Source organism: Urocitellus parryii, unplaced genomic scaffold (genome assembly GCF_045843805.1).
Source record: "Urocitellus parryii isolate mUroPar1 unplaced genomic scaffold, mUroPar1.hap1 Scaffold_37, whole genome shotgun sequence".
Classification (NCBI taxonomy): domain Eukaryota; kingdom Metazoa; phylum Chordata; class Mammalia; order Rodentia; family Sciuridae; genus Urocitellus; species Urocitellus parryii.
In genome coordinates this window covers 11,901,753-11,973,841 of record NW_027553327.1, presented here as the reverse complement: position 1 = coordinate 11,973,841, position 72,089 = coordinate 11,901,753, and the positions used below count along the sequence as shown (strand labels likewise).

At 37.3% G+C, this 72,089-nt stretch overlaps 3 non-coding genes and 2 pseudogenes across 3 annotated transcripts; 1 reads left to right on the top strand and 4 right to left on the bottom strand.

Annotated features, from left to right (window-relative positions):
• Positions 1-12,864: 12,864 nt before the first annotated feature.
• Positions 12,865-40,409, bottom strand: LOC144252085 (vitrin-like; annotated as a pseudogene).
• On the bottom strand, positions 23,269-23,340 carry Trnaa-agc (transfer RNA alanine (anticodon AGC)). The gene has a single exon. It is a non-coding gene; the product is annotated as a tRNA-Ala (tRNA).
• Positions 40,410-45,549: 5,140 nt separating the features above from the next.
• On the bottom strand, positions 45,550-46,994 carry LOC144252132 (zinc finger protein 385B pseudogene; annotated as a pseudogene).
• Positions 46,995-50,815: 3,821 nt separating this feature from the next.
• On the top strand, positions 50,816-50,922 carry LOC144252210 (U6 spliceosomal RNA). The gene has a single exon (XR_013342926.1). It is a non-coding gene; the product is annotated as a U6 spliceosomal RNA (small nuclear RNA).
• Positions 50,923-57,359: 6,437 nt separating this feature from the next.
• Positions 57,360-57,484, bottom strand: LOC144252214 (U6atac minor spliceosomal RNA). The gene has a single exon (XR_013342929.1). It is a non-coding gene; the product is annotated as a U6atac minor spliceosomal RNA (small nuclear RNA).
• Between the last annotated feature and the right edge of the window lie 14,605 nt (positions 57,485-72,089).

Below are 72,089 nucleotides of genomic sequence, written 5' to 3'. Positions count from 1 at the left end.
TTCCTTGAACTTGCAGCATGACTTTAATCTATACAGATGTAATATTGTTTAATAAAAACTTTACTTCTTAAGAAAAAATCGTCACTAAGCATTTTTTAATCTAGAGAGTCAACTAAATTAGTCAACTAATTTCTATGATATATTGTACTTCTTAGCAAAATGATATTTAATGTTTATTGAGTGTGTATGTACTCTGTGATAAAAGCTCAATTGTCTTTCAAATGTGTATATCATACCTGTGTAGTTTAAATATAATTATCTCCATTTGTCATCGAAGCACATGAGTTTCATATAGGTTAAATGACACAATTGGTGTTCTATAGCTAGTTCATAGTGAAATCAGTATGTAGAACCAATGTTGAGATTGCATGCTATATTAATTTTTTGTGTTGCATAAATCACTTGCCATAAAATTAACAGTGAAAATAAGACCTATATGTTGTCTCATGGTTGTGTAGTTGAGAAGCTCAGATGGATCAACTGGGTGGGTTCTATGCTTGGAAATCAAGACTGTGGCATGGAACTGCAAGTAAATTTTTAATCTAGTGGCTGTGGGAAGAAATCCATTACTAAGCTTACATGATTTTAGGAGAGTTTATTTCATTCTAGTTGTGGAGTGGAGATCCCTGTTTTCTTTCTGACTGTCATCTTCTGGGGGGCTTTTCTGCTCTTTCTGGCCACCAACATTCTTTCCCATTTAGTACTCTCAATCTTCAAAGGCTCTTACCCTTAAAATCTCTGACTTCCTCTCCTGGTAATATAAAAAAAAAACTTCGCTATTTTTAAGATATCATGCCATATTGCATTAGGCATGGTTGGAAAACTTTGCTATCTTAAGGGGAATTGTAACACAATCAAGATGGATATTGTTCAATCATTCTCTGCCTTGGCACTAAGTTCCCTGCCAGCTTTAGTTATATTGCTTGATGATGGTTTCATCTTTTTCTGTCTTGGTTGGTATTTAGGAAGATACTGGGGAAACATGGGAGACAACTTGCCAGATAACTTCTTTAAACTGGAAATCTGAATCATGTCATGAGATCATATGAATAAAGAACATTTATCACCAGTTTGGAATTATGTAATGGTACCTAAGTGCCCACCATAATAAATATAGTATAAACCACATAAAGAAACATCATTGTGAAATTTCACAGCATTAGAAATATAAATAAGAAAGTTAACACACACACACACACACACACACACACACACACACAAATAACCAAGTCAATAAATGGACAAAGGGTAAAAGAACTGAACAGATATTTCACAGCAGAAGTACAAATACATATAAAAAAGTCCAAATTTCTAGTAATTAGCGAAATGCAAATTAAACCACATTTAGATAACATCACATACCAGTTAGAATGGCAATTATCAAGGATATAAGCAAAAATGAATGTTGGTGAGGATGTGGGGGAAAAGGTTCTCTCATACATTGCTAGTGGGTCTGCAAATTGGTATAACCACTCTGGAAAGCAGTATGCAGATTCCTTAGAAAACTTGAAATGGAACCCCAATTTGACTCCATTATCCCACTCCTCAGTATATATCTAAAGACTTAAAATCAGCGTACTACAGTGACATAGGGATATAAATGTTTATAGCAACTCAATTCACAATAGCTAATCTATGGAACCAACCTAGGAGCCAGCCAGTCAACAGATATATGGATAAATAAATGTGATATATATATTTATATCATATATATATATTAATGCTAAATATAGCATTACTCTGTATATATATACAGAGTAATGCTATATTTAGCATTACTCTGCCATAAAGAAGACTGACTTTATGACCTTTGCCAGCAAATGGATAGATCTGGAATCTATCATACTAAGTAAGCCAGTTCCCAAACAATCAAAGGTCAAATGTTTTCACTGATTGTGGAAGCTAACCCACAATATGTGTGGTGGAGGGTATGGAGAAGAATAGAAGTTTAATAGATTAGACAATGGGGAATGGAGGGTAGGGAGAGGGGATAATCAAAGGAAAGACAATGAATTGAATCTGATGTAATATGAAAACATATGAAACAATGTGAAAACAACACACTGAATTCCACCATCATGTTCATCCATAAGAATGTGACTCTAACTAGAATAAGATATATTCCATGATTGTATAATTATATTAAAGTATATAATTATATTAAATTAAAATTATATTAAAATTGTATAATTATATAATTATATTAAAATTATATATATGTGTGTGTATAAATATATATATATATATATATACATATATATGTATGTATATATATATTTATAAAAACATAAAGACATTTTGAAGGCAAATCCAGAGAAGGATGAAAAGAAGTAATGAAGGAAGGATAAATGAAGAAAGAGAGTTAGGGAGTGAAGCCAAGAAGAAACAATAAGCTGTTCTTTAAGTGAACAATATTTTGAAGCATCCCTGACTTCTCAAAGGTATTTGATACTATTTGACAATTTATTGTTCATGTTTTAAGAAAAATATATTAATGTAATATTCAATATCAAGCTGAATAATCAAACAACAAATATACTTTCAAACATGCTCCAATTCTAATAATTTATCTTCCTAATATGTGTTCCTTAAAAGTAATTTGAAAAGGTTTTTCAACAATACCACTAAATAAATTGAAAAGATAAAGAATCGTGATTTATAAAATCCTGAACTGATCTACGATGGCAGTGAAACATTTCTATAATCCAAAATAGAAATGAGCTTAAGACCTAAGAAGTAAGTACCTTTATCACAGAATTAGCATGAAACTGTCCAGAATATAGGCTTCAATAAAAAAAATGTGTATTTACTGTATTACCTAGCACAATTTAGTCTTTGACAAAAAAAAAAAGGATTTAAAAATGTAAAGCAAGAAGAAAAAAACAGACATGTTTGGAAATATTCTAATTGTAGTACTATTGTTTATATAGAGAACTGCATAAATAATCATAATACTATAAATATTCTATATTAATTTAAGTAGAATTAGTACTATAAACCTAATGTAAATATGAATAAAAGAGGGATTTAGAAGTGTGGAATTGAAATTACATTCACCTCTGTAGTAGCAAGTAGCCAGCTGATACTTTTTAAAATTGACACATTAAAATGTATGATAACAACATCAACATTCCAGCAAAGATAACTGAAAATGATTGCTTCTGGTGAGGGGGAACTGGTGGTGGGAAATGAACTCTTGTTATTTCTAATGAGTCTTTATTCACTACCCGATAAAGAACAAAAACAAAAAAATAAACTACCATTTACATAATTTGCCTTGATAAAACAGTAAGAGTCCTATAAATACAAGAGCCCACATAGCACTGTGAGAGTATAAACTTTGGAATTAGAGTCCTAACTTTATGTTGGTCCAGAACTGGTGCCAGCATGGTGTATAAACTTACATAGGTCAGCACAACTCAGCCGTCTTATCTGAAGATGGGGGAAATGAAACTGCTTATCTCAAAAGAGTTCTGTTCAGGAAAAAAAAGTGATAATGTAATGTATTTTTCTTGGTAAAGAAGAGTTTATAAAACTAAAATGTAGTAGAAAAATACTTTTGAGTATTGGACAAAGACATTGCTATCTTTCTTGTAATATAACATTGACATTTTTCTTAGATAATCCTTTAAAATATGTATTTAAAGATATGCAGCTATTTAATGAAATGTAATTTCTTTGATAATATTTAATTTGCCTTCACAATTTTTATTCATTCAACTTTTAAGTTTAAAATAACCATGATAAGTTCCTATTTATTCCTTCTATATTTTGCCATAATTTCCTTTACCTGGTCACATGTTTAACCTCTTTTTGACCAACTGATTTTTCATACTTTTTCTATTAACTCATAAACAACAATAGCAAAAAAGATGTTATTTTCCATAAAATTAGAAAATTTTTATCCAGAGTATATTATGAGAAATTCTTTTTTATTATTCATCATAAGGGAAAGATTCATTTTCCCATAATTTTTAATATATTTGATTTAATCACTACTCAAATATTGCTATGGTTTTAAATGTTATTCTGAATAATTAATAGGAACTAAATTCTCTGATCCAAGAATTAAACTATCATGCAAAATAGCAATCTATCCAAAATAATTTATTTTAAATAGCTGGGATTACATACACATACACATTGTTGTGAAAGCAAAGTACTAAAATTCTTGACTACTTCTTAAGATAATAGAAATTTGATAACTACATCATACCTAAATAGTTAAAAATTATGTAAATTGACCAGTTTATTATCTGTTGTCAGTTTAAGAATGAATAAAGACTGCAAAGGAAAGGAGTTTGAAATGTTTTATACATTAATATAAGCTTTTTCTTTTTGATAAAAATATTTATATATATAATATATATATATATATATATATATATATATATATATACACACACACATATATACAGTGCAAAATCATACATTACAGCTAGAGATACCATCATAAATTACTATTCCAAATTGAGTGTTTTTCACAAATTCTTATTCTTATATGATTGTAAAATAAAATCACTTTATATTTGCTTATAGACAATGGATTTTATAATTAAATTTGACCAAAAACTGTATTTCTGTAGACCCAAAAAGGTTCATTTACTTTTTATTAGAATGTTCTCTTGATGCAGAAATTAAAGTTGAAGTCCTTGATCCCTAGGTACCATGACCTTTATATTGAATAATACAGGAGAAATAATTTATAAAATAAAAATATGCTACTGAGATAATATATTTTTCTTGTCTGTAATATGCATTTATAAATTTAAAATGTACAAACAACATAACTACAGAAAATAAAACAATAATTATAAGTGACATTTTCTATTTAGAACATGATGATAAATTGAGAATATATGCACTGTGATTAAGGAAATTTGTTAACACAGATTGATACTCAAGCTTTTTCTATCTATAGAAAAAGACTAATAATAAAAGTCTAGTTCTGCTATATGTGCACACAGGGTCCATTGTCTTCACCAAAATGCTGCAAAAGAATGTAATTCTTTTGTATCAGAGGAATATTTGTTGTGGAATGAATATCTTTTGTCAGGAGGAAACTCAAAACAATTATTTTGGATACACCATGAACATGAGTCAAATATCTCTGTTGGCCAAAAAAGTGAAAAACTAAGAAGAAAAGGAAAACAGCAACAACTGTGTCCTTGAATTAAAAGTGAGGGATTCTGTAGTTTGGAACCACTATCCCCAAAGTATAGCTTCTATTACTTTTTACATTGATAGACTCTAGTATCTATTTTCCCCTCAAGACTGTTTGTTTACATCATCTACAGTAACTGTCAAGATAAATTGAAAATTCCAGAACATATGATATCTAAATACAATGGGCTCCATACTTATGCTATCTTCTTTAGCATGTCATATGATAAACTTATTCACTCATGAATGGAATTCTTTACTGGTAATGGCAGAAAAGTATAAAACTCAATATATATATATATATATATATATATATATATATATATATATATATATATTTAACTTTGGCATTCTCTTAATTACATATTCATCAAACTACGTCAGATGGAATGTTTTCAGTTTTGTGTGATAACAGATAAATGCATGTATCCTTGGAAAAAAATCCATGGATGTGGCATAGCTTTTAAATAATAAAGATTTAATTTTAACTAAAATATGTCTTTACTTAAATATTTAAACATTTTAAATACATAAATTGATTTGAAAGTATCAGCATTTCTATGCATAGCAGTTAATATGATGGTCAAAGGTGACCTTTTAAAGAGCTATGAAATTTAATACTCTATTCATAGAAATTTGACATAATTGAACTTGGTATGGGACAAATCCTTAGAAATGGTTAGTTGAAATGTCTCTGCTATTAATAACTGTTACAAAATTAGATTATTAATGATCCAGTATCTTAATCCTTAAAGAGGAAGAAAATTGACAACCACATTAGGCCTCCATGTCTATAATAGCATGCATTTAACGGTTGAGATTATATAGTAGAATTTGGGGTCTTGGGTTTACATCTATATTAAATAATTGGTATCCTGTGTAAAAACAGTATAGTCATTTTTATATTTTCAAATCCATTTTATATTAGTCCTCTGTTCTGGTCTATTAATCATTCTATCTTTACCTGAATCCATTCTCCAAATTTTCTTAGAGATGTAAAAAAAAATTTGTTTTCCTTAGAGATGTAAAAAGTTAGTTCCTTGATGAAAAAGATGAGATATGTCAGTATCTAGCTTTCTGGCTAGTGCATAGTACATGCTTAAGGATTTTATTGCATGTAAAGAAAGAAGTGTTTTATGCCACAATGGAATAAAAGAGAAAGAATAAGCACTAGTTTTGAGAATGAACAAGTTCCCCTCAGTGGCAAGCTTATATGAAACTGAGCTTTTTTTTTTGTAATATCACAATACAGATTTTTATGTATGCTGAATGTATATAGTACTCTTCAATTTCAATTTCTTTTACTCTTACAGTATAAATGAAGATTTATGCCCATAGAGGATTCATAATCTGGTTGGGGATGAGATAAACCATAAACACTTGAAAAATTAAATGAAAGCAAGAAAATAATTACATAATAATCCTGGCTTAATGAGATTAATTATATAAAGTGTTTAACAGAGTGCCTAATACATGGTAAATACTTTGAAGTGCTTATTTACTTCCGTTTTGACTAAACACTAAAAGTTCCATAAAATAATATTTACATGTAGAGATTTGTTTTGTTTTTAAATGATAATAAATGTGCTTGAGTTTCAGAGAGATTTCTATGAGGTGAGTGGGCTCAAATTTGAATATTGGTAGAATATGAAAAGAAAAGGTGTTTGGGGAGGTTAGCAGGAAAAGGGAAAGGCAAACAGCAAGGCATGGACCTGGAAAAGTTCAGTTCTATCTGAAGATTCATTGCTTCATTTGAAGCACAGAGTGTGTGAGCAGGGATTATGAAAGGTGAAGCTAGGAAGAGTAGTCTGGGACAGATTGTGGATATCCTTATTCTGCTTGGAAGAGGCTGCCGAAGTCTGGCTGGGCACAAATAACTGAGCCGTCACAAAGCCTTGTAGATTCAAACAGCCACTCTTTATTTCCTAACTCTTACCGGCACTGCACACACCACACGGGAACACACTCCCTCCACCGGGCTCTGTCCAATCTCCCCAACACCCCCCCCAAGAACTCACAGGAACTCCAAAGTAGCAGGAGCCTGAGGCAGCAAGGGCTGCCCCATTGCCCAACAGTAAAGGTCAAATATGCAATTCAATCAATCCAGCATCACAGCAATTATATACAGCTTAACTCAAATCATCATCTCAATGGTTCACTGGCATCGTCTTTCATCCATTCCCTCTGGCAAATGCCAGGCATCATTCTGACTGGGCTGTGGCTCTCAACAGGCTGGACTTTATATGCCACCTGAAATTTGTAGGTTTATACTTTATACATAGAGAATGAATGCTTTAAATATAGAACAGTAGGCCCCTTGAAGAATGCTACTTTAAGGATGAATGTACATATCAAATGAATTTTATTGGTTTAAAATGTGTTTAGAACCCCTTTGGAGCCATAAACATCATACAGTACAGAAGATTTGCCATTTGCATGGCATGCTTTCTGAGACCATTTCAAATCCTCAGATTTTAACATTGTAAGATTTTTGTACAAATCTTTACTTGCTCTGAATGTATTTCTATTGAGTCTTATGTTTCTTGTATATACTACAATTCTACATGTTAATATTCATTTCAACTTTAGTGAATGTTTTATTTTACTTTATGAATTATTTTTGATCAGGTTGGAGTATTTGGAGAATCAGTTAAATGATTTTTTTTAATCTCAAACATTTGGTGGACTTGTTCACATTCATAGCTACAAGTTATTACCAAATTTGACAATCTGTTCCTTTTTCAGGTTAAGAGCTATCATTTTCTTAGTCTTTACATTTTCCCTTCTTCCAATATTGTTATTAACAGTTTGGCTTTCTTTGGTGGAGATGAGGAAGACATTCTTTACGAAGAAACTTTGTGGGCTGGGGTTGTGGCCCACTGGTAGAGTGCTTGCCTAGCATGGGCAAGCACTGGGTTTGGTCTTCAGCACCACATAAAGATAAATAAATAAAATAAAGATAATGTGTCTAACTACAACTAAAAAAAATATTTAACAAAAGAAACTCAGGGTTTTAAAAAATAACATTTTTTTATTAGTTGCTCAAGACAATACAATGATCTTGACATATCATACATTTGATTCAAGTAGGGTATGAATTCTCATTTTTCCATGTGTACAAATTGCAGGAGCACATTGTTTATACATCCATGTGTATACATACAGCAATCCTAGTGTCAGTTGTATTCTGCTGCCCTCCCTATCCACCCTCTCCTCGCTCCTCCCCTCCCATCACCTCTCTCTACCCATTCTACTGTGACACTTATTTCTCTCTCTTTTTTCTTCCCTTCCCCCTCACACCTTCATATATGTATTTTGTGTAACCATGAGGGTCTCCTTCCATCTTCCGTGCAATTCCTCTTCTTCCTCCCATTCCCTCCCACCTCTTTTCCTTGTTTTGTGGTAATCTTCTTCTCATGCTCTTCCTCCCTACACTGTTTTGAGTCACCTCCCTTATATCAGAAAAGACATTCAGCATTTGTTTTTTAGGGATTGTCTAACTTCGCTTAGCATAATCTGCTCTAATGCCATCCATTTTCCTGAAAATGCCATGATTTTGTTATTTTTTAGTGCTGAGTAATATTACATTGTGTATAAATGCCACATTTTTTATCCATTCATCTGTTGAAGGGCATCAAGGTTGGTTCCACAATCTAGCTATGGTGAATTGTGCCGCTATGAATATTGATGTAGCTGTGTCCCTGTAGTGTGCTCTTAGGTACACTTGTACATTGCTGGTGGGACTGCAAATTGGTGCAGTCAATTTGGAGGGCAGTATGGAGATTCCTTGGAAAGCTGAGAATGGAACCACCGTTTGACCCAGCTATTCCCCTTCTCGAACTATAACAAAAAAATAACACTTTTTAGTAATTGCCTTTGAACTTTGAGATATAAATTAAAAACATTAGGCTAAACTCAAGCATTTTTAGTCTTTGAATTAGGCCTTAGCCTCTCCATTGCCTTCACAAAGTATCTTCTGCATGGGTAACCATGAGTGTCATAGTCTGATATACTGAATATGTTTGTAGAATACTTCCCTTGATCAATATCTTCTTTTCTCACACTTTTTTGTGTGCCTGTATCTCTGTGTGTGTAGATATGTATACCATATGCATCTGGTTTTGTGTTTTTTTCAGTGAACTTTCTAGCCCCTTGAGCAAACATCAGGAACATTTGTAAAGATTTAATATTTAAGAGAGTAAAATGTGCTGTGGTAACTGATTGGTTGGGAACCCAAGTGAACCTTTATGAGATTGTAGAAACCTACTGCTGGGTGGTTACTTATACACTGAAATAAGGCAATGATGTGGATATAATTAATTTAGTGGTTTGGGTAGTTGAGGGTTTTCTGTATGGAAAAACCAGTATTTGTTATCAGACATTTGGAGATGGCTTTGTGAAAGAATGCACCACTCTTTCCTATAGCATTTCAGAGGTAATATGTCATCTAAAAACTTCCTAATCTTTTTTGAAAAGGAATGATAGACAAATAAATGTAAATAGTACAGGAATTTTTTTATGCTAGTTACAGAATAAATACCAGGTCAAAAGTTTTTGAAAAGAGCAACAATTCTATATTTGTCTCCAAAATTAAATAGATGTCCCATTGCATTTTGTGTTTGTTTTTATATTCACTGCTTTTGCCTGTAACTGTTTCTATTGTAAGTACATATATCATATGTTATTTGTACTCATGGTGTATATGACATGTTACATCTACTGGACTGTGAATACTGTTTTATTTCTATTGTTAGTCTTTTAATCCAGTAATTGTGCCTAGTACAGAGTAGGTCCTTGATTAATATTGTGAGTTGAATGAATATGAATATTTGACTGTATCATTTGAATTATCACTTATTAGAAGACTGAAGACTGAACTATCTTATCTTAGCTTTTCTTGTGGACTGGTCATGTACCCTAACTAGATTGGAATGTGTTATGAGTAGGAACTTGATTTTGTCTTTCTTAAATTCTTCTTTATAACACTTTGGGCTGTAGTAGGTAATAGGTATTCTCAAACATGTGATTGAACTGAAATATGTTGGTAGTTTTTATTTATTTATCAGGAGATTCCTGAAAACACAGCCATTAATAAGAAATTTGGAAGAGATTCAAAATGCCAGTGTATATACTTGTCTGTCAGCTTGTGGGCTTATGTAAGAATCCATACTTTCATGGAGTAAAGAGTTGTGGTTCTGGGTCCTTGCTTTTGAGTGGCCTACTTGCTATATTTTGGCCTTCTACCTGTATCACAGATGATGTAAGTCAGTGGCTCTTCAAATGTGGTCTTAGATTAGAACATCACATAGGTACTTGCTAAAAATGCAGATTCTTCTGCCCCCTCCAGATCTACTAAATCAGAAACTCTGAGGGTGGAGCCCAATCTGTGTTTGAATTAGTCCTCTAGGTAATTTTGAAGGTGAATTTTGATGTCACCATGTGATGTAACTATCTTTAAGACAGAGGGCTAAAGGAAATGCTTATGTGCTAGAGAAAACCCAACTAGCAGCCTAGATTAATGTGAATAAGAAGAGTTTCTCAGCAAATCATAGGGGTGAGTTAGCATGTGTGAATCCTTAGAACAGTGCCCAACCTGTGGCAAATACTTACTTCAAAACTACAATTATATTTCTTATGAGGTCGATTGCAGTTGCCCGGCATGCATTTGGTGTATAAGCCCATGACAATGATATGACTTTAATTCTTTATGTGGTTTTCTGCCAGGCTATGAATTCCTCAAAGGCATTGGTTGAATAAATACCTTTTCCCAAAGCAATTGATATCATGCTTTCAGTTGTATTTCCTGTTTACTATATTTATAGACTGTAATCTAAGGTGAGCTCTTCTTTTAGTATTTTGACTAGAAAACAACATTGTTCTTTGGAATTCTTCCTTGAGGCTGAAACATCCTTGGACACAAGAAGATTTCTTTAAACCTACACAGGCCCTTGAGGCGGCTGCTGGGAAAGTTATCTCATGAAGGTGCTGTTCAAAAGAATTAAAAAGCCCAAGAAAACAAGAAATATCTGGACCTTGTCATTTTGGCCAGAAATTTTTAGCAGAGCCTTATTGCAAAACTTTGACACTTGCAGGCATGGTGGCACACACCTACCTGTAATCCCAGTGACTCGGGAGGCTGAGGAAGGAGGATCACCAAGTTCCAGGACAGCTTTGGCAACTAAGTGATTTAAGCTAAGTGATTTAAACTTTGGAAACTAAGTGATTTAAAAATAAAAAGGGCTAGGGATGTGACTTATTGGTAAAAGATCCCTGGGTTCAGTCTCCAATACCCCAAGCAAACATTGAACCTTAGCAAAAAACAAACAAACAACAAAAAAGGTTTTTTTTCCAAAGACCCTAATTCCTGAGAAAAATCAAGTCTAGTGGAGTTTTAGACATCACATATACCCAGACACTGAGTGAGCCCTTTTTAGGATTCTTTTGAATGTCTCCCCATTATACATGTATCTCACATTTTGACAGATATGTTCTTGGCAGAACATGGAAGTAAAAAGGAAAGTTGAACCAGATTTCTCCCAGCTTATTGTAATGCAAAAACATCAATAATAACATCTAGCTCTCAGCCTTCTGTGGTGGCCCATGCCTATAATAACCAGCAGCTCCAGAGGCTGAGGCAGGAGGATCTTTAGTTGAAAGCCAGCCTCAGCAAAATTGAGGCACTAAGCAATTCAGTGACTCTGTCTGTAAATAAAATACAAAATAGGGCTGGGGATATTGCTCAATGGTTGAGTGCCCCTGGGTTTAATCCCTGGTACAAATAAATAATTAATTAAATAAATAAGAAACCTAGCTATCATTGAAAAATCCAGGACAAATGCTAAACTAGATGGATCCCTTAGGACAAGAGGCATGGAAACTTGTAGGAAATGACTGTAACACTGATCCCTCTGAGGTAGTGCAGTGGTTCTCAATCCTACCAACCTCTAAGCATCACTGGGGAGCTCTTAAAACATGCCAATACTTGTTTTGGATTCCAGTTATTCCCAGAGACTCAGAATTCACTGGTATTAAGATGGAACCTGAGAATCAGGATTTGGGTAGCACCACTTTCAAGCAAGATCTACCTGTTCCTTAAGGGCCAGTGTTCCAAAAGCAGTGTGATGCAGGCATTCAGTGATTCAGACAATAGGAACAACAGGGACCTTACCACGTTCTCCGTACCAGTGGGTATGTTGATAACTTGGGCTGGAAGAGTGGAGGGTGGCCCACATCACAGAACTCCCACCTCATGACACGTGACACAGTGAGAAAGAGTGCACGTGATCCTTTTAAACATTTAATTAAGCAACTCCTACACTGTCATGACAAAATGAAACTTGTTGAGGGTTACAGAGTTTAATGAGAAATAAAAATAAAAAATTCTCACAAAAGCTCCATTTAAGCCTATTATAAGTGCTGCACTCTCTTTCTGAACATGGATTTTGAAAACAACTGTCAAAATGTAAATCCTCAGCACCCTAAAAATGACTTATCATTTTGATTCAATCTATAAGTCGATGATCATATTTCCAGTGCCAAATTTTGACATATGAGAACTGCAATAGCAAAGAATAGAAATGCATCTTGTTTGCCCAAATCCTCCCCAAGACTCGCCCACCCTGTGGGTTCCCCAGAAAGCACAGGGATGGTCCAAAGAGCCAGTCAGTAAGGCAGCATTTGCTATGCTTTGCTGCTCTGAATTCAGTTCTGCTGCTTTGCATTGAACTCTGTACAAATGTTCTGGATGACCCTGGGGTTGGATTTGTACAGGTTGTCAAACTCATCCACAAAGAAGGAGTGGTCTCTGGCAGGGTGAGTGGCAATGACCTCCAGCTTGTCCTGTGCAGCCCATGCAACCCCTATTGCACAGGTGATCACTCCTATGGGGACAAAGATCAGATGAAACAAATGCCCCTAAGAAAAAGTGTTGTTGATGAATCTTTGCCTTTTTGCTGCCCTGTCAGCACAACCCAATCCCAAATCAGAAATATGTCAAGCAAAAGAAAAAAACTCCCATGGAACTCTAGGCTCTAGAATTAAGACCAGGTATGGCCATTCATTCAAGAAATACTTTTGAGCATCCACTTCAGACAGGAGGTAACAATCTTCAGTGGGGAAAATGGAGAGACTGCCTGCTGTGATAGTTCTTGATTTGGTTGGGGGCAGTTGGATATCAGGTACTTGACCTTACTCTACAAACTCCTATTCCTATACCACCTTCAGGTTAACCAGGGTGGATGCACAGGATGGCCAGGAAACAGAGGGCAGAACCTGAGGTGGTCTTCCTGCCCAGGCACCTGCCCTGCAGCCCACTTTATGCCAGTGGCCCATCTCATCTTCTAGGTGTACAGTCCTGCTTATTAGTAGCTATCAATGCTTCACATAGCTCTGGTCTAATATGCTTTCAGTTATCCATCATTCTGCATATTATCTGCCAGTCCCTTTTCTCACCTCCCAGCTTCTTTTCTCTGAATATTGTCTCAATTAGGAGAAGTTAGCCTTGGGTTTTAAAATGCTGGTTAAGTGGCCATGGGAACTGAGCTTAGACTGGGCAAGCCCATGTTTCTGCTCAAAGAAAGAAAGAAAGAATATCCCCCTATAAAGACTAGAGAACAGTATGCAACTTTTCAGATCCTTGAGACCACCCTTGCACAGAACCTTCTACTGTCAATTCTGACAGATGGTTGTTAACTCTGGACTTGGATTATCCTAGGAACACAATGCTCATTGCATTTTTAGATGAATCACAGTGTTTGGCTGAGCAGGAACCCGCCTCCATGTAATTTGTATCTATTGGTCCCAGTTCTTTAAAGCTTCTCAGAATATGAGAATATGATCCCCTGAGAACTCCCATTTCCAACAGTCTTCTCATTCCCTCACTTCCTGGGTGAGGCCCAAAGAAGGTTTCTAGAGAAATAAGTGAGGGTGGGACTAAACGTGAGCTTGGACAGATGTGCTGGAAAAAGCCCTGAGCTGATGAGCCAAGAGCTGGCCCATGTGCCACTCACTCTGGGATTTGGAGCAGGTAGCTTATGACCCTTGAACCAACTCTGCTGATGTGAGACCAAGGGAATTTGTGACAACTGGCACAAAGAACATCACCATCTCACCATTGTGAAGGTGCCCCACAGACTCTGCAAAAGGCAAGTCCCTGAGAAGACTTTGCTGGAATGCATTGTCTAGATACTTTGGTTTCTAGAAGTCAGCACCACCCGTTCATTAAGAATTGTCTTAGAAAGGATTTAAAGCAGCTCTCAAGAATACAAAAAATCCTGAAAAAATAACCCATATTAAAAGTATGCACAGAAAAGGGAAAAATAATTGACCACTGCATTGTGTGAGTTTTGTACCCTAGCACTTAGAGGTCTCCAGTTCCTCTGACTACTTTATTCAGTTTTATCATTGTTATTGTTACTATTTTTCTTTTTCTTAGTTGTAGATGGCTAGAATACCTTTTATTTATTTATTTTTATGTGGTGCTAAGGATCAAACCCAATGCCTCACACTTGTTAGGCAAGCGCTCTACCACTGAGTTACAACCCCAGCCCATTTAATATTACTATTATTATTATCATTTTGGGTTTCTTCAGGCTATTATATTTTCATGCTATTTTATGGCACTTTTGAGAATATATATATTTATATATATATATATATATATTAATTAATTAATTAATAAATGTGATTTATTTTCTAAACACTTAAGTACTTTGTTCATTTTTGGGGTTCTTTTAAATAATTATTTCTTAATTTTAGGTGGACACAATATCTTTATTTCATTTTTTTTATGTAGTGCTGAGGATCGAACCCAGTGCCCCATGCGAGTACACTATCACTTGAGCTACATCCTCAGCCCTCATATTTTTGTGTGTTTTTGAGCCTTCTCTCGACAACTTAGACATTTTTATATGGAAATATCACTTTTAAATATTCTGAATCAAAATTTCTTAGGGTTTCCCCCCAAACCCTCAATATCTAATTTACAAACATAGTACGACTTCCTTAAAGAACACTATTAGTCTTTAAAAGGTATTAAGGACAAATTGGTGTCTTCAACACAGCTAGGGATTTGTTTTTCTTTCATAGAAAGTGAAAAATAGAATTTCCTTTTAGTGCCTCAAGCCCTGGTGGGAAAAGCCTCAGGATGTAGGAGGTCAAGGAAAGGCTCCCTGTTTTCAAAGACACTGGGGGAGTCTCTGGCTGCCCTTCATCCTTCCCTCTTTGCTACTCAGACACCTGCAATATTTGCTCCTCTAATGGCTTTGAACATTTTTGAGAGTCACAGACAAAACCAACGCACAGAAAAGCAGAGCCTTCCTTGCCCTCCAAGGACAGCCTCTCCCTGCCCTAGAGAGGAGCCTCAGCAGCTGGCTGAGCCAGATTCCCCCTACCCTTCTGATGGGCGGCCATGGCTGGTATGTGCACGTCATCCTAGGTCCTGCTGTCTTCGGTGATGAGGATCATCAGCTTCCTCTTGTTGGGCTTGGACTTCTTGAAGAGCTTCTCCAGGGCATACTGGATGGAGGCGCCAGTGCTGGTGCCACCACTCCAGTACCCCACCCTCTTGATGGCATTGAGGATGTCAGGCTTGGTACTGTACTTGTCAAACCCAAACTCCAGCTGCTGCTCGTAGGGTACTGCACGGCCTGATACGTGTGTCTGTGTCTGAAATCTCAAACTCCTTGCTGATGTTGGCCACAAACTGCAGGACTGTGCAGAAGTTGCCTGTCCCCACACTGCTGGAGCCGTCAATGACAAAGCCAATGTCGGCTGAATTTAAGCAGGTCTTGCTGCAGGCCAGGCGGTCGGTGTCACAGACCCGCTTCACCAGGGGCTGCATGGTCTTGGGGAAGCCCAACCAACTCTGCACGTTGAAACATTGGTTCTGCACACAGCCTGGAGGACAGAGGGGAGGGACACTCACCAGGTCAGCAGTCAAGTCCCCCAACCTGGCACCCTTACCTTGGGCCTTCAGGTGGGTGAAGAAGCAAACAGACTCCTGTTTACTGGGCTAGTCCTTGTTGATGGCTCTTTCCCTTTCTGTTCCCCTATGTAGGCACTTGCTGAGACAAAGACCTCTCCAGTAATCTCTGAAATCACTCCTGTCTCCACAGATAACAATGCCTCAGTGGGAAGTCCTTGTACTAGGCAAACTCACAGGGAGATGTAAGTCACTGATTTCTGCTTCAGATTTATGCCTCTTCAGCTCAATTCATTTGTACTGGCAGCCACCCATGACTCGCATTGGTGGGCACCAATGCATGAGAAAATTAAAGAAAGCTTTTGTTATCCTGGGGAAAACAGAGCACACCTAAGAAGTGACTGAGGAATGTTTCCAGAGCAGGCTGCACCCACTGAGAAGGGGCCCCAGAGTTGCTGAGTAGTCACATGGGTCAGGGTCGTACTAGGTGCTCTTGGAGAGATTCTCTCATTCAATCCTCACCTCACCCTAAAAGGGGAACAATGACCCCCCCATTGTTAGAGAACAAACTGAGGGCCACTACAAGGGCACATGCCTGAGTTCCCCAAACTAGATTGCCTAGCTGTCTGCCTTCAAAACCCAAGCTCTGCCTTCCAGACAACCTTGCCAATAGGCAAACAAATATTTATTTACTTGTGCCTAAGCTTGTTCCAGAAAAAATTCAAGTCAGCTACAAATAAACATTGAGCAAACTTGCTGGTGTGTTCCTGGAAGTGACAGGGCTAGTGTTCCTAAGGTGGAACATTTGAACATTTTTTTTTGAGAGAGAGAGAGAGAGAGAATTTTTAATATTTATTTTCTAGTTCTCGGCTGACCCTACATCTTTGTTGGTATGTGGTGCTGAGGATTGAACCCGGGCCACACGCATGCCAGGCAAGCACACTACCGCTTGAGCTACATCCCCAGCCCTAGGTGGAACATTTCTTCCCGTCCCTTCCTTTGCGGGTCACAGAGCATGTCTGACCTCATGACTACGGATGAATCTGTATAATTAAAAAATTATTTTGAAACTAGTAATGGCTTAAACATTCCAGGAAAAATACATGTTTTCTTTGATTTGTAAAAACCTAAAGCAGGTTACAAAACTTTCTATGGATGAGGCGGCACAAGAGGCTGAGTGCTGGTAGGAAGCTTATCTTCTGGATGGAGAGGCAGTATCCCTATCGAACAGCCTGTGTGAGATTCCAGCAGCAGAGAGTGGTGGTGCTAGCCAGGGACAGGTGGCCATTAGCTTGAGCACAGGGCCTTTGTGGTGTCACAGCAGCAGGGCCAGAAGCAGGGTTGGGACTATGCTTTAGAAGGCCTCAAGAACAAAGAGAAACAGTGAAGGGTTTGGAGCAAGAGCCCCAAAGTTGGAAGAACTCTTTATAAGCATGAGTTGGGCTTCACTGTTAAATCTCTACACAGGAGACCCAGGAGAAAGGCAGGTAAGATGTTAAATACTGACTTGAAGTGGGGAGATGTCACTGGGCAAGAGAAAGAACAGAGAGAAAAGGGATGCAATTTGGGATCTGATGAGGAATTCTGGGATGGATGGGGCTGTTCATGCAAAGTCCTGAGAAGGAGATATTTTGGGTGGGAAAGATGATGATGAACTTGGCTTGCTGCATGTAGGACTTCAGGTTCTGACAGGGCTTCCGAAAAGGGAAAGGTCACCCAGGTATGATGGCACATGCCTACAATCACAATGACTTTGGAGTCTGAGGCAGGAACAACAGCAGGAGACTGTCTAAAAATAAAAAGGGCTGGGATATACCTCAGTGGCAGAGCACCCTAGGGCTCAATCCATAGTATGGAGGTACTGGGAGAGAGTCTTTCATCTGAACAGAGAAGACTGTACAGCTCAAGAGATGAGAACTGAAGCTGTGGCCTTGGGAAGAGTGGAGGAAGAGACGATTGTGAAGGAAGATGGATGAACAGGATCTAAGTCCTGAAAAGGTCCATGTTCAGGGTACATAATGGAAGAAAAGAGCAAGTGAAATAACAGCTGCACAGGGCCAGGAAGCCAATGAAGAGGATTTCATGGAGCAAGAAGAAGTCAGCAGCCTGCTATGCTGCAGGAGGTCCGGCCTTATTAGCTCCAAAAACATAATAATAAAGTTGGAGGAGCATCATGGACAAGATTTTGCCAGGCGTGATGGCACAGTCCTGAGATCCCAGCAACTCAGGAGACAGAGGCAGGGATCCCAAGTTCAAGGCCAGCTTCTGCAACTTAGCAAGATTCTGTCTCAAATATATATAAATAAATAGATAGATAGATAGATAGATAGACCTGAGGATGTAGCTCACTGGTAGAGCACCCCTAGAATCAAACCCCAGTATGAAAAAAATAAAAAATAAAAAATAAAAGACATGTCCAAGCTTGCTGGCTCTGTTCCTCCATCCCTCCATCCTTTCTTCTCTCTTTTTCTGTCCTTCAGTGGAAGCTTTGCCTTTGAAGGAAGGTTTACGTGGACAACCAGTGGAAAACACCAAAGGTGGTTTAGTAGACTGGAAAAGGAAGCCAACTATCCCATCTGTCCTGCCTCACGTCCAGCCAGACATCTCAGCAGAACCCAGAAGTAGCATTGGAAACATGACCTGCCTGAAATGTCGCAACACCTCCCTTCTCTTGTTTATCAGATTAATTTGTAGCATGTTTGTGTGAAAGTACATGTGTATGTGTGTGTGTGTGTGTGTGTGTGTGTGTGTACATACATGTGCATGCTCATGTGTTTGTATGAAGCCTTCCTGGACTGCCTGGTCGAGGTCCCTGATGCTGTGGGAGGAACAAGGAAGAGCCTCCACATGAGACCTTTGGAACACTGCTCCTGCCTTCTGTTCCCAAGCTGCTGGCCTTGGGTGGGTGTGAGACTTTTCTTTGAGAGAGTAATTTGAGGTTCCTTCATTGGAGATACCACTACCTAGATGTGAGATTCATACACTTTTGAAAGCCCAAGAAAACAATCTTCCTGGAATTTCAGCTTTTCAGAGTACGGGGAGCTTGATTGTGGGTGAGTCTCTGGCAATTACAAACCTTGTTGGCAAAGTTAGGCTCCATCACATACTGCTTCTCATTTTCCACAGCAGCTTCTACAGTGATGAAGAAAATGTTGATTCCTGATTCTCTTGCAAGCCTTGAAGCCTCCTCCACTTTGTCTGTGGGCCAACCATCCACCATCACTATGGCCACATTGGGAGCACCACCTCTGTTTCCATTGGCTTTGGAAAAGAAGGTCTTGGTCACAAAGGACATGGCCCAGCCTAGAAGAAAAAGACTCATGCTTGAAGGGATTATGCAAGTGGTAAATTCAGAAACAGATCACAGCAGCACAAAAAGATCCAGAAAAACACACTCATTCCCTCCCAGTTTGACTGTTCTATTTTTTGAACCACTTTAGTTTTAGGTGTACAATTCAGCAGCATTTGTGAGTGTACAGTTTAGTGGCACTGGGGCACATTCACAATGCAGCTGTCACATCACTCCCTTAGTTTCATTTTAAGCCTTTAATTTCTAATTGCCTTGAAAAAAGTTATAGGGACCAGCAAGTAGCAGGGAAAGACTTTCATAGAAATAAAGGGACTCTTATTTGCTTGGGTACCAGACTCACTCTAAGTCTCTAAGCTGCCTCACCTTGTGTCCTAGAGCACAGGATCAGGGGAGTTGAACTGGAGTGACAGTAGCCTTCTCTGGGCTTCCTAAATCCTGGGAGCTGCTGGGCCTGCAGGGATGTATTCTGTGGTCAATGGTCTTTCTGCCAGTTCCAAGCCAGGGGCCCAAGTTTGGCTGTCCAGGGAAGAGCTATACCAGGAACTGAGAGACTGTGTTCTAGCCCTGGCTGTGCCAACCACTGGCTGTGTGGCGCTGGGTGGTCCCTAATGGTCTCTGGGTCTAGACTTCCAGGCCAATGATCTGCTTCAGCTAAGTGCAACAGTCATGAGGCTTTGTGAAACCTTGAGATGCCTTTCTCCCATGTGCAGGGTCTCAGGACATTTTCAGAGTCAACTAGATGACAAACTATCCTACTTTCCCAGCAATTTCCCAGTCTCAGTGCTAAAAGCCCAAGTTCCCCTGGGAAAATTGGGATGACAAGGCTCCCTTGCTGGGTTGTGTGGAACCAGTGTGTGTGTGTATGTGTGTGTGAGAGAGATGTGTATGTATAGCCATGCATCCTCTGAAATTATACACAGGATCTTTTGTATGAGTACTATCTGGGTAGCAAGGCCATACATATTCTTTTTGGAGATTCTCAAATGAGTCCCTAATAACAGCTAAGTAAATATTATCACACTAAATGCTTCTCTGGTTTGGGCAGTATAATATTACCTGTCAAATGAAAGTATCAAATGGTTACATCTAAAGTCCTGGAGAAGTGTCTTAGTGAACCCCTGTGAACTGTCTGCACTGAACCTGGTTGCTAAGGGAAAACATTGGCTGCTAAAAACTGCTTCCATGGCCAAGGCATAATTTCCATCAAGACCCAAAGCTTCCAGTAGTCCTTTCTGGCTCAATATTAGGCACCATAAGGGAGCCAAAAGATCACTTTGACCCCACCTAATCTTGAGACTAGTTGAGCCCACAGTGAACCAGTGCTTGAAGCACATTCCACCCACCTTGCAGTGGATTTTTATTGTTGTTGTTGATTCCTTCCTTCCTTCCTTCCTTCCTTCCTTCCTTCCTTCCTTCCTTCCTTCCTTCCTTCCTTCCTCCTTCCTCCTCCTCCTCCTCCTCATCCTCCTCTTCTTCTGGTACTAGGGATTGAACTCAGGGGCACTTAACCAATGAGTCATATCATGAGCCATTTTTTTAAAATATTTTATTTAGAGACAGGTTGTCACTGAATTGCTTAGGGCTTTGCTAAATTGCTGAGGCTGGCTTTAAACTTGCAATCCTCCTGCCTCAGCCTCCAGAGCTGATGGATTACAGGCATACACCACTGTGAGGGGCTTGTAGTGGGTCTTGAAACCAGATGCTGGATGTCTGAAAAATACAATGTCCATACTCTCTTGCATCTAGGTTTTCAGCTTTCTTTTACTTTCACAAATTGATATATTTACATGAGATTTAGAAGATGACAGCAGGCAGGGGCTGTACTTTTCTTTCAGCAGTTTATGCTGATGAGAATCTGTAGAGTATTTGACTTCTCTTGGAGCACCTTTGACAGACATGTTTGTGTTGGTTGCTAGCTTTGATGGTGTTAGGAGAGAGGGTGCAGAATAGCCCTTTTGTGGATAAGAATGGGTCAGGGAGGACTTGGTTCTGGAGTGGCAGCTGTAGAAGAAGCTTCCTAATTGTAGGCTTCCTGCTGAAGCAGGTTCCTGAAGAGGTTATGGTGGCAGAATTCAGAAAGTTGTTTCTAGATCTTGGAAGAGGTAGCAGCTCCTTTGGAAGCCCTGTTGCAAAAAAAACCTCCCAAATTCTGCTTCTTCAGTCCTTTCTATAATTCTCATAATGTTTAATGCTCTGAAATAAATCACTTTATACCTGAACCAGCTGGTTGGATTCTGTCCTCTGAACCCAAATCCTGAACCAGAGGCAGAATTAAAACCTGTGCTACACTGAAAAAGGTATACTGATTAGGTTGAAACACCTTTCTGATCTCCTCAGGGAAGTTAATTGTCTTCTGAAGTTTTTCTCCAGTAAAGTTTTGCTCATGGAAGGATTAAGTGGAGAACAAGTCAGAAATCAACTTTATCATGTTTGTAATGAAGATGCTTTTGAATTTGGGGCATGGAGAACAGCAGCTTGGTCAGTGGTTATTTAACATTGTTCAAAAGTGACAGGCTCTGCATTTACTTGATTCTTATGTTTGATGGCTACAAAATGTTCTCTCAGGGTTGGGGGAGGAAAATAATTAATCAGATTTATTGTAACTCCCTCAAGGATAAGATAGTTCTACACCCTGCACGTAGATTCTCCATGCCAAGCAAATGTGGCCCACATCTCCAGTCCTTTGGATTTTGATGGTATGAACAGGTTCCCTGAGAAGCATATAATCATCCCCCCTTGTGTCCCCCCAAATCAGGCTAACATTTAGACATTAATTACACATTGGCATGGGTTCTTTGACAGTCTGAACACGGTTAGTGTGAAAATGTGAAACTGTTGTTTCCTAATGCCCCGTCACCTCTGGGTGAAATGATAAAATGGAATTTCTGAACCTGCTCCAGTGAGGATTACATCTTGAACCTCTGTTTCCCCCTCCAAAGGCTCAAACATCACAAAAGATTCATCTTGAAATAGAGGACAAGACTCTGTTTGCAAAGTCATTGCTGCAACAGTAGCCGATTGGAACAAGACTCCCAAGGAGCACTGAACTGCTTTCTGATGGAATTGGTGGTGGGATTTAATGTTCAATCTTGGCAACTTGGAGTTCAACCAGGAAATAGTCACAACAGCAGTCCTGCTTGTCCCGAAGAATGTTGGCATCCCGAGGAACCAAGCAAGCTGGAACTAGATGACACACATGTTTTGACAATTCTTGCCACCTGAACTCATTATAATACTTTAGAAAAGACACAGATGTTACATGAGTCATTTCTTCATGGATTCTTTTTTTCCTCCTTTAATATAGAATGTTAGAAGACAACCACATAGAAAGAGAACCATGGCAACAAGATAGAATTATCTGAAGTGGGGTCACATACCTACATTAGAAAGCCCTCCTCTCTGGGTAATTTTCTCAAAAGCTGTCTTCAGGTCTCGAGAATTCATGTGAGTTTTGAGGTTAAACTGGTTAGCAGGGTTGTCATTGAAGAGGTAGAACAAAAAAAAAATAAAAATTAGCTCAAAAGTTATTACTGTCAAGAAAGGTAAAAATAATACTTAATTCTTTTATATACAAAGAGAAGCTGCTTCAAAGCCTTAAACTGTGGTTCATAAAATGTTCCACTGTAGGCAGAGTGATAGGAAGACAGAGACCGGGATCCTTCACAGGGGATGGAGAGAGGTTATTTCAGAACTGTGACACACTGTATGGGTGTGCAATCCATGTAGTCAGATGGGGGTTGGTTTACTGCTTTGCTACCACCATTTGGGATTCTTAACAATTTTTGAAAGAGGACCTGCATATTATGAGGCTATTTTGGGCTTTAGGTTACTAAGTCCTCAAGTGTGGGCATGGAGACCTTTTTTTTTTTTAATTTGATGGTACTGGGGATTGAACTCAGGGCCTCCTGCATGCTAGGCAAGAGCTTTACCACTGAGCTACACTCCCAACCCGGGAGGAGACTTTCAAAGCATCTTTTCCAAGATCCCCAGAAGTAGATCAATGAGAAGTTGCTTTGGGCGGCAAAGGTGCCTGACAGTAGATCCCTACTGAGTTCTTGGGGATAGACAATGCAGTCACCAGGGAACCAGTCACCAGGATCTAAGAGACAGGAGACATTCTCTGCTTCTTTTCCCACCCTTCCTTCTTCCCTCTTTTCTAATCTTCTTAGGTATCTCAAGGTGATCTGAGTTATTTCCATAAGCTGTGCTAATCAAAATGGCAGGTGATGTAAAGCTGGGGTCAGGAGATAGAAAGCCACTTTCAGGGAAGACAGGAAATTTAAAATAAGTTCAACCAAGGTAAGGCCTTGGGGCAACTCCCCACCAGATGAAAACTAAGTCCCATGGTGAGGATTAAATGAAAACAAGTAAAAACAGCAAAGCAATCAGGAAATGGGGAATTTTGGACCTCTTAGCTGAGCATCAAGTGTCCTTATCTGAGGAGGTAGTCACACACTTACACTCTTACAAAGCAATCCAGTGATGGATGGAGGCTCAAACCTTTCTTTTTTTAATATTTATTTTTTAGTTGTAGTTGGATTCAATACCTTTATTCTGCTTAATTATTTTTATGTGGTGCTGAGGATCGAACCCAAGGTCTTGCACATGCTAGGCAAATGCTCTACGGCTGAGCCACAACCCCAGTCCTCGAATAATTTCTTTATAGTAACAAAACCCAGACTCATGTACTCCCATTGTTTGGCTTCATATTTTGGCTTTCAAAGCCTCCATGATTTGGTTCTAACTTATGGTGATACTCCTCTCTCTTTTTCTCTCCTCTCTTCTTCTTTTCCAAGATATCCTATATTCTAGTCAAAATGCCAAAATGAACTGATCACTCTTTCCTGTGTTCTATACCATCTTGTTACTTTGTTTTTGTTTGGTTTCGTGGTACTGGGGATGGCATCCATGGGCGCTTTTTGCCACTGAGGCTGGCTTTGAACTTGCGATCCTCCTGCTTCAGCCTTCTGAGTGGCTGAGATTACAGGCATGCATCATTACACCCAGCAAGTCTTGTTATTCCTTGTGGTCATGTTTTTCAGCCACCACAATCACTGGCTTGTAGGGGACAGTGACGTGTTACCTAAAAGAAACACAGGGATCCATTCCTGTGTACCTCTGGTCATAGTAGTATCATCAACAGATCAACACATTACCTATTTTACATGCGTTTGTCTTTGAAGATACTGAAAGTTAATATTTCTTAAAAATTAATGATATGTATGTTTTTTTAATAATACAACATTAGGTGAGAAGGGTTTAATACTTTTCTTGACCTTGGATAATGTGTAAATGTCTTTGGCTTTCAGTCTCATAACAGTGCTGTTCATTAGGCTTTGTTTGGTGATTTGCTTTTTAGTCAGTTGTCACCTCATGAATTCCTGAGTTTGGTCTCTTTTCCATCTTTTCCACAGCTTCACCACACATGGTAGATGTTACTTAAGCACTTTCTGAAACACACTCACATACCAATCAGCAAATCTCCTCTCCTATTGCTGAAAGTACCAAATTATCAATTAACATTGAGCTCACAACCAATGGCACTATATCTCATGCCTGAGGGAAGCTCATCTAACTTTTGTGACTTTCTCTGGAAGCCATAGCACAGCCTTCTTGTTACATCACTATTAACTATCAGAAGCAAAGAGGTTATTACAGGAAAAACATAGCTTTCCAAAAATTGAAGGAGCCAAATGGGGACCATAGACAACTTATAAATAGGTGGAGGATAGGTGTCCCAAAAAAGCTCTCAAAACCACAAGGAAGATGTTGTTAAGAATACATCAGAGGCACCAGGCACAGTGGTACATGCCTGTAATCCCACTGACTGAGGCGGCTCAGGCAAAAAGATGGCAAGTTTGGGGCCAGCCTCAGCAACTTAGTGAGACCGTGTCTCAGAATGAAAAATAAAAAGGGCTGGGGATGAACCTCAGTGATAAAGCATCCTGAGTTTAATCTCTAGCATGCCAAAAAAAAGAAAAAGAGGTACAATTTTGATTAAATAATAAATAGGAGCCACTCATATTAGGAGCTAAAGGTAAACTCAGCAGAGGAAACGAGATGGTGGATTTCTTCCTTATGTTATTTTTTAAAAGTTGAAAAGGTCACTACTCCCAAGTGCTTCCCTGCAACCAATGAGCCAGAAAACACTGTATCAAGTATTGGACAGCACCCACAACATTCTAGGCCAATCTGACAAAAAATAAATGCAGATAAGTCACTGTGATTTAAATAGCATAAAAGGGATTAAGACCTAAAGGAGGATATGGAGAACTGGAGGCCATCCTGCAGATTGTAGTATTCCTGAGGGCTGCTGAGCTGGCAAGGTATGAAAATACAAAAGCACCTTGTACAAAACCAGGGTTCAAAATGGTAGGCAGGAGATTATAGGCCTTATATCTCCCTATTATGCCAAGTAAGCACATGGAGACTAAAATAAAAGATTGATTCACAGAACACTGATCAGCTGGGCTCTGCTGATCTAAGCTGGGCTGGGCCAGACAGCTCTGCTTCTTGCTGCAGGCCTGCGGGTTGGCGGGAGGAGAGGGGTGGATCTCTCTCTTCTACAAGGATGTATACTGGGACAGCAACTTTATAAGAGAAGTGCTCATGGCAAAGGCAAAGCAGCAAGAGGACAATGGAAAACACGTGGGGATGCTCAGAACTGGCACATTGTCATTTCTAGCCAAAGGAAGTCCCATGACCAAGTCCAAAGCCAAGAAGCAAGAATCTACACTACTCAGGAAGAGGCTATGGCAAGAGTGTGAATCGGAGGGGAATGAAAAATTGGGACCAGTAGAAATCCAGTCTAACACACAGGTCCTTAATAGTCACCTTTCCTTTGTCCTTATGTTTATTGTGAATCTTGAAATAACATTCAACTGAATTTTTTTAAAAAATTCTAACTCATGAATCTCTTCATTTTATTGCTTAATTTATTTATATTTATTAGAATTACAAACATTGCTGGTCTTATTTAAGTTCATTACTTGTTTTTATGTACTATTCTTAACTTTATTTATTGATTGATTTTTAAAAAAAAATTTATTAGTTGCTCAAAACATTACAATGATCTTGACCTATCATACATTTTATTTAAATGGGGTATGAATTCTTATTTTTCCACATGTACAGATTGCAGTATCACGTTGGTTATGCAGCCACGTTATTTATTTTTCTATCTTCTGATAGAATAACCACCTGTTCTATGTTCCCTCCTCCCTCTCTGTTATTTTCAGAATTTATATATTATGCTTCTGAACTTTTAGTGTTGTCCTTTCATGCGCAGCTATAAAAAAATTAAGTTATTTTTTACTTGTACGCTCCTCTTAACCTGATGAGAATCCTAGGCCTCTTTAACTCTGACCTCATGTCCCATAGTTTTTGTTAATAATTTTAATATTACCCTTTTGCAATACAAACTAAAGTGTTATAATTCTTATTCAAAAAGATTCTTAGATTTAATACACAAGCATATTTTATTAGGTCCAGGTGTGTCATTGTGTCCTTTTTCCCTGTACCTTCTTTCTGAATTTACATTTCTTCTTGTTGATAAAAAAACATTCAAAAAATAAGAATTGATAGATACTTAACATAATAACCTCTATGTCTTTAGATCTGAAACCTATTATCCTTGCTAGCTACTCTTCTGACAAAGGATTAATAGCCAGAATATATAATGAACACAAAAAATTAACACCAAAAAAAAAACCCAATCAATAAATGGACAAATGACCTAAGTAAATATTTCTCAAAAGAAGAAAGGCAAATGGCCAACAAATATATATAAAAAAAGGTTAAATCTCCTTAGCAATCAGGGAAATGTACATCAAAACTACACTGAGAGTTCATCTCACTCCAAATAGAATGCCAGTCATCAAGAATACAAATAATGGGATGGGGATATAGCTCAGTGGGTAGAGTGCATGCCTGGAATGTACAAGGCCCTGAATTCAATCCCCAGCACATTTGTGGGATGTATTAATGTATAAAATTTTTTTTTTTTTTTTGTATGTGGTGCTGAGGATCGAACCCGGGCCGCACGCATGCCAGACGAGCGCGCTACCACTTGAGCCACATCTCCAGCCCGAAAATGTTTAATTAACATAAGAGATTAATTACAAAGCACGAACTAAATGAATCCTAATTCTGATGAAAGTTGAACATAAACACTTCATTAGCAAAATGAAATGGCACTTGGAAGAAAATGAAGTTCCCAGCCATGGGGCAGGTGAGCCAGAGTCCTCTGCATTGCTTGAAAGCCCCCAAACCAGGGCTTGGTGTCCAGCTAGAGGGTCCTGTCACTGTGCACAGTCCAGGATTGGCCCACTTGAACACCAAATTCCCTGGTTTAGCAAAATTGTATTCTCAGTGACTTCAAATCAGTTCCATGACCTGTATAGACTGGGTGGGTTTATGCTCTCTATTGATCTCTGCTTCCTGCCAGCTTCCTTCACCCTCCTCAGGTGGCTCTTCTGTCTGCTCCTGAGGCTCTGGCCTTCCTAGTGGTCTAGCCCCAACTGTTGCTTCTCCTCCCTCTTCCTCCTCAGTTTGTTTTATTCACATTTGTAGTTTTAATACTAAGTATATGATGAACTCTTTCAAATTCTTATCTCTAGACTTTCTTATAAGTTCCCTTAGCTATTATTCATCATCATTGTGATACTGTTGTTAAGTACTGAATATTTTTGTTACCCCACAACCAATATGTTGAAATTCTAGTCCCCAGTGGAGACTAGGCATGCAAAGATGGGCCTTTGAGAGGCAAATAGGTTAAGATGAGGTTACAAGGGTGGGGTCTTCATAATGGGATTAGTGTCCTTATATAGAGAAAGAAAGACCAGAAATCTCTCTGTCTACCATGTGAGAACAGAGAGAAGGCAACCATCTATAAGCCATGAAGAGGACCCTCCCCAGGAACCAAATCTGCAGGTACCTTGACATTAAACTTTAGAGTCTCCAGAATCATAAGAAAAAAAAATTGTAGTTTAAGTCACCTAATTGATGACCTTTTGTTATGGCAGTCTGAGGTGACTAATACAACTTTGTAGATGTCTCAAACCAAATATGCAGAAAGAAGCTTGTAATCCTTCTGACTCCCTGTCCTGATTTGTGGTAGGCCCATCCACACAGATGGCCAGGTTGTAATCAGAGCATTGGTGCATCTCTTGATCTGGCTTTATCATTCTCCTTTTTCTTAAAAAATACTCCTTGTTGAGGTATAATTCACATATTATAAAATCTACCTATTTTAAGTGTGCATGCAACTCAATGGCTTTTACTATGTTCACAGAGTTGTATATCTACCCCCCCAGAATCAAAATGTTTATAACTCCAGAAAGAAACCCCACAACTTTTGCCATTCCACTTTTTCTGTTTCTTCTGGTTACAATCAACTCTATAGATTTACTAATTCTGTAAGTTTCATACAAATGGAATCATACAATATGTGACTTTCATTTAGCATAACGCTTTTGAGGTTTATCCCTGTTGTAGCATGGACCAGTTCTTTATTTCTTTTCAATGGATAGATAATCCTACCATCATTTCTTCTGTGGTAAATTGTACAAATTCCTGATTTGTTCCTTGCTTTACTATTATTTCCTTTAGTGCTTTTTCCCCACTCTTCCCAGAGGAATCTGTAAGCATTACGCTGCTTAAATCCCACTTAAGATCTTCCAGTGCTTCCCACTGTTTGCAGGACATCCAAACTTCTGGGTGTGTCATAGCAGTCCTAAGGTGCTTCCCTTCACTACCCAGACTTTTCCCACCCCATCCTACTGTGCCCTTGGCGCAGTCATGGGAACATCTGTTTTGCCTGTGTCCTACAGGTGCATCCCCTCTCACCGAATGTCCTTCTTCTAAAATTCAGCCCGGAACACTCCGGCTCATCCTTCTTTACCTACTCGTCATCTCCTCTTTGGGTTTCCACAAGACCTTGAAGGCAATTCTATTAGGCATGTGCCACTTGCTCTAAGGATTTCTGTGTACCTTTGAATTCCTTGAGTCCCTGTGTATCCTCAGGGCCTGGATTGTAATACAGGCAGAACTTGGTAAATGTTGAATAAATAAATGATTAGAGATAGAAAGAAATATACTATGTTGAATTATCCTGTTAGTGGCTCACAAAATAATAGCAATTGGAAGATTTGTATTTGAGCACATGTGTTGAAAACCTTCAGTTACTAAACATCAGCCTATTCTTGGATAAACCCCAAGAATGGCAAATCAAATCTACCTTTAAAAGGGACACAATTTTTACTGCCTGGAAATAGCTTAATTTACTTATCAAAAATTCGCTAGATATACTGCTGACCACTCTTTTTTACCTTGACACTAATAGCTCAAGGATCTCAGTCAATAGCTGTTTCATAGGAAGTACCTGCTTTTGAATTTCACTGAGCAAAATGCCCTTTGCACACATGCAACAAATTTCGATCATGTGATTCTTGTGACTGAAGGTATGATTAATAGATGTAGGTATCAAAGGACTCTGTTGCCACATACTAAATCTAAGCAGATCAAACAGAATTCATTTTTAGGAAGTGGGTGGCTGATCCTCACTGAATGGTCAGTGTCCTTACCTTATTATGAAACTGAAATTAATTCCATGAATTTTGTTTGATACCATTTTTAAAAAATATTTAAGTTTGGTAGAGTTCCTACTCTTTCATTCATAGTGGCAGTATTAGGATACCTTCTGAAAAGTTAATGGTTTTGGGCAACAGGTGATATTCAGAGACAGAGTGTGGCCTCTATATTCAGAAGTACATAAGAAGCCTAAGTAAGAACTGAGGTTTGGGCTGAGTGGTAGAGCATTTGCCTATCATGGGTGAGGCACTGGGTTCGATCCTCAGCACCACATAAAATAAAGGCATTGTGTTCATTTACAACTAAAAGAAAAAGAAAAGGAAGAAGAAGCCTAAGTAAAATGATAGACCCAAACATCAAGAGTTAGGGAAAATCAACATATCTACCCAAATACCTCTCCTTTCCATGTACATTCCTCTTCTACCTGGAAAATTACTTCAAGTAGCTAGCTGGACTTAGAATTCAAGTCCTGGACAGTAAAGCACTAGGAGTTTCCCTCCATCCCATACCCTAGGGCACTTCTCAGTTGTTTTCTTGGGTGAACCTGTGGCTGTTGAAGGCTCATAGGCAATAAGAAAAGCAATGAACCTCTATAAAGAACCTCACTTTCCATGTCCAAACCAGGGGATAAAACTTCATGTATGTTATCAAGATGATTATTACCTGACAATATTATTAGGCCATCTCAAAATCCTCCTCTTCTGGCACATGAAAAAGAGCAATGGCACTCAACTTCTGGAAAGACTAGTCTTCCATATGCTCTATCCAAGGCAAAGAATTTTCAAAGAAAGAGTTTGGGTGATAGCATAGAACCTATGTTTGATTAAGAGAGTCATAGAAGGGGAAACCCCAAATCTATAGACTCCCTTCAAATTTTTGGCACATGTTCAAACGTGATTGTATGGAATGAGATTCTGAGAATCCTCAGGGGGAAAAAAAAACATCAACAGGAAGACTTAAAAAGTCAAGGAGAGATTTCTGCAGATATCCACTGTTGGTGAGACAGAATTTGAATCCCATGTCCTGCTGAATTAGATAGTCTTGGCAAATATCTCAGGTTTTTCACTGAGTCTACAGAAAGGGTATGACTTAGAATAAAAAACACTTTCCAGGATTAAGAAAACCACCATAGGGCTGTGGTTGTGGCTCAGTGGTAGAGTGCTTGCCTAGCACATATGAGGCATTGGGTTTGATCCTTAGCACCACATATAAATAAATTAAAAAGGTATTGTGTCCATCTACAACTAAAAATATTTAAAAAAAAGAAGAAAACCACCATAAGATTGATAGCAAAACCTATATAGATGACCCTGACAAAACTTAAAAATAAAACATAACAAAACCTTTTCAAGAGATATTTGATCCATCAATAACTTAATTGCTTGAAAAAATACAAGCGATATTTTCACAGGAAGATAACAGAATCGAGAGTTTCTAAAATGTATTATCCATAATGTTCAAAATACAATTTTTAACAATGCTATACAAATGAATAACATAGGGAAATGTCATTCAGAGACAGGAGTAGGGTAATGGGTGGGGGTTGAGGAGGCAGTCAATAACAACAATATGAAAGGGGTGAGAGACAATCAGATCTTGGAGTTAGCAGACAAGGACTGTAAAAAAATATTCTGATAAATATGTTAAATAAGCATGTAAATATAATGGTAGACAAGGTGAAAATGCGAAATTGAAAGAATGACATGGGAATTCTAGATCTGAAAAGTACATTTGAAATTACAAATTTATTGAATAGGATCAACACAGATTGGACACAAGTGAATATACTTCAAGGTATGTCCGTAAAATTATTGAAAGAGTTTCAGAAGCACAGAAAACGGGGGAGGGGGGAATGAACAAATTTCAGTGACCTGTAGGATAGCATCAAATGGTGTATCATATATATAACTGGAGTCTAAAAAAAGAGAGAGAGAAAAAGAGGTATAAAAAATCACTTAAAGAAGTATTGGTCAAAATATTCCAACTTTTAGTGAATAAATGACAAAACAAAAATTATCAGAATACATATAAAAGAAAAACACATTTATGGACATAATGATATACTGCTCAAAATTCATCCAGAGGGAGGGAAAAAGACACATTATATACAGGAAAACAATGATAAAAAATGATTATTGAGTTGTCATGAGAATTATTGGAATCTAGGAAACAATGGGATGATGACCCATTTTTAAGTGGCAAAAGAAAAGTCTACAAGTCTATTTGGAATTTAAATCCATTGGGAAAAAAAGAACTGTTTGCCATCAGTGAGTGGTATTGTTCCTAAGATAATTACTAGAGTCATTCTTATTTGTTAGACTTGGAAAGTAACATAAAAAAATCAGTTTCCAATAATGGTGCCCTACAGCAACTCTCCTATTGAAAACAGCTATAAATTCTGTACAAAATATTTTTACAATCTTCTTAAAAGAAACACAAAGCTGACAAGATAACAAAGAATGACATGGTCAAAATTTGACAAGACAAGGGAATCCAGTTAAGTACATGGAATAAAAGCCATTTTTTCCCCTTTTGGGTATTGAACAATCAGAAAAAAAACTTGAACTTTAGTTTGGACAGCTATGTAAGACCCAAGGGAAAAAAATCAAAGACCCAGACAATCCAAAATAGAAGAGTCTGAGAGGTAACATATTTCACACTAAGCTAAGACACTAAAGAACAAACTCAAAGCAAAAATGGCATAAGTGTAGTGACACTCAGATGTATTTATAATCATAATTTATATCAGCTGGGTGTTCAAAAAAATCTTAGCAATGAATTCACTTTAAAGTAGCTTTGAATTTTGATAATGCCTCCAGATATCCACAAGAAGCAAAAACAAAACCCTCCTAAAGAAGACACCTCTATCTCAGAGCTCATATTAGTCTTATACTTTCTAAAGGACAGTGAGTAGAACACAAAAATAAACCAGGAATATAAAAGAATAAGTCAAGTCATCATGAGCAAGAACTAGAAAACAAGAGACCATTCAAAGGCTCCTCTAATATCTCAAGTGTAAGAACTACAGAGACAGTAATTATGAAATAACTACTAAGTTTAAAGAATAAAAGATCATTCTGAAAATATCTACTACAAACAGAATGTTATTTGGAGGGGGATAAAAAATACCCAGCAGATTTGATTGAAAAAATAACCAAGGTGAATGTCAACAAAACCAAAACTTCACTGGATAAAAGGATTAGAATTAAGACATGAGAAAATGAACTAGAAGATAAATGAGAATAAATTACCCAGAATAGAACAGAGATGACATGCATGGTGGCACACACAAGTAATCCCAGCTACTTGGGGAATGAGGAGAAGATTGCAAGTTTGAGGCCATCATTAGCAACTCAGTGAGATCCAGGCTCAAAAAAAATAGGAAAGAAAGAAATTCAGAGATAAAAAGATGTAAAATATAGACTAGAGAAAAGGAGAGGACCTACGATATACATATAATTAAAGCCTTTTTTCAAAAAAAGAAAGTGCAATCAGAGACATATTTAAAGAAATTATGAGAATTAGACAAAATTAAAGAAATGCCAACCTAAAGATTTAAGAAACCTAATAAAGTCCCAAACAAAATAAAAAGGAATCCATACTCTGACAAATCAATAAAACTACAAAACACTAAAGACAAAGAAAATATGAAATGTAAAATAAGAAAGTGGCAAAACACAATAAAATATTTGTGTCTGATATATTAAATAAAATAAGTAAAATGCATTCTGTCACAACTAAGGAGAACAAATAAAAATCATAATAATAAAAAGTAGCACTAGTGTGGCTCTGATTACTTCTGAAAGTTTTAGGAATGAAGGAGATATTAGGGCTAGGGTGTGCCTTAGTGGTAAGTGTGTGTTTAGCATGTCTAATGGCCTGAGTTTGAACCCCAGAACCAAAAAATAAATAAAATAAAATCAACAATAAAAAGAAAGATAGTGGGACTGGGGTTGTGTCTCAGTGGTAGAGCGCTCACCTAGCATGCATGAGGCACTGGGTTCAATACTCAGCACCACATTAAAAAATAAACAAAATAAAGGTTGTGTCCATTTACAACTAAAGAAGAAATTCTTAAAAAAAAAAGAAGTAGTATCTGAAAAGACTTTTTAAAAGAGTAGCTGGATCTGGGCATGATGGTACACACCTGTAATTTCAACAGCTCTGGAGGCTGAAGCCGGAGGATCTGGAGTCAAAACCAGCCTCAGCAATTTAGCAAGGTCATAAGCAACTCAGTGAGGCCCTATCTCTAAATAAAACATTAAAAAGGGGGTGGGGGGGCTAGGGATGTGGCTCAGTGGTTAAGCGCCCATAGGTTCAATCCCCAATACCAAAAAGAAAAAAAGACATCTGGAAATTTAAGTGACAGAGCTTATAAAAAACTATTTCATTCTTGATCATTTAATCTTTCTCTCTCTGGCCTTACTTTACCTATACCTAAAGTAAGGGTTATTTTCAAAGTTAGTTCCAGCTCAAAGATTACACTGTCATTATATACTTCAGTCAGTGGGAAGTGATTCAAATTATAATATTCTACTGCCTAAAAATAAAATGCTAGCTATCATCAGAAAGAACAATGGAAATAAAAAAAGAAATCATATCCCAAATTCTATAAAGCTATCCATATATGGAAAACCAACACAAGTGTTGAAACTGCCAAACTTTTTTTAATACATACTGTGTGTTTTGTATATGTAAAAACAAAAAACAATAACTAAAGCACTTGTTCTTAAACCTTGCATATTACAACTATAAGGTAGCTTTAAAAAATGAACAAACAAACAACAACAACAAAACCCAGTAATGCCAGGGACCATATTTCCAAAGATTCTGATAAATATTATTGATTGGTCTGGGGTGGAGCCCAGGGAATATGTAACTTTTAAAGTTCCACACATTATTCTAAGACTTCAGCAAGGTTTGAGAAATGTTAAAACTTAAATAACAAATAACAAGATATGTTTTAAAAGAGTAAAACCTCATAATTAAAGCTTGTGAAATTATCAAGGCTATGAATAGAATGAAAAATGAACCTGCTCACAAAATTATACCATACCATCATGGGGTTTACCTGTTCCCAAAATAAAGAAGTTAAAGGACCAATTGAAATTGAGGATTAGTTGCATAGAGTAGTAAGTGTGTACAATGTTACCCAAGGTATAATGCAAACTTTAGATAATTATATTCAGAAGAGCTCATATGAATTCCAAGATAATAGATGCCTGGGGGTTATCAAAGAGAGCAAGTACTTTCAAAGTATATAACTATTTTGAAGCAGATACTCAAGATCATCATTCCTATTAAAATGTCCTTAGTGCAAGGGTCAGAACCAGAATACTAGACTGCATGGACCCAGGACGGCACATACATACTCTAGCTTTGAAAGAATTCATGACTGAAGATCATACTTTTCTCTGGGGATAAAAGAAATAGAGTAAAACTTAACACAGTGCATTTGCTGCTATTTATTTATTCAGCACTTATTTGTGTTGTGTACCACACCTGTACCAGATACTTTAAAATAACTCATTTAAGTCTCACAAGGCAATTAATTATCCTCACTTTACACACAAGAAATCAAGGCTCTGGAAGGTCATTTTGGCAAATATGTATTAAAGGCATGATATACAACAGTAAATTGTAGAGCATGGAATTAAACAAAGATCTATACCACTGTGCCTTTCACAATATTTTATATATTATCATAATAACAAAAATAAACATCATTTTAAGTGCTTACTTTTTCCACTTAAATGCTTAGAAAGTCTTCTCCACAGTTTTATGAAGCCACTTCATCAAAAGATATTTCAATCATTTTTGACTCCCCCTTTTCTCAAATTTTACATCCAACGCCTAGTACATCTTGCTGGTTCTATCTTCAAAGCTGTTCAGAATCCATTATACTTTGATGACATAACAAAATATACATTCATATATCCCTGCCACCCTCACTCATTTCTAGCCTGAATTAACTCAGCCTCCTAACTAGTCTTCCTGCTTCTTCTACCCTTCCACATCTATTCTCATTTTGGCAAAGGGATCTTTTTAAAGACAGCCATTACCTCTGCTCTCTGATTAAAACATTACAATGGCTGTCCATCTTGCTGAGGTATAATAGGCAAGACTCAGTACTTCTATGACATTATTTCTTCCATCAGCTTTCTCTACTCTTGCCACATCTGCCTCTTTGTTATTCCCCAAACATTCCAAGCATTCCCCCTTCTCCTGGCTGCTTCCCCTGCTTACACAGCTTCACTTCAGGTTATTACGTTTTCAGGTTTTAACTCAAATGGCATCTTATCAGTAAAAGCTTTCTTCCCCTCTCAAGGATTACACATCCCCCTTATCCCAACAGGGCATTTATCACCTTCCAATCTGTTATGTATGTATTTATCACTGTCTGCTCCCAATTTAAACTTGATTAGAGCAAGATCTCTTCATTCTCTCTTCATTGTTGTATCTTTTCTGGTACCTCAAATGGGATACAGCATGAGGTAGGTACTTAAGAAATATATGCTGAATGAAAATATAAATTATTACTGACAAAACCCAGATTCATGAATACTCCAGCATACAACCTCCACACCACATGCCCTGCACAATCTTATAACCAACTACATACAATTCTAGCACTTTCTGGTAAATATCCAAGCCTCTTCCAATTCTACCACACATAATCATCAAAATCTAGGGCCAAGCCAGGAACAGTGAGTGATGCACACTTATAATTCCAGTGACATGGGAGGCTGAGGCAGAAGAATCATAAGTTCGAGGTCAGCCTCAGCAATTTAAAGAAACCCTGTTTCAATTTAAAAATTAACAACAAAAAAGGAGGGATGCTGAGGATTCAGCTCAGTGGTAAATCACCTCTGGATTCAAACCCTAGTAATCCCCAAAAATCTAGGGCATAGGTTATGGGGAAGGACCAGGAATTAAACCCAGGGGCACTTAATCACTGGGCCACATCCCCAGACTCCTTTTTACATTTTATTTTGAGACTGGATCCAAGTTGCTGAGGCTGGGTTTGAACCTGTGATCCTCCTGCCTCAACCTCCCAATATGCTGGGGTGGTGAGCACTGTGCCACTGCTCCCAGCTAGGGCCACTAATTTTTGTGTTTCATATATTTGCTTTCCTAATAGTTAGAAATTTTCAAATACTGACCTTTGGGTTCTCTTTAACTCAAAGCATTTTCCTCCAGCACTCAATTCTTCCCTCTTATGCTATTCTAATAAAATTAACCTTCCTAGCAAATTAGAAACTCTGATTCTTCTACATATTGTTTATTTTCTATTTTACTAACTAGACTACATGTTTCTTTGGGGTCTTTAGCACAATGTCTCATATACAGAAAATATTCTCAAATCTTATTAGTATTCCTTCTCCAATTCCTTTCACACATGTAAAGCTCAGTAATACCTTGATTATTCTTTTTTTCCTCCCATGAATAGCCTATTCTCTTAGAGTGGGAGAACATTGCCAAAAGTTAATAGACAGTCTATTAAAATATGCCTGGGGAAATAAATGACAAAAGTTTTCGGTACAATATAGCTGTTTCCTTACTCTCAAAATCTGAAGGTGGCAGAGGCAGGCCAGGTAGTTGGGATCTTGGATTGCCTTTGAAAACTCTGCCTTGTCAACTTGAAAGAGCAGAACTGACAGGTTCCTGAAGGGACAAATTAGACAGAATATTAAATCTTTGTTGGTGTTAATAACATAAGAAGAAATTTTAAAACGATCCATATTTTTCATCAAAATTCATTTAACTATTTTATTTCCTATTGTTTTACTAGGAATATTTCTAATGGCGAAGAAGAAGAAAATGAAGTGAAATGTTTGAATTTAATGATGATCTGATGCAAAAAAAATGTTTTTTTTTAATTTCCAATTTCACTAATAAGGGAGACAAAGATCACAGAATATTGCAAACCCTCTTCCCCTTTAATACTTAGGTTCAGAAAATATGAAAGAGTTCTTAAGTTTATCTATGGGAACTTAATTTAGCACAAGTCAAGACACTGTAAAAATGTATTGTTCTTAATATGATGAGCATGAATGAGAAACCTTCCTTAAGTTTAAAGTGTGCATGTGTGTGTCTGTGTCAAAAAGTAAAGATTGACAACACAGGAAAATCAAAAAGTTTAAATGTGAGGGAGAGGGTGAACAGGACAGGATGGATTAGAAATTCTCAAACTCCTACTTATAGTATTGAGTTCTTTTTTGTTTTTGACCAAATTAGCATGACTTATTTTACAATTCCTAAATCAGAAATTAAAATATAAGCTGCTATATAAAAAATCATATCCTGCAAATGCACACATTAAAGTTAAGCCCTGCCTTTAACTCTTTCTTGAAGCCTGAAATCCACAAGCTCATTTACACAATGCATTACTAATAAAGGTAAAAATGTATAAGCATTCAAACATGTTGGGTACTATATAGACATGATCAGACTCATTCTAAGAAAACTTACAAATTTCAAATAGACTATATTAGAGCACCATAACAGTAGAAATGAAAGTCACCAAAGAATATAAACATAAAACTGTAGAAATACAGACTTAGAAGAAATCATAGACACCATGGACCACTTTCACATTCATTCAACCTGTTCATCCATTATCTCCATGAGAGATCTTCCCTAATGATCCCATCTAAAACAGCTGCCCCATCACACTTTATTCCTGTACGCTGACTTGTTTTTCCCCACAGCTGTTACCACTGTAAACCATTATTCTACACAGCTGCACTTGCTTATTATTTGCCTTCAGACTAAAACAAACTCCAGGAGGGCAGAAGCTCTGTCATTTTTGTTAATCCCATAACCTAGACACACATGGTGTGTATTCAGTAAACATGTCATGAATATAAATGATGAAAGTGAAGCCCAGAGAGGTTAAAGGATTTCCTCTAGATCACAGAGCCAGCAGCAAGCATGGTCCTTATTGATAACCCTGTCTACTATAATCTTGCCTTGTTGGTCTTTCCAGAACCACTTCTCCACAAAAGCAGTCTGTTTTAGCACATGATTCTACTTAACGGATTTTGCCCTCTCTCTCTGCCAAAGAAAATACATGTTACAAAAAGAGGTGAGGGGGGGTTAACTGGATAGCATTTTAACTTCAAGTACTTTACAAACAAAAACTGTACTCAAATTTCCTAAGCATATAGGACTAGCCCCTAAAACAGGCACAACCAATAACAGTTCTTTAAGTTCCTCCTGAAATTAAGTGTGTGTTTTATAACTTTTTTTTTAATATATAAACTTCTACAAATTTCTCATTATATCAGTTTTATTTTTTTTTAATTTTATTATTTTTAGAGAGGGGGGAGAGAGAGAGAGAGAGAGAGAGAGAGAGAGAGAGAGAGAGAGAGAGAGAGAGAGAGAGAGAAAATTTCAATGTTTATTTTTTAGTCTTCGGCGGACACAACATCTTTGTTTGTAGATGAGCGTGCTACCGCTGGAGCCACATCCCCAGGCCTGTGCTTTATAACTTTTAAGAACCAGCACTGAAAACCAACTTACCAACTCAGAATGGCCTGTAAAGTATCAACTCACTTTCATTCTTCTCAGGGCCCACAATAGCTCACCTCTGGATATATTTTATCTGGCAGATTATGTAAGGCAAGTAATTAATACTGAAGCCTCTTTAGCTCCTTTAAAAATACATGCCAGTCTCACAAAACATGGAACATAAAATTAACTCTTGGCAAGTTTTAGATTCTGAGAACCGGAACCATCTGCAAACCAAGACTGGACCACAATTACCTAGGTCCTTCATTCAAAATCCATGAAACTAAACGAAACACAGGAGCGGTGAAAAAGAAGAAAAGGCCAGAAAAAAAGACATTCACATACAAAAAAAGGGAGTTGATATTTCTAACACTATTGCCCAACATCAGTCTCTCACTGAAAGCCAAGGCCCCAGGGACACAACTTGGGCTGTCTTCTTGGATCACTTTCCTTGCAGAAAGAGAAATCAACTACCAATACCTTTGGCAGATAACGTGTCCAGACCTAGGATGGGACACGGTAGGACAGCATGTTTTGCACAGTGTCTCTCAAAACTACTGTCAGCCCAATTAGTAAAGTAAAAGGGACGCCCTAAGATGTAGCATGGCAGGAGCGTGGAAATGAGACTGGGAGTTAAGAGTGGGAAGCAGCAGAGGAAAAGGCGCGGGGAGGGTCAACAACGCATCCAGAGCTGGAGTGAGAACCCGGGTGGAAGAAGTGGGGTTAGCGAAAGCCAAAGGTGAAGGGAAGAAGGGGATGAGGTTCTGGGTGGGATGGTGGTGAGCCAAGGGGGAAGGGACCCGTCGCCGGCTGCAGCAGCCTCCGCCAGAGGCCGGAACCCCTTAGCACCGCCGGCGCCCGCCGGGGTGGTTGTTGCTGAAGAAGACGCACGGACCTGCCTTGCTTGGCCATGGCGGCCGCAGAAACCCAGGGAGCTGCCCAGGCGCCCAGCAGCTGAGGCAACGGAGGCAGCCAGAAGCACCTCCCACTACCTCCGCAGCTCCCCGCCCACATCCCAGTCAGCAGGGAGCAGTCGCTTGGGCGCTGGGCCAGCCTAGCCCATGACGGGCCGAAAGTGGGTCAACTGCGGCTGCGCCCCAGTCCAGCGCCTGCTGGGAAATGTAGTCGCGGGGCGGGGCGCGGGAGGCCAGCAGGCTGCGCCTGGGCTGGGCGTGGCCGAGGTCCTGCTCCGCCCCATCTCCACCGAGGGGACTTGGAAGCGCCCCACCCGGGTTTCTTCTAGGTCTGGGCTAGGCGGCGCTGTGCCCCGCGCCCGCGGATGTCCATCCAGGGGCCTTGGAAGCGCCCAGCGCGGGTTTCCTCCACGTATGGGCTACGCGGAGCCTTGCCCCGCGCCCGCCCCGGGGCAGAAGCTGCAGAAGTTCATGGTGGGCGCTCCCTGTTGTACGCACACTCACACACGGAAGTATCACGCTAACATATCAGCCAGAGTTGCACATCTTTTAGAGCTTCCTGATCATTTTGTTTTAAAAAATAAAAAAGCTGAAAGCAAGCTGTACTGTCCACCTGCAGGACGTTGGTCCTCCCACCGGCCGCACTCCGTCCTCTCGTTAGCCCCTACGTCGGGAGTTTCTCGGTACTCCAAGACCTTCCACTCGCCCACTCCGTGTCGTCGTCGCCGTGGCGCTTGCCTTTTTACCCGAGGGGCTCAAACCTGTTGCCTGATGAGTTTTCATTTACAGGAAACTCTGGTCATCTCTTCCCTGAGACAACACAGCGGCTTCCTGGGGCTTGTTCCCATTTCTAGTTTGTTGAGGTCTCCAGAAAAACTCTTTCATCTGAAGTACATTTCCCTTTGTAGTAATCCTGCAGTGAATCCTGTAAATGTTTCAGATATCAAGTAACATGTAGCATGGCAGGAGAGTGGAAATGAGACATGCTATATGTTTTTTCGGTCTCATTTCTCCTATCATCCCCCACTCCCCGAGATGTTTGCTCAATTCAGTAGAGCAGATATTTTGATTTGTCAGTTATATCCCGCGCCCTGGAGCTGTAAAGATAGATGACACAGTTCAGAGTTCCTATCATCAGAGATTGAGATTTTATACACACAGAAACACACACACACACACACACACACACACACATACACACACACAATGCCTTGAAACTACACTGACATTATTATTACCCTATATAAACTTATGATTACACTACTGGTGTGACTCAGCACCATATACAGCCAAAGGAATGAGAAGTTATCCTCCATATGTGTTCAATATGTCAAAATGCACCCTATTGTCATACATAGCTAATTAAAACAATTAATTAAAAAACTACACTATGTGAAAGAACAAAGTCCCTGTCTGCTCCAGACCAGATCTCCCTTGGGTATCTAGGGACCTCTCCTTTCTCACTTGTCAGGTTCCCAGTTTCTTCCACATTTCACTTGCATACTAGCAACACTATCAATCTACCAAAGGCACACCCAAGTCCATTCCTTTTAAATGGACGTTTTGTAAATGTTTTTCTTTTCTGAATACCTTGATATTATTATATTACTAAAAAACCTCACTACAACGAAGGGACAAAGGAAGGAAAAACACTTAAGGATTGAAAATGAAATTATTGGGCACTGATTTCTTCAACCTACAAAGTTACTTGTAATCCTCTGTTACATAGGATGATCTTTTGGGATATCAGAACTGATGTCCATGGAGAGGGGGAACGTAAAAATATAGGGTGATGAGTGATATGTAAGGGAAGGACATCCTGTCCTTGTCCTCTCTGGCCTCCCCCTCTTCCCATGGATACTTGTGCAAAGAACAGGAAACACATTATATCTGGTCTAGTTGCAAATAAAGATGGCAAGCTCTAGCTTCTCTGTTATTGAATGTTTCCGTTTTGTGAATTTATCCTTTAGTACAATAAGAAGTTGATCAGGGCCTGGTGTATTCCCTGTGTCATAAATTATTTTGGATGCTAAGTGTCCTTTGAGATACAACCCAGTTTTCTCATTTACAACTCAAATAACAAAAGTCCAAAGAAATTGATTCTTGTCCACAATGATTTCCTGCCTGCTAATTCAGGGATTTTTTTGTTAATTAACAGGTTGACTCTTCTCATTTGATCTACCAGAGTACCAAGGAGACAATTATTCAATAACCACTTTTTTTTTTAATCTGAGGGGTTTAAGTAATCTTACAGGTTTGAATATTAGCTGTTTTTCTCTAATGTAGACGGGTGCTGATTCATCCTTCAACTCAATTCATAACAGACTATGAAACATAATTAAATTGAGATAACCTGGACTACCATATATATGCAAAAAGCACTGTTTTGATTCGTGGTTTAACTTTATTACCTTTTTTTCCTTTTCAAGAATTTATTTATACTCAAGATAATGTTGATGATTTATGTCATGAGAATATCATTCAATTTACCAAAATATTAAAAGTGGTTATAGTAGAAATGGGATTATGGAGCAATTTTCACTTGTTCAAAATCTTTCATATATGGTTATATTTCTTTTTAGTAACAAAAAATACTTTTAAATAGGAGAACTGCCCTTGTAGTTCTTTTGCCTCAAATTGCTTTAAGATAATAAGATACATGCATTCCCAAATTTCCTCCTAAATGAATCAACTTCTAAAATTATTCATTTTTTTAGTAGTGAACTTACTAGTGTTTCCCCTGCCCCACTTTGTGCTTTTCTGTTTTTCATATTTTCTATATTAATTATGAATTACTAAAATTATTTTATTGAATATAGCATATATACAGAAAAAGCCAATGAACTTTGACAAATTCAACATATCCATATAACCACTATTCAAATCATGACATACAACATTATAGGCATCCCAGAAGCTTCCTCTCAATGTACATTCTCAGTTATAACAGCAAAAATGTCTCTTGAATTCCAGGGAAATATCCTTTAAAAGTTAATGCCAAAAATGACATAGCATTTGTAATTAGTCAAAGTTAAACTTTATTTTACTCTCTACTTAATTTTCCAGATTTGGAAACCTTGAGCAAATGAGATTTTTTTCATCCTTGATTATTTTGTTTTTAATATGGTAATATCAGTTACACTACAAAGTAACAGTGAGATTATATGAGAGATGAAATGTAAATCCCTTTGCATAGTGCCTAGCATATGGTAAATACTAATAATGGCTATATTTTAATACAATTCAGAATATTGACTAAAATGATGCATATAAAAAGCAGGCCTTGAGCTGGGCAAGGTGGCACATTCCTGTAATCCCAGCTACTTCTGAGGCTGAGGCAGGAGGATTACAAAGTTTGAGGTCAGCCTGGAGAGTTTAGCAAATTTGTCTCAAAATTGCCTAAGCAATTTGTCTAAAAATTAAAAACAAAAAACAGGCCCTGATAAATATGAGGGGTTCGATTATTGTTCTTTTTACTTTCTCATCCCTCTTCCCCTATTCAGAATTTTAATGTAGTAGAGTTAAAATAATCTTATAAACAAAACAAAATTAATGCCTAAGTCTAACATTTAAGACCTCATAGTGTGGTTGATTTTCTGGTCTTTTCCTTTATAATGAAGTCTAAATAATATAAAAATAGTGTTCCCTAAGAACACAGAGTTAAAACCAGATTGAAGTGAAAAATGTAAAATACTAAAAGTTTATTTTGATAATAGGAATATTTTCTACTTTTTGTTATATATGTGTATGTGTTGTGGGATGACCATTATAGTTCTATAAAATGACAATACATCTGCTTTTCTGTGTGTTTGTGTGTGTGTGTGTGTATGTGTGTGTGTTTCATTAAAATGAGTGGTTATTTTTTTTCAAGTGGTTTTATTTTATTTTATTTTATTTATTTTTGATGCTTTTATTGAAAAGGTACATTTAAAAAATACACAGACATTTTACCATTTACAGATTGCAGATATCAATACTCTAAAAGAGTTCACTATTTTATTGTTTTATGATACTTTTTGCCCCTGTATCACAAATATTCTAGTCTTGTTGATACCAACTTCGAAAGGGGGGCATGGGAGGATGACCTGCAACATATTCAGTGAACAGAAAGAATAATTGTTCAATTATAAATTTTATATCTTCTGTACATTATTGCATTAGGGAGCCACAAAATTATGTAGCATCATTACAAATGAAAACAGGTTAAAAATGAAGATAATTACGTAGAAATACATGGATTCATTGTCTTCTTGCAGAATGCACAGGAGGTGTCAAAATTTACAATTTAGGAAGCTCTTTTTGTGTTTGTATATATTTGCTTAGCAACTCAAACCAGTGAGGAAGCTACAAAATAAGTTAGACAAAAATAGCAAACAGGTAGTAATTATAGCTATGTTATATGGCTTTCTATTTTGTTTAAATATCTCCAAATAAAATATGAAATAAAGAAAATACATTATCTTTTGTTCTCTTAACGAGAAATTCAAAGCTATTTTGCTTCCTAACATTTACACAGCAACTAAAGATGTTGAATTCAGACAAGAGATACAATCTAGTACTACACAGGATACAACAGTACTTGGGTCTAAAACAGTACACAATCCCTGTCGAGAGTACACCAAAAAGAAAACGTGATCCGTTGGTAAGATGGTATTCACAAGTAAGCACTTGTGTTCTATTTTTCTTTCACACTAGAATATGCCCAGTTGGATTCCAGAGCTATTTACAGACATCTGAGGAAGATCCTAGTTTTCAAGTCTGTCAGGAAAATATTCCATATTGTTCTAAGCCAGATTATACCCATGGGAAAACAGAGACTGTTTTTCTTTTTCTTTACTTTCTGACTGTACATTTTCAAGAACCCAGATTTCTCAGATACACCAATTAAATGGGGTCGAGTTGGGGAGGGAAGAGGGAACCTGTGCTGCTCACATTCCAAAATGATTTGATCGGTCCATAAAAGCACTCTTGAATCTAGTGATTTGTTTTTCACTGAAGCTGGGGTTTCAGGTGGTAGGCTGCATTTTGTGGGTAGGTGGGATACTTACTGTTACACAAAATGCTCAAGTTGCTGAAATCCTTTTGGCTTGGCTTTTCGACTTTCCTACTGGCCTGGCTGGTCTTGGGGCTTGCAGATGTCAGTATGGGGCAAACAGGATGGAGGCCGGAGTGGCACAGATGGGCCCGTGCCCTGGCCTCAGGAGAGCTGGAGGGATGGCTGGAGCCTGGAAGAGCGAGGAAGATGGCCGGGGTGGCAGTGACAGTGCCGAGGTCACAGCCGCTGCTGCTGCCAGGGGTGAGGACAGGAAGGCTGGGGCCAAAGGTTTCATCATATCTTTCTGGAATGCAAGTTTTGCTGTTAAAATGCTTGGGCTCTGCTGGAGTTTGTTGTAAGGGCTGTATTTCAGCTTCAGTGGCTTCCCTGCAACTCGGTCTTTATGCCTCTGGCTAGAAATGTGCTGTTTGAGTTGAATTTCCGAGTTAACATGAACATCACAGATTTCACAATGAAATGTCTTGTTCTGTAGTCCTGACCCCTTATTGCCATTCTGCAACTTTAATCTTGATCCAGGTCTAGGATAGGACTTAATTGGACCAGCTCCATTACAAGCCTCAACCATGGTCTTGTGTTTAGATCCTGTGTTGTGTGCCTCTAGCTATGACAGGGAGTTCACAGCCACTTTGCATAGTGAACAATAAAGCAATTTTTTGGCTTTCTTTTCTTTGGATTCAGCAACAGACCCTGGTGCTCCATTTGTGCTTTTGGAGGGCGAAGTGGCTGTCCCAGGTGGCAGGGCAGTTGTGCCAGATTTGAGGAGAAATGAGCCACTTTCAGAGCATGATGGCTGACTGAAACTATTGGCTTTCAGCTTTCCTTTATCTTCTGATTTGTCAGAGCTGTTGCCTGTGATTGGAGTGATGGAGCAGCTGGGATTAGCCTTTGCGCTGTCCTTGGAAGAAACCATTTTGGGTTTATTTTTGTTGCCTCTAGTGCTTTGACCTTCATGGCATGTTTACTTCCTTTGTAGTGGGCCTCGACCTGGCTATCTGAGTTAAAGCGAAGCTGACAGACATTACAAGAAATAACTTTTTTCTTCTTTGGGGGAATGGATACTCCAAATGTGTGGTTAATGACTGCTTTTTGCACAGGATCCATTGTGTTAAAATTTGGAAAGAGCCCAATATCCAAACTACCATCCACTGGAAAAGACATAAATGGTTTGATATCCAGTGAAGGCTGCATCATCAGAGTAGGAGTGCGCACAAGAGCAGGAAGGGTAGTAGTATGGCATGAACTGCCTGTGCTGGTGTTGGGGCTGGGGCTGACCAGCAGTGTCCCCGAGCTCTGGGCTGGAAGCGGGGGCTGCCCATCGCTCAGCTGCTTCACTAGTTTGGGATGGGATTTGCCGTTGTAATGGACCTGGGCCTGGGCTGCAGAGTTCAGCTGGATGTTGCACACCTCACAGAAGGAGAACAGAATTTTCTTTTTCTCTTTACTTAACTAGTCCTCAGGCCTGTCGGTCTTAATCCCCCTTTCTTCAAAGCACCGTAGAAAAGCTGCCATATTCATAATTCCATCTTCAAGATGGTACTTCATACACTGGGTTGTGTTCTAAAACCCCCTTTTTAAGTCGGTTGATGGGAAATTGTGCATATTTTCTTATAGATTTAGAAAAACAAATTGCTTTTAGGTTTCCAGATCAGCCCATAAACATCAATTTAATCTTCGATGAACTTGAAACGTAGACCATCTCGGCGCGCCGGCCGCAGGCACGTAGGGCAGTGGCTCCTCCAGCCTGGAAGCTGTTGCTCGCGCTCCAGCGGTTGCGGCCGTCCCGCCAGGGCTGCCCTGAAGCTCCGCGCAGACGCTCTCCCGCGATCTGCTGCAGCCCCGGACGGTAGCTACCGTGACAGCCGCGGCGGTGGCGACGGCGACGGCGACGGCGACAGCTGGGCGCAGCGCGGCCCCGGAACTGTCCAACTCTTTCGGGAGTGGGGCTCAGACGCCCGGCCGCGGCCCCGGCGCTGAGCGCCTGTGCGCCCGGCCTCGCCCAGGTGAGCCGCGTGTGCCCTGAGCCCGCCGGGCGCGCCCTGCCCGCACCAGCTGCCCGCCGGGCTCCCTTGTCTGGCCGAGGACCCCCGGGTTTAGACGCTCCAACGCCATTCCCGCGCGCCGATGGTGGTGACGGTTGACCAAGGAGAGACTTGCAAGGCACACACACTAAAGCGATGAGGCGGGACTGTTCGGGGCTGGTTGACACTGTAGAGCCTCCCGCAGCAGCGCTGCCTTAAATCCCGCCTTGCCAGGCCCGCGCGCACAGGTAGGGAGAGCAGGCGCCGCCGACCAGGGGTCTCACCCAGGGCGCAGCTTCGGGGCTCAGGTCCTTGAAGAAATGCTTGGCGATGACAGAGGTCCCCAAACCCGGATGCCAAGCCTCGCAGAGGGCGGATGTTTCATGTATTAGGTAAACCAGAGTGAAACTCTCTTCTTGGAGATGAGCAGACCAACTATTTGTTTTTTCTCTTTGACCAGCTCTCTGCTCGCTGACCACACGGAGCAGCCTGGGCGTTTATGGATGAGCCGGGAAGGCCCGGAGAGCCGAGGCATCGCAGCCTTGCTTGGACCTGAAACCCTCGTGGGCGGGGAGAGGGCTCATTTCCTCAAGTGATTTTAAATGACCAGTTATTTGAGTCTTTGAGAATTTACCCAAAGAAAAACTTCAAATTGAACTTGACAGTTCTTTCAAATTTCTGAGCAGAAAAAAAGGGGAACAGCTGGAGCTAAGAGAGAGGTCGCCCCAAGGGTGAAGAGAATTTGGGGGAAGAACAAGTGATAACCCATTGTCTAGGCTCCTCTGCTACCATCTGGCTTCTTGGCAATCTCTCTCCCTTTTCCCGACTGCTTACCTGCTTCTGCATCTGACTTCCCTTAGACTCCAGCCAAACCTACTGCCTAGATCTGAAGTCTGCTAATGGCTTGGTTGGGAAAACAGCCAATAATAAGTTAGAAATGAAGGAAATCTATCATTTGAAACTCTCTTTGAGTCCAAGAACTAAATCTACATCATAGGCTTGTGATATGATGGGAAAATAGCCTCTGTTAGTTGTTGTTATTATTACTATTATTATTTTCTCTTCGATGAGTATGGTTGAGGTTAAGGAGCTGCCTAATTTTAAAATTATTTTATTAATTATGTTTAATAAGTTTATGAAAATTAAATTTGATTTTAAATTAAAACTAATTTTATCATAATTGATAATCTGAGAAATAAATACTTCAAATCCAAAATCAGGATTACTTTAATAAATTTAAATAACACAGAAAAGACCAAATTGATTACACAGTTCTGAAACTGTAGCAAGACTTCTCTTGGAATATTAATGGTGATCAAATTCTATTTTTCTAAGCAAAGACTGGGTTTTGACATATTCAAAACCACATACAAAACCACATTCTAGTTTTCTCCCCTTCAACTCCATCTCTTGTTTCTCTACCCCTTTTCCCTTTTAAAATTTCCAGTGAATGAAAATTCTACTCAACAAATATTGTTTTTTTTAATAACTAAAGTGTCCCCATTTCTAAGCTAAGAACTGAATTTCAAACAATTATATAACCTTCACTCTCTAAAAATAACTCTGTGTGTGTGTGGGGGGGTGTGCGTGTCTGTGTGTGTGTGTGTAAGAACATTTTTGAACACTGGCTATTCCTGCCAAGAATGCAACTGAAATACACTGGCTTCTAGGTATAGCCACTTTCTCAGCAGAAGACACACAATCTTCATTTAGGTGTGAATAACTCAGAACAGCACCACCTCTCCAAACTCCTGTTAGACTGCTTCTCAAAAGAATTAAAATGTGATATACTTTTGCACATTATTTTTTTACAAACCTGACAGGGGAAAAATATCTGGACTTTGTGCCAGAAAACAAAGAAAAATGAAGTTAATGTCTGTTTAAGTTTTTGAAGACACATGCTTTACTTAGATTTTTTTAAAACAGGATTTAATATATTTTGAATGTACTACAACTCTATTCTGCAGGCTCTCCATAGGGTACTATTATTGTTCAATATGTGTTATATTACTTGTTCTTGTTCTCTAAAATGGAAAATTCTACCATTATCTATGTTATCTCCTTTTCCAGATTTCCCCTCAGCAGCAGGACATAAAGTAACAAGAGTAGGAGAGTGGGACTGGTTTGAACCAGCTAATCCAGACTTTCCCATGAACTCACAATGTTTAATATGACCAATAAGCTGACTGCATTCAAATTTAGCCAATACATATAAATTTACTAGGGAAAACAAGACAATTTAAATAAAATGATTCTTAGTATTTGGCAATATCCAAATTAATGCTGCAACATTAATTAAAAATTAATTCTTCCTTAATTTTTTTAAAAAGGAAGAGGGCAGAATGGAGTTTTAAAGCAGAGTTCAAATACTCAGAGGAAGAAAAGTATGATGAAAGAAACCCAATATTGCTGACACAAAAAGTAATAACAATTATTTTATAGTTAATATTTATTGAACATGTACTAAGAAGAGCATTTCATGCGTTTTAATTCAAACTTTACAATGTCCCCATAAGGTAAATTCGATCTTTATTGGACATCTAAGGATACTAACACATGGCCATAGATACCAGAAGGCAGGGGCCAGGTTATGTAGGACCTTGAGAATTGTGTTGAGGAGTTGGTCTTTATCTAAGGTAACCAGCTGAAGAGTTTTTAATAAGGTGTCAAATTTTAATATATGTCATTTGATTTTGTGTGTAGAAAACAGCAAATCCAGAGCTACTCTATGAGATAAACAGTATTATTGTTCTTATTTTGCAGAAACAGAAACTGAGGCAAAAAACCAAACAAACAAGTGACTTACCAGTGTTATACAAGTTGTGACATAGCTGCATTCCTACCCAGGCTGAGCCTACCATCCACAGCTATATTTTTACTTCTTCACCTATAATGGGAGTTTTATCCTGATAAAATCATCTTAAATTGAAAACATCATAAGTCAGAAATGTATGAATATACCTAACCTACCGAACATCCTAGCTTAGCAACAGGGTACACTGTAGAGACATGGTTGTGTTTCCTCTTAGTAGCACGAGGCTCAACTGAAGCTGACCAGGAGCAGCAGTTCACAGCCACTACTCAACATGGAGAGAGACTATCCTATGGCTATTCCTCACCTGGGAAAAGACTAAAATGCAAAATTTGAAGTATGATGCTTACTGAATGTGTAGCACTCTTGCTTGTACCATCATAAAGTCAAAAAAGTTTAAGATGAAACATTGTTAAGTCAAGAATCATCTGTACTGCAAATGAGCATGGGGAACTGGAGTAGGGTAGTAACAGTAATAATAAAGACACATGGAAGGATTTGGTAAGATATTGAGACTTGTGCCCACTTCGGCGGCATATACACTAAAATTGGAGTCACACAGAGAAGATTAGCACAGCCCAAGTGCAAGAATGACATGTGAATTTGTGAAGCATTCCATGTTTTTAAAAAATTTATTGAGATCTGGTGATATATTAAGCACAGTGAGTGAGAAGGCCGGAATTGTAAGTGATGATATGCTTATGTCTTAAGCAAAATGAGAATTTAGCTGTTGAGTGGGAGATCATGGTCACAGAAGCAGGTTTTAGGTAAGGAGATGAAGAGTTCAATCTTAAATTAACCAAGTTTGAGGAGTTTCTGAGACAACTAACAGGTTATTTAAGATGTAAATGTGGCTGGGTATGGTGGCACATACATGTAATCCCAGCAGCTCAGGAGGCTGAGGCAGTAGGATCACGAGTTCAAAGTCAGCAATTTCAACTTAGCAAGGTACTAAATAACTGAGCAAGACCCTGTATCTAAATAAAATATAAAAAATGGCTGAGGATGTGGCTCAGTGGTAAAGAAACCCAGGGTTCAATGTCTGCTATAAAAAAAAAAAAAGATGACAACAAAAAAGTAAATCTTAAGGGCTCCTGATAACCTTTAAAAAGAACATTTTGTCCTCTTGCATGCCATATTTCATACCATTCCTTCCTTTTTACTACCATCTGTGATTGTTTTATTCCATCTCCTGCCAGAATGTAAGGCTATTATGATAGATTTTTTGTTTGACCACTATATTCCCAACATCTGTCATACATTATTTGTCCAATGAATGAATAAAAGACAGCCTTGGAGAATCATATCACAAAATTTTTTGATAAAGCGGAATACAAGTTCTCCTTATTCATGTGTCCAGTGTGAATAAAAGCACTGTCATAAGGCAATCCATTTGAGGAGCGGGTGGCTTACTAGGGATTGAACCTAGAGGCTCTTAACCACTAGGCCAGCACTTTTTATTTTGAGATAGTGTCTTACTGAGTTACTTAGAGTCTCACTAAGTTGCTGAGTTGACTTTGAACTCACAATCCTCCTGCCTCAGCTTCCAGATCCACTGGGATTACAGGTGTGAGCCACCACACCCAGCTCCATTTTTATTTTACAGTTTAGGAAACTTTTTTAATATTTATTTTTTAGTTATAGGTGGACACAATGTCTTCATTTTACTTTATGTGGTGCTGAGGATGGAACCCAGAGCCTCACATATGCCAGGCAAGCTCTCTACCTCTGAGCCACAACCCCAGCCCCAGGAAACTCATTTTTAAGTGTTTTCCAAATTACAGTGACATACTGACCTGTTTATGCAGGTGGGCTATCCTGGACCTCCTACGTAAAAATTAATGATCACATGGTTCTTTTAAAACCTGAGTTCCTCTAAATCACTTGGCTTAAATGAACATCAGTTTGTCATTGTCCTTGACATTCTCTACCCTTCTCCACCTCCTATGTATACACACTGGGGTTCACAGTATTTAAAACAGTACTATCAAAAATTTAGTATTCACTAAAAACAGGCCAAACTCATTAACTTTTCTACTTGCTGCTCAACTAAAATGCCATTAAAAAAATATAACACTGCGTTATATCAAAATATATGGCAATGTAAAAGGTCTCCTTTATATTATTTTCTTGGAGTTTGGAAAAGAGTGACCCAGTTTCATTTTCAAATCTGTTTATTCAAAAAAATTACATTCTAAAGATTCAACAATCTATCAAAATTCAAGTCTGTTTTTTTTTTTTTTTTGTCCCTGGTAGGACTAGAAAACGGTCATATTTTTATAACCCTTTTAGGAAATCTATCCTAAAAAAATAATACACAAAGTTTGACTTTTCAAAAGTCAAATGCAACATTACTTATTGAAATGTAAAAACTGGAAACAAAGTGTACATGTACAGGATATTGATAATGGCACATCCAACATTAAGTAGCCAGCCATCAAAATGTCATTGCTAAATCCCTCTTATATTTTCAGAGTAGTAGTATGGGGGAAATGCTTATAAAATAAATAGAGGAAAGCAAGATACAACATCCACTATGTAGGATGATTGCAACTATGGAAATAAATAAAGTCAAATATTAACATTTGTTCTGGTTGGTGGGTTCTGGGAATTTTTCCAAAATTTTGCTGAATGTAAACTTAATGATTGAAATAAATTAATTCATAACAAGATATAAAATTGACTTTCCTTTTTCCTCTGAGTCTCTTTATATGCTCATTGGACAAGATTAAAGCCCTTGCTGGGCATAGTAGCACTATCCTGTAATCCCAGCAACTCCAGAGGCTGAAGCAAGTAGATCCCCAGTTCAAGGTTGCCTCAGCAACCTCAGCAAAAATACTCAGCAACTTAACAAGACCCTGACTCAAAATTAAAAATAAAAAGGGCTGACAATACAGCTCAGTGGTAAAAACCCCTGGATTCAATCCCCAGTACCAACCAACCAACCAACCAACCAACAAAAAGATTAAAGCCCTTTTTTTCACAAACAAAACAAAAGCCATTTTTCTCTCTAACTTGAAATAATTTGAAATGAAGAAAGAGGTAAAGAAAATAGTCAAAAACAAAGGAAAAAGAAAGGAAGAAAGTATCAATAATGGAAGTTAGAATACTCGAAGAAGTCCACTTAAATTTTATGGATTCTTTGACTAGAATTGACAGTAGTGGGGTAGGGAAAAAGACATTATAGGTATGAGAACATACTGAGGTAGAAAGCCATGAGTTCCAATGACAGAGACAGAGAATTGTGGATATCAGACAAAGGGTGTAAACAAATTCCTCTTTGGGAAAAGAATAGAGTAAATGGGAAAGAAAGAGTAGTTGTAACTTGTCACTGGTAGACATGATTATCACATGCTTGCTTAGGATAAATTTTATAAAAACCTGGGATAGTTATGATTGATATATAAAATTCTTACTTAAGTAAAATTCTGTGAGCTGTATAAGAAAGAACTAGAGATGAACTTATAATGACTAAATCAGGTTTTTAAAATAACCCATCTGATGGAAAGTATTAAGGAAAGAAATTTATTTATAGCTATACTTTAGTCATTTCTTACACAAACATAAAAATTCCAATTAAGAATGAAGAAAATGTGTAGCTGGTTATGGTGGCATAGGTTGGTAATCCCACTGACTCTGGAGGCTGAGGCAGGAGGACTGCAAGTTCAAGATCAGCCTCAGAAATTTAGTGACACACTGTCTCAAAATAAAAAAAAAATTAAAATAATTATTTAAAGAGGTGGGGGTGCGGTTCAGTGGTTAAACATCCCTGACTTCAATCCCTGATACCCACCCCCCCCAAATGTGAGGAATAGTAATGCATATAATTAAATAGTTATTTCATAAATTAAATGTTTTGGAAATTGGCTAATTATATCCATCATTCAGTATTGTTTGAACGGAAGACATAATGAATATAAAGTGTCTAACACAAGTCTGGCATTCAACAGAAATGGAAGCTTTTATCTTATTTATTTTTATGTAGTGCTTAGGATTGAACTCAGGGCCTCATGCTTGCTAGGCAAGTGCTCTACCACTGAGCAATAGCCCCAGCCAAGAAATGGCAGCTTTTATTGATAGTTAATGATCTGCAATATTTCTTTTGCAACTTCATTTATTTATTTATTTTATGTGGCTGAGGATCAAACCCAGTGCCTCACATGTGCTAGGAAAGCTCTCTACCACTAAGTCACATCCCAAGCCCCATGATCTGGAATACTTTATAATTTCTGTGCCTGCATGAAATATTTGATGTTTTATGCTGTCATACTGTAACAAAAATTTTACACACATGTAAAGACTATTTATCAAACTTAATATTATTATTATTTGCCAATATTAAAGGATTATTCAAAGATTCACTCTTGATAAAAATAAGCAGATAACTATGAAGACAGATGTACTTTTTAGATACATAAAAGATCAAAGAAAAAATACCTATGGGGCTGGGGATGTGGCTCAAGCGGTAGCGCGCTCGCCTGGCATACGTGCGGCCCGGGTTCGATCCTCAGCACCACATACCAACAAAGATGTTGTGTCCGCCGAGAACTAAAAAATAAATATTAAAAATTCTCTCTCTCTCTCTCTCTCTCTCTCTCTCTCTCTCTCTCTCTCTCTCTAAAAAAAAAATACCTAGTAAATTTTCCACTCATTTTGTAGATGTGGTCCTGTATTTTATCCCTGTGACTAGTAGAATCTATTCAGAACAGGAACACCTGACTTCAGAGCTTATTTTTCTCTAGATAAATTGAGAAGCCAAACTTATAATATTGATTAATGAGAACTTGGAAAGCAAACAGAAGATACTTTATTGCTTATGCTATTTAAACTACTTAGATCATGCTTCAGAATTCACTGGCTATAATGCTGCTTCTTCTTTTAGCTATATGACACTGGATGTTTATAATCTAAATAGATATGATTTTTTGGGTTGTAAAAATCTCATGGGCTGGGGAAATATTAATAAATACAAAGCATCAAAAAGAATTTCCTTTGATAGTTGATTGTAGATAATTAGAATTTAAGTTATCAATGGCTTAAAAATATTTAGAGAAAGAATAAAGATGTACTAACAGAGAGAGAGAGAAAGAAAAGGAGAGAGGCAGGGAGGAGGGGAAGAGAGACATTACTAAGATATGATGCAGTCTACCCTGAAAAGGGTAATGATGGAAAAAGTTTGAGAGATACCAAGAACAGCAAAAAATAGCCAAGGCAGAAATAAATATATAAATAGATGACTGAAAAGGAGATATGTGTACACATGCATGTGTGCAAAAAAATGAGACTAGAAGACAGTCTTGCAGTGCCTTAAAAAGTTAAATATAAAGTTACTATTTGAGTCAGCACTTCCACTCCTAGGGATATACTCAAAAGATTAAAACATGTATCCAGCTGGGCATGGTGGTGTGCACCTGTAATCCTAGTGACTCAGGAGGCTGAGGCAGGAGGATAGAAATTTCAAGACCAACCTCAGCAATTTAGTGAGGCCCTGAGGACTTAGTGAGATGCTGCTTCAAAATAAAACATATAAAAGGCTGGGGATATGGCTAAGTAGTTAAGCACCACTGGATTCAATCTCCAGTACCCAAAACAACAAAAAAAATATGTATATATAAGTATACAAATATATATACACACACACACACACAATAACTGGTACATAATTATTCAGAACATCATATTCATAACAGGCAAAAAGTGAAAGTAACCAAATGTCCTTCAACTCATAAAATATATCAGTTGATGATAAAATGTGGCATATATACAATGGAATATTATTCAGCCATAAAAAGGAATGGATTACTGATTCACACTACAACATGGATGAGCCTTGAAATATTTTGCACAGATAAAAAAAACAGTCACAAAAGACCACATATTATATGATTTCATTTATATGAAATACCACTGTAGAAAATTTATAGAGACAGAAAGTAGATTAGCAGTTGCCTAAGGCTGATGGGAAATGGAAAATTGTGAGATGACAGGTAAAAAATATGGAGTTTCTTTTGGGAGTAATTAAAATGTTCAAAATTGACTATAGTGAGAGTTGTACTATCCTGTGATTATAATAAAACAACTGAATTGTACACTTTAAATAGAGGAATTTTATAATATGTGAAGTCATTTTATAGCCTTGGAAAGCTTTATTCAGATTACAAATGTTTTTTATTATACCAAGGCTTTTAAAAGGTAGAATAAGTAGCTGGCTTTTTAAAAAATTAGAATCTAAGGCTAAACACAGTGCAGGTGTAGCTCAGTGGTAGAATGCTTGTCTAGTGTGCTTAAGGCCCTGTTCAATGTCAGTACCACACAAATACATACACACACACACACACACACACACACAGGCAAATTAATCTTATTAATGAATATAACATTCATTAGGAGGGTACCATCAAATAAATGAATAAATATATTAATTTGACAGCAACATTTTTAGACTTACCTTTATATTGAGTGATATGATTCCAAAAGGGTAAATTTTCTTTTTCCTTTCTTTTGGTACTACAGATTGAACCCAAGGGCACTTAACCACTGAGCATATCCCCAGCCCTTTTTATATTTTTTATTTTGAAGCATAGTCTCACTAAGTTGCTGAGGCTTCTTTGAATTTGCAATTCTCCTGTCTCAGCCTCCGGAGCCACTGCATGAATTTTCAATTCTTGAATTTGTTTTATCCTTGATTTTTTAAAGTTTGTTTTTCAGTGCATTATAGTTATACATAAAAGGAGAGTTCATTCTGACATATTCATAAAAGAAGTAACATAGTTTTCTCCATTTCAATCCTAATACTCCTTACCTCTTCCCTTTCGTTTGCTTTCTCTCTGGTTCCCTTCCTCTTTTCTATTGGTCTTCCTTCTATGGTCTTATTTTTCACTTGATGCATTATAGTTACATATAAATTGGAACGCACTGTGATATATTCATAAATGTCCCTAGAATAATTTGGTTAACTACATTCCCCAGTTCTTCCCCTTCCCCTTGCCTCCTTCCTCCCCAATGTGTCCCCCTACCTGCAAAGCACACTTCTACTCTTCCAAAGTCCCTTCTATTTTTCTGAAAAAATAATGGTTAGATGTCATAGAAGAAAGTGGCAATGTCTTAATCTAATGCCTACTGTCTGGCCCAATGTCTCTTCCATCCTTGTCAAGGGAGTTATAACCTTTTATCCTGTCATTCAACACTATCACTCAATTGCTTTTTAAAAAATTTTTGGTTGTAGATGGACACAATATCTTTATTTATGTATTTATTTATTTTTATGTGGTGCTGAGAATTGAAGCCTCACATGCACTAGGCAAGTGCTCTATCACTGAGCCGCAACCCCAGCCCTCAACTTTTTCTTAATTATCTCATTTGCAAATACTCTTTCTCTTAAAAATTTTTCACAGGAAACTGGAAAGGTAGTAGAGGTTTTTGAAAATCTATTGCAGGACTGGAGTTGATACTCAGTGAAAAAGCATAAGCTTTAGCATGTACAAGGTCCACAAAGCCCTGAACAGAGGAAAAGAGGGAAAGAAAAGGAGAAGAAAGAAAAAATGAAAAGAAAGGAAGTCCATTGCAATAACTCCCTTCTAAAAATCTATAGTCTAGAACTATGATAGCAGAAGAGAAAAATGAACAGATGAATGTAAAAGACAAATTCATTTGATCTGATGATTAATGATTCACAGATTATGGGGAGAAAGAAAAAGAGGCAATTACTAATATATGCATGGAAGGAGTGTCAAAATTGAGAAAGTTAGAGACAACTGTTTTAGAGAAATTGATAAATTTAGTTGAAATTAGTAATAAATTAATATATAGGTTATTTTGGTAGAAAATTTATCACTGACAGTATGGCATGTTAGAAAAATCAATATAATTTTATGTGTATTTTTATTTTACTACTGTGAACTTCATAAAGATGAGTTCTAAATCTAATTCATTGTGTAATCCCAGCACTGATCTTACTGCCTTTAATAGTTAAAATAATTTTCAGTTGAGTCAACTCAACTGAAACTGGTAGAGCGCTTGCCTAGCAAGTACGAAGCACTAGGTTCGATCCTCAGCACCACATAAAAATAAACAAATAAAATAAAGATATTGTGTCCAACTACATCTAAAAAAATTTTTTAAAAATCTAATGGACATATGTATTTTTCCTCAGTCTTAAAGGATATATTCCCAGAAAATTTAAAACTCAGTATGTTGAAATGTCATCAGTAATTCATTTAGAATTTCTGCTCATAAAAATAATCAATTCAGAGGGGGGATAGTAGAGAATAGGACAGACAGCAGAATACATCAGACACTAGAAAGGCAATATGTCAATCAATGGAAGGGAAACTGATGTGATACAGCAATTTGTATACGGGGTAAAAGCGGGAGTTCATAATCCACGTCAATCAACCGTGTTATATGATGTATTAAGAACTATGTAATGTTATGAACGACCAATAAAAAAAATAATAATAATAATCAATTCAATGCATTATGTTACTAACATAAGCAAATATATTATGCTTTCAGACAGTAATTGCTCCTTAGTAAACTTACTGTTGAAAATGCCTATGTCCAATATCAAATAAGATTTATGTCTAATACAGATCTTCATTTTGGAGTAATGGCTTTTTATTAAAAATACTTACTGTTCTGTTTTTCACCAAGAGCAACCAATGTTTCAAGAACTTTAATTCCCTCTTGAACAGCCAAAAGTTCATTGTTACTGGCTGGTCTGTTTCTTTCAACAGCTTTTAGCTTTTCAACCACTATGGGGGCTAATGAATGGATGTAGGGAGTTGAAAGGGCATGGTTGGAATGCTGGAAGACTGAGAGGAGAAGCTGGTAACATTTGGCTTGAACCTATGTAAGGAGATCATTCAATCAATTAACACATGATAGTTCTTATCTGCTCTACAATCACATTACATCTTAATATGTATGTAATACAGCACAATGAAAATATAAATGTTATTTTCCATATAAGAGAAATGAAAGAGAGTAATGGAACTTTCTTTCAATAAGCTAACTGAATAAACCTCTCAAAAAAATCGGAATCTCTCAAAATAATTCTTTATACCAATTTAAGTTTTGTAGCCATAGAAAATAAAGTCTCACTGGCTTTTAGATTAGAAAAAACTTCATATGAATAATTATTTTTTAAAAAAGGAAGAAGGAAAGGAAGAAAAGTTGTAAGTATTGGGGGAAAATAGTGGAATAAAATTGTTTCAGCAATTTGTAGAATACAAATTGCCAAACTTCACTGACATCAGAAATACCTGGGGAGCATTTTAAAAATACAGATTCCTGAGTCACAACTCTGAAGACCCTGATTCAGGGAGCTAGGGAGCCAGGAATGTTCCTAAGTTGTTTTATTTTTCCTGATACACAGAAGATTTGATAATCATAACTTAAGACTTCACCACTGTAAAATAATAAAACATGTTTTCTAAACAAACAAGTTTTGAATAGGCTTATTAAAACATGTAATAATAAATTTATCCATTAATGTAGTGAGTATCATTTAAATAAATATTGGAAACCCTGAAAATCTCTCCTAATATGGCCGAGAACTAATCAAAGATATTAGAGAATTTCTGCATATTTAAGTAAACATACAAATGTGTTTCCTTTATAGTTAAACCCAGTGATATTTTCTAGTTTTTCCATTTAAAACTCTTACTGTAAATATTTAGGTTTTCCTTATATATAACACATTTTAGTGAATCAACCAGATATTCTCCTGATAAAGTGGAATGTTTGCTTAGGTGTAACTTACCCATGGGTCACATGAATTTAATGCATTTTTAAATGTGTTCATGCAGCCATTCTGTAATGACTGAACTCCTATTATTTCACTACAGCAGACCACAGGAAGAGTGCAATTGCTGTCAGCATGCTAACTTCATCAGGTGTGGACACAGAATCTTCTGAAAATGAAAAATGGAAAAAAAGTGCCATTTCCAAAACTTTTGGAAATTTAATCTTCAACAACTCTCTCCTGCTCCTAACATTAATCAAAGTTTATCAAGAAAATAAATTAAAATGTTACCATTTTGAAACATGTAATTATAAATAATTCAGGCAAAAAGGATACTAAAACCACTGTGTGCAAGTTATATAGACAGCAACCAATTAAGGTAGTTTCAAAATATCTCCCCATTGATTCCTTGTTAGTTGTAAAAGGGAGAAATGACAACTGTATAGTGGAGAAACAAGGCAGATACGATCTTAACGAAGTCATTAAAGTTAAGATTCCCAATAATGAGACAAAGCAACATTATATGCTTTCTTATATAATGCTCTGAGAAGACATAACAATATTTATATAGTATTTTTCCAAAAATGCATAAAAGTAAAGAAAAAAATAGATAACTCAAAATTCTGAAACATTCTACAAAAGTAGATGGCCTGCACTCTTCAAAAATATTAATGTCATGGGGCTGGGATTGTGGCTCAGCAGTAGAGTGCTCGCCTACCACATGGATCCTCAGCACTACATAAAAAACAAGTGGATAAATAAATAAAAAACGAAGGTATTGTGTCCAACTACAACTTAAAAACAAACAAACAAAAAAACATTAATGTCACAAAAGATTAAGCCTGAGGAACTATCCCAGATTAAAGAAAACTAAAGAAATATGACAACTAAGGAAAAGAAAAAGTTTTATAAAAGTCATGATTAGGACATTTAAAATATGCATATGAATGATAACAGCATTTTATCAATGTTAAATTGCCTAAATTTTATAATTCTTCTATTATCATGTAAGGAATGTTCTTGTTCTTAGGAAATCTGTGAAGTATTTAAAGAGTCATGATGACTTCAACATATTTTCAAATGGTTCAGCAAAATTAATAATAAAGGTACAGAAGCTGAGGTTGTTGCTTAGTGGCAGAATACTGGCCTCCCACATGTAAGTCACTGAGTTTTATCCTTAGCACTGCATAAAAATAAATAAACAAAATAAAGATATTGTATCAGTGTATAACTAAATTTTTTTTAAAAAAAATAAAGGTATAAGGGTTATGTGGATAATAATAAATCCTTGAGGCAAAATGTTAACTGGTGAATCTAGGAGGAGGGTATATTGGTGTTTTCTACACTTGAAATTAAGTTTGACTGGCTGGGGATGTGGCCCAAGCAGTAGCACACTCGCCTGGCATGTGTGCAGCCCGGGTTCGATCCTCAGCACCACATACAAACAAAGATGTTGGGTCCACCTAAAATTTAAAAAATATATATTAAAATTCTCTCTCTCTCTCTCTCTCTAAAAAAAAAATTCAGTTTGAAATTTATTTCAAAAATCAAAGGATTAAAAGTGAAAAAAAAGTTTTGCAGCATTCTTGATGGGATTTATGTACATGTGTATGTATGTCCACATAAATACGCATACACATATTTCAAAATAAAATATCTCAGCTCTTAGAGTAAAGAAGTAGGGTTTCCAAATGGAAATTCTTCATTATATATTTTTTTCTTAAGCAAGAAATAAGGGGGCTGGGGATATGGCTCAAACTGTAGCGCACTCGCCTGGCATGCTTACGGCCCGGGTTCCATCCTCAGCACCACATAAAAACCAAGGTGCTGTGTCTGCCGAAAACAAAAAATAAATATTAAAAAATTCTCTCTCTCTCTCTCTCTCTCTCTCTCTCTCTCTCTCTCTCTCTCTCTCTGTCTCTCTCTCCTTTCTCTCTCTATCTTTAAAAAAAGGATTAAGGGAATTGCTAGCCTTATACTATATCAATATTCCCATGGCTTTGATCCTTCATTCATAAGTATAACTCCTGTGAGTTCAGCTCTGGACAGAATATCTTAGGCAAGTTAATTGTATTATCAGACCTTCAAATTCACTTCATATAATGAACCAGCTTGATAAAATAGCAAACACTTTCTGTTAATGTTGACAATTTAGGTCTGGGGTTGTGGTTCAGTGGTACAGTATTTGCCTAGCACATGTGAGGCACTGGGTTTGACCCTCAGCACCGTATAAAATTAAACTTAAAAAAATAAATAAATAAAGGCATTGTATCCCTCTACAACTAAAAAAATTTTTTTTTAATTGACAATTTAGGGTTCGTGCTGCAGCTCAGTGGTAGAGTGCCTGCCTCACATGTGTGAGGCACTGGGTTCAATCTTCAGCACAACATAGAAAAAATAAAATAAAAAATAAAGATATTGTAGGGCTAGGGCTGGGGCTTAGTGATAGAGTGTCCAGCACATGCGAGGCACTGGATTTGATCCTCAGCACCACTTAAAAATAAAATAAAATAAGGGTATTGTGTCCAACTACATTATATATATATATATATATATATATATATATATATATATATATATATGTGTGTGTGTGTGTGTGTGTGTTTGTGTATATATATATTCTAGATATGTTCAACAAAATTAAAACTAAACTACTTATAACAAATTCTTAAGCATTTCTTCTTCCTGATATTTCTATTTATCTATCAATCTGCACATACATTCATATATGAGGCATTTAATCTTTTTAAGTTTGTTAAAATCTATGTTAAGATGCAAAATATTAACACTTTATAAAGCTAAAATAATTTCAGTTACATTAATATAACTAAAGTTTTTCCCTTATACATGATTTTTTTTAAAAAAATCACATTCTAAATATCTGTACATTATTCAAAATATAAAAAGCATATGGAAAAGAAAATAAGAAAATAAAACTTGTAATTCTACCATCCAGTGACAGTTTAGGTTTAATTTCTAGGTTTTGACTTAATTTCTTCTGGTCTAAGTTAATTATATATATATGTTTTCTTAAAAATATGATATATAACAGATAAAATGGACATATAATTCAAACTAATATATCATCATGAATAATTTTTCCCACTGACAAATATATTTATAACACATTTTATTATTGTAAAATAAATGTATTGATGATAAATAATTTTGAATTTAATTTTTTAATTAACAAGGCCAAAGAGTATGCATTCTCTGTGTGTGGTACTATGGATTAAATTTAGTGCCTCATGCATGCTAATCAATTGTTCTACCACTGAGCAACATATAGCCCCAAGTATGCATTTTCTTTCTTTTTACTTTTTTTAATTGGTATCGGGAATTTAACCTACTTTATCACTGAGCCACATCCCCAGTCCTTTTTATTTTAAAATCTGAGACAGGGTCTCACTAAGCTGTTCGGGGCCTCACTAAGTCACTGAAGCTGGTCTCAAACTGGCAATCCTGTGTTAGCCTCTCTAGTCATTGGGATTACAGGCGTGCACCACCACTTTTACCTAATGTGCCTTCTTTCCTTTGTTCTTTCTTCTATTGGTTATTAATTCTCTTATAAGACCTCTTTATTTGTTAATAGAATAAACAGTGGCATAGATATTATTATTAGTTTTTCAGATACTTTTCAATGTAAGATGCTTTGATGTCTACATAGGCCAATATATCAGTCTATGTATATGTATATTTCCTCTGCAGTATCTCTCACTGACTTATAGTTAGTCTTTTGCCATTCTGCCAAAAAAAGCTCATCTGTATTTTCTTTGTTTTCTTATTTTAAACATTTTATATTACCATTTAAATTTATCTCATGTTTATTTTAAATCATGATATAAGATGAAGGGATAATGAGAATTTATTTCTCAAACAGTTAATTGGTACACCCATTTGAAGAATCATAAATAAATCATATTTATTGTTTATTTGCTTAAAATACATGTGTCTTCTATAGAAATCTCTTCTGTTCTACTGTCCCATCCACTGATTCCTGGGCTACTAAACATTTTTAAATTATGTGGAATTTTTGTATTAGGCAACAGGACAAATCTTTCCTTATTATTCTTTTTTTTAGTTCTTCTACATTTTCTTTATGGCCAAAAAAGAAAAAAACTTGAGAGAAAAAGCCAAACACAGAAGAAAATGGACAAAAACATGACTAAGGATTTCCCTCCAAATGAAACACAAACATGAAAAATACTTATATTCATTAGGAAAATGAGAAGTAACAATTAAAGCAACATGATAGGACATATTAGCCATCATATAACAAAATTTGGAAACCAAATAATACCAAGTATTGGTCAGGATATGGGGAAACAAAGATCATCTTATGCTGCTGATGTGAGTGATAATTCACTTGGCTACTTTGGAGAACAATTTGGAGATGTCTGATAAAATGGAAGTTAATATATGCCATCAATTCCACTTATAGATATATACCCTAGAAAATTTCTCACAGCACACATGCAAAATCAATCCATGTTTGCTAAAGCAACGTTTTTATTTGGGAGAAACTAAAAACAGCAAAAATATCCATTGACAGGAATGAATAATTGAACAAATAAATGTGATGTAAAGCTACATAGGAGTTAAGAATGAATGAAGGTTTTATTTATCTACATTAATAGAACCAAAAATTAATTACAGAAGGAAAAAAAGTAGAATGGGATATTATAACATTACTTATGTAAATTAAATAGTACAAAAATATATATCATTCATGGTTACTTATCTTACTTTCTATATAATGCATATATACATATATATAAACTAAGTATATTTGTTAGAATAATTGATACATATTAACATAGAAAATATAATTTATAATAGGGAAATTTCTGGAATAAAATATATCAATACCAAGTTTATGGTTCCATTTAGGGTACACTGCAATAGTGACAGATACTTGAACTTCTTTCCAATTTTATATCAATTATACTAACACATGTCAATTCTGGGTATATATCATATCTTTTTTTTAAACTTTCCAGTATATATGAAAGTTCTAAGACAAAGATATATAAAGTCAATGATTCAGACAGAGTTATTGAAACTTCAAATCCAAAAAATGTGACTAATGCACCTCTCTGAGTTAATTCAATGTTATACAGCAATTTTCTGATTAGAATACTTAAATAATTAATTAATTAGGGAACAGATAGATATCTGAACAGATCAAAGGTTTTAAAAAACTCTGACAGGTTACCTGGTCGTGAATATTCCAGGATACATGCAAGAGTGCTATGAATTAGAGCTGTCAGTTTTGGCCATTGAAAGCGTCACGATACTTTTAATCCCTTGAAGAGCTGCACTGACTGGTAGAGGAACCTGATTGTCTGCAGACTTTATTGCTGTGTCTTTTAATATTCTTGCAATTAAGAACAGAATTGTAGGCAGGATTGTCATACATCCTAAAATAAAAACAAATCAGATTACCTCATAACTACTCAATGCCACTGTAGAAGTTTCCATTCCTTATTTTTTTTACAATTAATTATGTTTGTCTTTTTTTCCCCTCTTCCTTTAGACAGGGTCTCACTTTGTTTCTCTGGCTGGCCCCACATTCCTAGGCTAAAGTGATCCTTCTGCCTCAGCCTTTGGAATAGCTGGGACTAGAGTGCATGCCACCATGCCTGGCTGACTATGGTTTCATATTATTTATTTTCTTTGTTTTTATATAAAATTTGCTACATTACTTTTACTATAATTCAATGTTTGAAAAAGAACATAAGAAATTGCCATTTATTTTAGAGAAGAGAGAACTGATATTTTCTTTTTCCAACCCAGCCATTTTGTTACTGCTAATATTTCACCTATTTAGTAGTCCATGCCCTTCATAATTAAAATGAAAAAGAAGATAGAAAAACAGAAAGAGAAAACTACCATATACATTGAGAAGCATCTAAGTTACCTGGTGAATCTTATTAGTAATTCTAAAATATATAATTAAACTTCAGTGTACTAAAGGCAGCCTAATCAAGCCAGGAAAATGAGAAGACTACTGAGGTAAGCAAAGAAGAAATTATAGAATCCCAGAATTTGTGGATAAAAATTCAACCATGGTGGTGGGGGTGGGGGGGCCTGGGGTTGTGGTTCAGTGGTTGAGCATGTTCGAGGTGCTGGGTTTCACCCTCAGCGCCACATAAAAATAAATAAAATAAAGATATTGTGTCCAACTACAACTAAAAAAAAATCAACCACACACTTAACAAAAGAATCCCTTCACTATTCTTATAGGTAGCTTCCTACAAAACTCCAAGGAGAGAAAGTCATTCTTTTTACACATGTAGGGTAACTGTAAGAATCAAAAAATTGTCCCTTGGTTATACTGAAATTTACCAGTATGTTTACTAATAATTATTTTTACTTTCCAGCAAAACAAGGAAAGTTTGCTTCCATACAACAGTTTTTCAATATCTATTATATTTACTAGTCATGATTTCTTTAGATACTCCTTAGAGATGGCTATCACTCTCCTCTGAAATTCTTTAGCTTTTCAATGTTGCTCATGAATGTAAACCAGATTAGAAAATAATGAGCTTTGTAATTCTACCTTACTATCTTCCCAGTCTGCAGTTCTGTCTTGTTTGAAACATATCTGAAAAGTCAGCTTAGGTCTTTCATTTTTTGAATCTTTAATCTTTATAGGATCTTAAAAGTACATAAATCTTTTTAAAAGACTGACCTCTCATTTCACACTTGAGATTTAAGAGAAAAATAAATTATAAGTGTTTAAAATTCAAGGCAAGATCACTTTCATTACTGCTTATAATGCATTTTGAAATACTGATCAATACTGTACCAGCAGGTGAACAAAGGGACTGTAAATCAGAGGGAATAGTGACTGTGGCTGACACCAGAGGAGCACTTTCTTCTGACAGCCGGGTTTTAGTGGCTATGTGACTTGGAGAGTCTGACATCTTGGTACTCAGATGTGGCATATGCTGAACTAAAATGAACATCAATAGTTCCATAGTTGCAAACATAAGAGATTTTCCAGGAATGAGGCCACAACTGTAAAGTCCTTCTCCTAATACTGGACAGGACTATTTTTCCATTTGATCTTCATCTTAGATAAAAAATAATTTTGGTGAAATTTTCAGCAGAAAATTGAAAATGGCATATAAAATATCACAATAAATACCTTTAAGAAATTCCTTCAAACGGATTTACAAGTAAATGCCTAAATAATGCCAAATGTCTTTCTTAGTATATAATTCTATGCCTTACTAGAATTTTGTGTATTAACTTCTCTAAACTGATGGATAGTTATTTTTTACTTGGAAAATATTAGGTATTTATTTCCTAATAAAGATAACACATATTCTAGGTTAAACTATGTGAAGTTAACATTTTTGGAGGGGAAAAATGATGAGCTATCAGCAATTTCATTTGGTCCTAATGAAAACAAAATCAGTTTCAAATTTTCTAAATGTATGATCATTTTTTAAATCATAAACCTCCTGGCCTTACACTCAGCACCTCAACACCAATCAGCTATTATGAATTGAATCAAATAAGTTGAATTAATTTTAATTTTAAAGGATAAACGTATATTATTAAAAGCTGAGAAAACATACATATGAAAACAAAGTATTTTGCAATTAATATTAACATAGAGGGCTGTGTAACAAATAAGAATATTAACAATCTTGGGAAATGGTCACATTTCATTCCAACAGGTATTTAAGCACCAGATGTCTTAAATGTTTAAGTTGAATTATTCTCCCACAGTTAAAAAATACTTGAATTAAACAATATTGATAGAGTTTAGTGCCCTTAAACCAAATCTAAGCTGAGTACCTGAGAGTTGTGTGCCACAGACAACAGGGATTTTTGGGGAGTCCCTCCTCTATTCACCTCAGCAAGGATTACAAACTTTCAGCTTTCACAGGTAGTCTGCCCAATGAGTCTGCCTCAAATTTCAAAGTCAGAGAAAGCTCAATCACAAATAAAGTACCTTTACCTCTTCCCTTAATGTTTCCACTTTATCTAATGCCCAGTTTCTTTCCCAAGTTGATTCATCTTTCTTCATGTGATCCCACCGTTCCCAGCCTAGTTGACTTCCCAGGGATTCTTCAAGGATTTCAATCATATCTCATATGTCTTCAACTGGGAGGTTGAATAGTCTAGTATATAACTAGACAGGGATGTCTAATTAGACTATTCTCCTCAATATAAGAAAAATGTTCAATTCTTTCTTATCTAAAGCTCCCAAAGTCTCTTAGACCCTTTTATCTACCCACATGCCTCCTCTGTCTTGCTCCTTCCTTTCCCAGCCTAGATGTTTCCACTTCATTTACTTTCTCATTCACCCCCCTGATCTTCTACAATCTGGCTTTTACCAACCCAAGAAAATCCTCTGAAGAAGGTCTCTAATAATCTCTTCCGGACCCTTTTCTTTCCTCATTTATGTACTGTTTCTTTAGATGTTATAATCTGCATTTTTTTTTTGGTACTGGGGATTGAACCCAGGGGTGCTTAACCACGGAACCACATCCCCAGCCTCCTTTTTGTTTTGTTTTCATTTTGAGAAAGGGTCTCACTAAGATGTGTAGGGCCTCACTTAATTTCTGAGGCTGGCTTTGAACTTGTGATCCTCCTAAATCAGCCTTCAGAGTCACTGGGATCACAGGCATTAGCCACCACTCCTGGCCTCATCTGCCTTTCTTGAAATTTCTTTCTTATCTTATGGGGGGGGGGAAGTGTCCTCCCGGCAGCTCTGGTTCAACCCAAACTTCTGGCGGCTGCGGTGGCCGCGCTGAGCTCCAGGCGGGGCTGGCGGCGCCTCCTCAGTGTTCTCTTCCTAGTTGGCCCGCCAGCAGCGGCTGCGCAGCCTCGGAGCCTGTCCCGCCTCCTGAGCCGCGGAGTGGGCGCGGTGGCGCTGCAGAAGGTCCACGGGTCTACTCTGTGCGCTCAGCTCACCTCACTCCTGCAGGGCTCCTCCAGGTGCTTGTTTATGGCTGGAGCCTCAGCTGCTCCGGCTGCCCTATCCCCCATCCTACCTCATCTCCCAGACCTCGCCCCCCCAGCAGCGCTCCCCTAATTGACTGCCCCCCCACCCCTCTTGGCCTGGCTGGCCCCCTCCCCCTCCTCCTCCTCCCACCTGGGCGGCCAGGCCCTTCCTCCCTTGCACGCCTTCTCCTCATCTTTTCCCTCCTTCTCCTCTTCCTCCAGCAGCCTGACGCGCTACTGCTCGGCGCTGCTTCTCTGCTTGCCTTGGTTCGGGGCGCACCCAGAGAAATGGGAGAATCGCCGCGTTCAGAGCGCCCGCCAGCACAGTGGCCACCGCGGCTAGCCTAGGAGCACCCAGGGCCAGAAGGCTACACCAGTGCCAGGCAGTTTTGAGTTCTTTCCCTCTGTCTGATTTCAGAGTGTATGTGGCTTGCTAGATGGAGCTCTATTGAATATTTGCTCCAAACTCCCAACTCTGGGATCTTTATTCAATATGAGAAACTCCTTTCTCTTCTTTAAGAAGCAATATGTACCAATAGGGTGTTCAGGGCTGCATCTCTTCTTATTGGTTGGTCCAACTTTCCTGTTCATTGGGGGGTGGGGGGTCACTTTTAATTGTCCTCTTTGGTCAGCCATCTGTAATGCTTGATCAGCACCCATGCAGTTTAGTTCTTAAACATAGTGTCTCCTCTGCTTTCTAGAAATCATTAATTGAACACATGAGCCTGAGTATATGTTAAATGTTTTTGATATCTCTTTTAATCCTCAGAGTAATCTCATCATAAGTTATGATGAGACATATTTTTTTTACAGAAGAGAAACTGGCTCAGAGAAATGATTTAATTATTCCAAAGGGCCATAGGCAATGTGCCTGAGTCAAGATCAGGTCAAGGTTCTGGTGACTTCATGTTGACACTATGTTGCTTTCCATCCAGGAGCAGCTTGTTGGTCCTGGAGTCTGAAATGCTTATCATATTCCACATCAAAATGTCTCTGCTAGGTTTCACTGTGTTTCCACGTCCCTAGTTGCTGATCAGGGTGGTGGCCATTTACCTGTTTAGAACTAGGAGTACGCCCAAGTCTTACTGGCTAACTGGGCTTACAGGTCTTTCTTAACTCCCCAACATCCAGCTCATCCTGATCTTACTACTAGGCTAAATCCTGCTTAGATGAGGCAGAAACTGTACATGTCAGTGTCCAGATCTGTGTGAAGATTTTACATCTTTATTCTGACATTGTTACATTCTGAAGCCATCAAAGGATTAAAGGGAGAGTTCCTTGTTTCTCATTCTAAACTTTATTTTTTTTTTTAGTTACTAAAATAAAGTTTGAGACTCTAAGCATATCATCAGAGCAGTTTATTTGCCAATGATGCAGTGAAACACACATTAAAAATGCTTTCAGGAAGTAAAACTTGGGGCTAGGGTTGTGGCTCAGTGGTAGATCACTCACCTAGCACGCATGAGGCTTTGAGTTCGATTGTCAGCATTATATGAAAAAAAGATAAATAAGTAAAGGTATTGTGTCCATCTACTATATATATATATATATATATATATATATATATATATATATATATGTGTGTGTGTGTGTGTGTGTAAAAATAAAATTGGTGGTTTAGGTTTCAGCAGGCCATGAATCCAGATATTATTACAGTTAATGAAATTAATGGTAACTATTATTTGTTGATTATGTATATTGTTCCCAGACTTTATGTACATTCTCTTGTTTAATCCCCAAACAATTCTACATAACAGGGACCATTATCTTGGTTTTATAGATGAGGAAAACTAGGCACAAATCAGTTAAGCAACTTGTCTTAGATCAGGTTATAGGTTATCAATCGGAGAGTCAGGATTTGGAGATAGGGTATCTGATTTCAGAGCACAAGCTTTCCATCAAACATAAAGAATTATAATGTTTTATTTAAACAAATAGAAAATTATAGATAGTGTTGTTTTTCAAAGTAATAATGCTGTTACCTTGAAACAATATATATATACCCATTTCCTAAGAATATTGTCATTTCCCCAAAATATTTTTGGTACTGCCCTTTGATCCAATTATAAATATACTAGAAAATTAGACTTGTTAGATTCCTAGCCTGGTTTTGATTTTAAAACACCATTAGCTTAGTATAAAAATAGTTCCTTCAATCAAAAAAATTGATGAATATTGTCCCTCATGGAAATATACAAAATCAATTAATTCCCCAAAGAAGAAATAAAAATGACAAATAAACATACAAAAATAGTTTAAGCAAATATAGTCAAAGACATGCAAATTATAGTGAGAAAACAATTTTCATCTATTAGATTCACAAAAACCTTAATGACTGGCAATATCCAGGACTGGCAAGGCTGGAGGCAACAAGGACTTTCATGAATTATTGATAGTACTACAACACAGTTCCTTTTTTTCTGGAAAGAAGTTTGGCAACATATATGAAGTTTTAGCAGGATGTATTCCTGATCCAGATATCATAATTTTGTGGGGCGGATGGTTCTGGAGATTGAACTCAGGGGCACTTGACCACTGAGCCACATCCTTAGCCCTATTTTTTGTTTGTTGTTTGTATTTTAATTAGATACAGAATCTCACTGAGTTGCTTCATGCCTCACCTTTACTGAGGCTGGCTTTGGACTCAGGATCCTCCTTCTTCAGCCTCCTGAGCCACTGGGATTATAGGTGTGTGCCCTGACTCCCAGCTCAGATACCACAAATTTTTATTGTATCTGTAAAGATATTCATGATGCATTGTTGATTTTTTTAAAAAGGAATGATATGATAATAATCATGGTAGAATCTCATTTTATTTATATTTATACTTAACTTTATATCCTATCACTATACAAAAAATATCATATATAAATAAAATTCTGGAAAAAATGTTCACACACATATGATTTACATTGGCACAGACTGCAATAATTTTGAACTGTTTTTAAGACATGAAACATATTCACAAATGAAGTGGACTTGCCATGTAGGAAGACAAGCTTTCTTTGTGTGAAACGTGGATCAGTCTCAAATGAGAATTTACAAAATTGTTTTATAATATGATGGAAAGAAGCTCTCCAAAT